At 44.6% G+C, this 58,114-nt stretch overlaps 2 protein-coding genes across 5 annotated transcripts in view; both read left to right on the plus strand.

The window, feature by feature from the left end:
* Nucleotides 1-8,993: 8,993 nt before the first annotated feature.
* On the plus strand, nt 8,994-41,105 carry KIF17 (kinesin family member 17). Of its 4 annotated transcripts, XM_075605909.1 has the most exons (15): nt 8,994-9,302; nt 9,359-9,909; nt 15,751-15,897; nt 16,000-16,101; nt 21,927-22,116; nt 22,433-22,885; nt 24,204-24,292; nt 27,252-27,399; nt 28,958-29,046; nt 29,383-29,522; nt 29,879-30,110; nt 30,906-31,164; nt 31,499-31,563; nt 34,573-34,690; nt 36,067-41,104. In XM_075605909.1, exons 2-15 carry the CDS (start codon nt 9,679-9,681, stop codon nt 36,270-36,272), a joined length of 2,469 nt encoding a protein of 822 aa, XP_075462024.1. In that variant the 5' UTR covers nt 8,994-9,302; nt 9,359-9,678; the 3' UTR covers nt 36,273-41,104. The 4 variants fall into 4 exon arrangements, with proteins under 4 accessions (XP_075462024.1, XP_075462026.1, XP_075462023.1 ...); XM_075605911.1 differs by having other exon boundaries at nt 8,994-9,909; nt 36,157-41,105; XM_075605908.1 differs by having other exon boundaries at nt 8,994-9,909.
* Nucleotides 41,106-58,082: 16,977 nt separating this feature from the next.
* DDOST (dolichyl-diphosphooligosaccharide--protein glycosyltransferase non-catalytic subunit) overlaps nt 58,083-58,114 on the plus strand; it is an 8,080-nt gene continuing 8,048 nt past the window's right edge. Inside the window, exon 1 of the mRNA XM_075605912.1 lies at nt 58,083-58,114. This exon is cut by the window's right edge and continues 168 nt beyond it. The gene's annotated coding sequence lies outside the window, so the exon portion shown is untranslated.

The raw sequence follows: 58,114 nt of genomic DNA on the forward strand, positions 1-58,114 counted from the left end.
GCACCTTTCCAACCTCCCCCAAGAATCGCACCCTTCACACACCCCCAAGAATCAAACGCGCACGCACACAATCCCCCAAAGAATCACACCATACCACATCCCCAAGAATCACGCCTTCCCACATCCCCAAGAATCGCACCTTCCCACATCCCCAAGAATCACGCCTTCCCACATCCCCAAGAATCGCACCTTCCCACATCCCCAAGAATCGCACCTTCCCACATCCCCAAGAATCACGCCTTCCCACATCCCCAAGAATCGCACCTTCCCACATCCCCAAGAATCACGCCTTCCCACATCCCCAAGAATCACGCCTTCCCACATCCCCAAGAATCGCGCCTTCCCACATCCCCAAGAATCACGCCTTCCCACATCCCCAAGAATCACGCCTTCCCACATCCCCAAGAATCACACATTCTCCCACATCCCCAAGAATCACGCCTTCTCCCATCCCCAAGAATCACGCCTTCTCCCACATCCCCAAGAATCACGCCTTCTCCCATCCCCAAGAATCACGCCTTCTCTCACATCCCCAAGACTCACGCGTTGCCCCACCCCGAAGAATCACATGCACACACCACCCCCCAAGAAACATATCCTTCCCCCAAGAATCACACACACCTCCTGCCCCACGAATCACACCCCCTCGAGAATCAACCCTTCCCCAAGAATCGCACCTTCCCCCTCCTCTCCCATGAATCACTCCTTCCTCTCCTCCACACCAAAAAGAATCACACCTCCTACCTTCCAAGAATCACCCCCCCAAGAATCATACGCACACACTTCCCCCACCAAGAATCACACCCTCCCTCAAGAATAACTTCCCTCCCCCTCAAGAATAATCACCCCATGAATCACACCGCCTCCTGTTCCAAGAATCACCTCCCCCCCCCAAGAATCCCACCCCTTGCAACCCCTCTCCCTTAGAATCATACGCAGCCATCCCCCCAAGCGTCACGCACGCCCCCCCCACTCCAAGAATCACAAGCACACCTACCCCCCTAAGAATCACCTTCCCCCCCCATGAATCATACCTTCCCCCAAGAATCAGACGTCGTCCCCCCAAGAATCACACCCCCTTAGAATCACTCCTTCCCTTCCAAGAATCACACGCACACCTCCCCCCCAAGAATCATACCTTCCCCCCCATCCCAAGAATCACACCTTCCCCCTGTAGAATCACACCCCCTCAAGAATCACACGCACGCCTCCCCCCCCAAGAATCACAAGCACACCTCACCCCCCCAAGAATCGCACCCCCCTCCACAAGAATCACACCTCCCCCCCCCAATAATCACACACCCCTTCCCCCCTTAGAATCACCTCCCTTTCCAAAATCACCTTTTACCCCCAAGAATCACACTTCCCCTCCAATAATCATCTGCACATGCCCCCCAGCAGTCACCTCCCCTAGTTATACCTCCCCCAACAGTCACTCCTCCCCCAACAGTTGCACCTTCCTCAACCTCCCCAACAGTCACGCCTTCCCCCCCCCCAAGGAATCACAAGCACACCTCCCCCTTCCTCCCTGAGAATCACCCCATTCACCTCCCCCCCACCCCCAATGAATCACCTCCCAAAGAATCACACCTTTTACCCCTCCCCCCCTTAGACTCACACCCCCCTCCACGAATCACACTCCCCTCCCGCCTTAGAATCACCCTCCCCTCCAAGATTAATTTCCCCTTCCAACAGTCACTCCCACCTCCAGGAATCACCCCCTCCAAGAAACGCACACCTCTCCGCCCCTCCAAGACACACACATGAGGCCTCCGGTCCCGCGGGTGGATACGGAAGGTGGGCCCAACGTCTGGTGCCGACGGCGGAGGTGGTAGTGGAATCCGGGCCGCACACGGGGATTAAAACATCTAGTATTTACCCGTTTTGAAATTGCAATTTTAAAAAAAAGGTACAAATTAGACGTTTTTTCTGGACAGTGGGACAAGTGCTCTAAAACCAGCACCGTCCCGCTCACACCGGTACATATGGTCACCTTACAAATATAAAACAGTTTTTGTATATAATTGGGTCCTTCACAGTGAGCGGCGTGTAACTCAACCGCTCCTGCATGCGCTTCAGGCCCTGACGCCTTAAGCTGAATATTGAAGTTATTTTTTTTTAACTTTCCAGCTGTTAATTACCTTCAGTGAAGGGTCCCTAGCGTAGTGCAATGCTTCCAGAGGGGGACATGCCGTGGGGACGCTAGGAGCATGTGACAGTAATATGTCGTGGAACGCCCATATGAGCCAACGTGTCTGCGAATGATGTAAAACCAGACGAGGGAACCACTGCAAAAGGTGGATACTAAAAAAAACATTTCCGTGGAGGTGATTGTGTATCTACAGTTTATGGTTGGGTCATAACCTACAACTAGTAACCAAGCAGATCTCTCGGGTCCTTAAGGACCAGCTGGTAACGAAGGAGGAAGAGAGAGTAGGGGTATGATACCTATTATTGGACCAACAAGTAGTTGATATGTTACAAGCTTCCTAACCTCAGGGTCCTTCGAGCTTGTAACATTTCAACTACTTATTGGTCCAATAAAATGTATTATGCCCCCTACTCCCTCACCCTCCTTTGTTACTATATGGAAGAAAGGACCAACAGAGGAACCCACCCTTCTTTGCTTAAAGACCAGCTGTAGCCTCTTTAAAGATGTCCCTCTGTATTCCCCGAGGGATACAAAGATATTCTGCTGTTTCTGTTTCCAAGATGCGAGTTTGTGCACCTGTCTGTCTCTTAATTTATTAAGTAATAAATACTTTTTTTTTTTTTAATATTCAACGCACTGTACAAGTTATTTGTATTTACAAACATTTGGGCTCTATGTATCAAAAGGAAAAGTTAGGGGCAAAGTCGTTATTCTGTCGCAACTCCCACAGAGAAATGCCTGCGCCAGGCAGCGTCTGTGCAGTAATCTTCACAGGTCTGTGTTCAGCAAGATGAAGGATTTATGGAGCAGTGGAACGAGTTAGGGCGGAGTTACATTTGCATATTGGCGCGGGTCTGGTATTAAGATATGTGCGGCCTGCGTTACTTGACTGTTTTTTCGTCGCCTTGAAGGTGGCGTAAGTCGTTTTTTTACATTTATTTTTTAATGCAGAATACACCAAATTCTACAACCGTAAAAGGCGCGTAATAAATATGTTGTATGTCAGATAGAAAAAAAAGTTTTTTGTTTTTTTTTAACCGCAAATGCGTTGACGCAGAACACTTACTTGATACATGGACCCCTTAGTGTCACTTTCCTTGTAATGAAAATGTATTTATTTAGAGCACAATCGTTTTCTAACCTTGTCTAAAACGAGACCTATCTCAATACTGCTCATATCTACAATTTCTTAATCGTACACCATAACGATGGTTTTTTTTTTTACTCAGGTGCAATGTCACAAATACTTTTAGGAGGATGTGGGTTTAATGCAACAATTACTCCTGTGGTATAATGCAGCTGTTTCCCAGGTTCATATTTATTCTGCTGCAGTAAGAAGTCCCAACACACATCATGCTAGAGCTTTGTAATTAATCCCTTCCCTGTCACAGCGCCCAACAATGCAAACCAATGTTTTGTTGGCCTGTTTGTATTATCCTCCAATGCCCTTTAACCCTGCCACCAAAACTCCGCTCCCAGACCTGATTGGCCAATGCAGGTGAGCCCTTACATCCTGATTGGTCTCTGAGCAGCATCCGTGCTGCGGTCGGTCATCAGCCCCACTACCATGATTTCCTAAGGCAGCGGGGAATCTATGTAATGAGAAGCCCATCAGCGTTGATGCTGATCCTGTCGTGTAGACGAGGGGTGCGCATACTAGGGGACGCAACATTTTTTTTGGCGGGGGGGGTTGATGTGGTGCTTACAGAGGCCCTGCGCTCTTCTGCGTGAGGCCTCTGTAACTACCTCTTACCTTGTCTCTGGCGGAATCTGGCGACACGTCAACATGGCGTCGTGACGCCGGGGAGAGCAGGAAGGGGGGCGCAGACAAAAAAAAAGTTTGCGCACCCCTAGTGTAGATTGCTTAAGCGGTGGGCTCCGAGACTGTGGTGGAGACACCCGAAGACGAATAGGAGAACTATGCAAAGCGAGAAATGTGAACTTGCTTTCCGATCCAGGACCATAGCTGACCTGGCAAAGAGGAGATGTGATGACGAGGGGGTAACCAGGCTCACAATTAAGGTTTAAGCCTGTTTGGTTACCTCTGACCCATGTATTGGGGTTCCAGAGTGTCAGCTCTTGAGCCCAGGGTTTGTACATGCATATTTGCGGGGAAAATTGTACTGGTCCGGTACGGTTCGATTGTTGAGGGTCCGGTAGTCTACACATAACCTCACCGTCCCATTCTTCTTTCGCACTACCACGATGGACGAGGCGTAAGGGCTTCGTGACTCTGTAACGATTCCGGCTTCTTCCATCTCATGTACATCTTCCACGTCCCTGGGGGCGAGCCGACGGGAATGTTCCCTGAAGAGCTTGGTATCAGACATCTGAATGGTGTGTTGGGCGTGTCGGCTACACGCCACATCCATCTCTCCGGTAGAGAATACTGGTCGTCTCTCCTCCAGCTGTACTCGCAGCCTCTCCTTCCAGGTATCCGACAGTCCGGACGAGCCAAAGTCGAAGTTTAGCGGCGCTCCGGGATCTTACACTTGGGCGGCTTTTACTTGTACGGCCTCATTCACCGAGCTGACGGGGTAAATCCTCCCTATCCTTTGCCCGCCGCGTCAATGGCCATGGGGAAGGGCGAAAGATTTTGGACCATCACATAAATTCGACGGGGGATGGCGGTCGGCCAATCCCGAAATTCCGGTATTAGCCGATATCCTCGGTGGACATCTTCTTCGGGCGTGCTTTCGAGAGAAAAGAGCTGCTCCTCGCCTACTCATTCCGCATATGCACACCAGGCGGGTACCCTCTGCATTTCTCCCAGTAAGAGCCGGATCAGTCCTGCCCGGCCGCAGAACAGCAGTCCGTGGTCCTCCGCGGGGGCCGGAGGGGAATCCGGGTCCACCTGGACCAGTTGTAGCTGTAGGCTGGACATGGGCAGTTCGTTAGTTTTGTGTAGATAGGCCCTGATGGCGGCTTGTACAATGTCTGCATTCGTACCCTGGATGATTGGATACTTAGGTATCTCTTTGGGTTCCGGACACACCAAGGCGTCCACCTTCATGGGATGCGACTTCCCAGTGTTGAGCTGTTGTATCTCCAAGTCCACAGTCACTATGCCATCAGTAGGGTAGTCGTCATTGCTCAGCCCTCTTACTTTGATATGCCCGGCCAATTTCAGAGGACGCTTCTGGAGGTGTCGATCGTAGAATCCTCGATATATGATGGTTACTTGGGATCCTGTATCCAGCAGGGCAGAGGAGTAGATACCATCTACTAGTACTCGGATCAGCGCTACTGGCCCCACGCGGTTACTCTCCTTTTTGGGTTCGCCGCCTCTTTGGGTGGAAACAGGGGCTTCAGGGCTGGTCGCGTATATACCACATATCATGGCCTGAGGCGTGAACTTCTTGGGTGACGGGCTCCGGTGGCGAGAGTCCCCCATCCGACAATCGTAGGAGATGTGTCCCTTTTTCCCGCATTTATAGCAGAACATATCTAGGGACGTGGTACGGCGGTCATACGGAGGCGAGGTTCGGCCAGTGTATTTCGGTCTCTCCGGGCCTGGTTTATCCGGCGGTTCTTCCTTCTTCTCAGCACCCCCTTTGGGTTTAGGGTTGCTGGCTGCTTTAAACTTCTGTGGGGAGTGAAGCATGAGATGCGTTTCGTGCTCTTTGACTTGCTGTAACAGTTTGATAAACGAGGGGGGAGGCCCTCGAGTGAGATTATCGCGAATCATGTTTGCAATAGGGTGAGTAGGACTGGACCCTCGTAGATATTGTTTGCGGAGGTATTCGTCCATCTGGGAGGCAGCCAAGTATTTATAATGCAGGAGGGGTCCCAGGGAGATTTGCACGCGGTGGGTATAGGCAGACAAATCTTCTCCCTCCTTTTGATTTATGGCGTAGTACTTAGCCCACAAGGCCCCATCATCCTCGGTCGCACAATAGGCCTTGACGAGGAACTCGATCATCATACGAGCGGTCAGGTCGGGGTACTGCTCTCGATGGATACTGATCAAAGTGGACGCCGGGGGTCTCAAGCACTCCATGAGCCGCTGGCGTTTCACTACGTCTGTACAAGACCATTCTTCCATTACTCCCCTAGTATGCTCCTTCCAAGGGTCTATCCCATCCTCTCCCGTGGGCACAGGTAGAGTCCCCGAGAAGGCCTTTAATTTCCGGTAGCTTTGGGAATGCGTGGCCAGGGTAAGCGCTTCCACTAACGGCGGTAAGCTGGATGGAGTTAACTGGTCTATCTTATCATTGAGTTTCTGCAGCATGTCACTACGCACCCCTGCTTCTTCGGAGGCGCTAGACCCGGGGTAGCTACATTCTGACGGACAGCTACCCGCTTCGGTCGCGGGGTAGTGAGCAAAGGGGAGCATCGGGTCGTCGTCACCTAGTTCCCCCACAGGGGGGTCCCGAAGGGGATAGACCAAGGGGCTGCCGCCGGACGGAGAGTTTGGAAGCGGCAGATATTGAGGGGCGGTAGGCTCGAGGACTACTAGATCTCGCCGACAATCTACTAGCAAGGTGTTCCACTTAGCATCTTGATCTATGAGTACGTCTACCAGGCGGGCTTTGGCAAAAACCGATAGTTGTCGTAAGGCCGTTTGCAATGTCTCTAAGGGTAAAGCCATGGGTACTCGGGTCACCGCCACTGCGCGGCGGGTGGGCGTGCGCATTTGTCGTGCCCAGTCGCGTATTTCTTGACTCGAAGGAAGGGCCATGGCGATATTTTTTTCTTGGGGGGGCACCCCAGGTCTAAGCTCTCAGCAGCGCCTCCAAATGTAGCCATGCTTCCTATCGAGCACAGACCACTACCATGTGCTATATAACCTAAAGGCTCACAGGGCCTAAGCCTCTGCCACGGAGAGCCTGCGGTGCTCACAATACTTATGCCTTGGTGCAGCGCCTCCACCTGCGATAGCTTCCGCCCTAGGGGAAGTGGGTCACGCAGGAACTTATGTACATGAACACACACACTCACAGCAATACCGTAACCAATATGTTTTACTTACAGCAACCAGCAACGTAATCACAGGTGCCCCTCTCTAGAGGAGACACTACTACCAGTGTCCTTGAACGCTCACTCTCCCTCCACCGGGTGATCCCACCCCGTGTCCAGCTCACTCTTGAAATACGTTCCCCACCCCCACTTTCAAGTGAGTCAGTGGGTGTATAAGTGTGTGACTGCGCAGCCACCGTGTCCCGGAGTGAGAATGGTACCGTTGGTGCACTTGACGTTTACCTGACGGGCACTCCTGTACCCGGTTCTGCAACTATCTTCACAAAGGATCGGCGTGGGCGTAGATGACGTCACCCGTAGGTGTCCGGGGCGATCCCACCCAGACACGCTGCGACTTAGCAGCGGGGCCTAGTCCCAGGCCGCCCGCGGATTTAGAACTGTCCTGGTATTACTCGTAGCACAGTAAGGGGATCCAGAACCTGACTATGGCCAGTCCCTAGCTCCGCTGCACGCTACTGGGGCTCAGGGTCTAACTGGGCCTGGGGCATGCGGCCTAGGTAGGGGCGGCAGCCTCCCTACACCGGAGCTCCTTCTCCTTCCTCCGACAGCTAGCTCTGACTCCTCGTGCGCCCCACCACTTCCTTTTCCTCCCTCATCTCGTACCTGATTGGTTCTGGCGCGTCACGGGGGAAACGCGGGGGCTGCTGGGACCCTTAGTCCCCTAACTCCCCTCCTCCCCTAGTTCTCCTCCTTCGCGGGCTTTTGTCCCTGCCCTGTGCATGTGCAACCTCCGGCCGGACCAATTCTGCGCTGGCGCCAACCTAACATGGCGGCTCCCTCTTGCGCGGAACCTCCGTTATCGGAGCGTTCCCTAGGTGCACCTCCCCCACCCCCACAACCAAATGGGGGGGAAATGGAGTCCCGGCTACATGTAGTTTGTGTAACATTGTGTGTCTGCGTTTTCCTGTGAATAAATGTACAATGTATTTCATTTACCTGTTTTGCTCAATGTATGATCCTGGTGAAAAGGTGTAAATGCCTGGCCTCCCGTGTCAGGAGAGCAGGACTTTCAGCTGGAGATTTAAAAGTGCTTTGCCGCAAATTGCACTATTGAGGTCTGGATAGTGTCTATCCCCACAGGAGTGGAAGTGGAACCAGGGTAAGCTTTGGAAGTGTGCCTGGCCCCTAGATAGCTAGGATTTCCCCTGTATTGCTTATTAGTAAGGTCTGTTGGTGATTTTGTGTTGTGCTTGCTGGCTCCGGCTAGAATAAACACTGTTTATTGACCTGCTTTGTCCTGTCTGGTGTCTTGATCCCGAAGATAAGTTCTGGTCTTCCACAGGGGTGACACATGGGAAGGGAGCGGGGGGGGGGGGGGCAGAGGGGCAGGCACATGGGGAGAGGGGCAGTTGGGGGACACATGGGGATGACAAGGAAGGATAACGGTGGTGGAAAAATGGGGATAACAGGGGAGCACTGGTGGGCAAGGAGCGTAGAGTTGCCAGGTGTCCAGTATTGAACCGGATTGTCCTGTATTTAACTGTCCATTAAAAAAGTAAAGGTAATACTGGACATGTATGTGTATACCGGTATTACCTCTCTGGACATGTATGTGTATACCGGTATTACCTCTCTGGACATGTATAGGTATACCGACCGATATTACTTCTCTGGACATAATGACCTGACCAGCTTGTGTGTCTCATTTCACCATTATGCCCAGTATTTTTGGAGAAGCCCCCTGGCAACCCTACAAGGAGGGGGCAGTGGGGTGATTGCCCCCCTTGGTCTCCAGCCCACAGCAGCACCATGTGAGCTCTCAGCAGGGTTTACACGTACTTGGCTTGGGAGCCCACCAGGGGTCACTGGTTCACAGTATCTGTTAGGGGGCGCTCTGGTCTCTCCTCTTCTGCCTCTATGATCCCTCTCTGTTGCAGTCGGTTCACTTTTTTCTCTCCCAGTAGTGTGGTTAGGAGAGCCCCTTGCCTCGATGACGTCACTGGTTGGCAGCCTGTCTCGGTTGCTTAGCAACGGAGTACGCTGTGCGGGGGTGGGAGCGGGAGCAGGGAAACATCTGGAGTGGAGAGACACACACATACACACACACACACAGAGGGTACACTGGAGGGGAGACACACACACAGGGTACACTAGAGGGGAGAGACACACAAGGTACAGTGGAGGGGAGAGACACACACACAGGGTACACTGGAGGGGAGAGACACACAAGGTACAGTGGAGGGGAGAGACACACACAGGGTACACTGGAGGGGAGAGACACACAAGGTACAGTGGAGGGGAGACACACACACACAGAGGGTACACTGGGGGGGAGAGAGAGACACACACAGAGGGTACACTGGAGGTCTGCAGCACACTTGCAGTGTATGGTGACACGGGCAGGTGACATTGTGCACAGAGCGGGACAGCGACCCGCAACCACCACACAGAGCAGGTCAGAGGACGCCCACCCCCCCTCCCCCCCCCTACACCCTGCTAAGTGGCATAGGGCAACTACCAGGCGACTCTCTCCCCCGGAGATCAGAAAGGGTATGAGAGCGCTGGGGTTAGTGTGTGTCTAACCTGCGAGTATCGGGGCTTCGCTGATGGCTTCGGAGTCGGTGAGGGTGGTGGTGCGATGCCGGCCCATGAACCAGAGGGAGAAAGATCTGAACTCCCAGGCCGTAGTCACCATGGACAGCAGCCGGGGTCAGTGCTTCATCCGGAAGCCGGACGCGCCTGAGGAGACCCCCAAGCAGTTCACCTTTGATGGCGCGTATTACGTGGCCCACTGCACGGAGCAGATCTACAACGACATCGCATACCCTTTGGTTGAGGTGAGTGGCACGCGGAGGGGGTGACTGCATATAGTGGCCAACTCCAGTCCTCAAGGACCACCAACAGGTCAGGTTTTAAGGATATCCCTGCTTCAGCACAGGTGGCTCACTCAGAATGGGAGAATGAGCCCTCTTTTATTGCCCAGGTGCCCTGCAACAATTCGCTCTGTCCAATATTGTAGTATTTTCCAATAGACTCGGTTCCATCAGTTAAAGCCCAGCGGTGGTGGAAAATGTTTCACCTCCCTGTGTATCGTCCATTGCTTCTTCTTACCCCAATTTTAATTAATCTCCCTTGAAAGTCATTGCATATGTAGCAAGGCAAAAGTGGTGCAGGTTTTAAGGGAAAAGTCCTATTGATTTAAATGGGATTTTTTTTCTTTGACCACACATGGTGCACATTTTTTGGGGCCCCAGAATGACACCAGTTTGGACTTGATATATATCTCACGTTGCTTTTGAGGTGCCCAGCTCTGCTGCCCTCTAACCCAGGGGCGCTCAAAGTGGGAGGCGTGCCAGATTTTTTTTGGGGGGGGGCAATGGGGCGTGGCAGTTAGAGGTCCCGCACACTCCCGCAAGGCATTTAAATGCCGGGGGACCGCACGAGGCTTCTATAACACACTTACCTTACAGTGGCGTGTCGTCATGGTAACCCGGCATCAAATGACATGGGGGCGCGCGGGAGCCGCAGAGGAGAGCAGGAAGTGGTTAGCACGGGGAAAAGTTTGCGCACCCCTGCTCTAACCCGCTGTTATAACCTTTAGGTCCAAGGACACTGCGCTGCCCTGTGGAATAACAATGTTGATAATTAGGGACAAGCCAAGGAGAACCGGCTTATAATTATTGAAGGGAGGCTGTAACAGTGTATTGTTGAGATCAGTTCAGCAGTGGGAACTCTACTCCAGGCCCCAAGCCTCCCCAACAGGTCAGGTTTTCACGATATACCAGCTTCAACACAGGTGCTGAAGCTGCAATATCCTGAAAACCTGACCTGTTGGTGGCCCTTGAGGCCTGGAGTTGACCATCCCTGCACCACATGGCAAAGCACTGCAGCAGTTCTGCCAGGGAACAGCTTTTGCCCTTTTCTTCTCAAACACCTCTATGTATTTGTTGCCACTAGTGGCCAAAGTGGCTTAAAAAAAGTAGTGGTAGTGTCTGATTAAAAAAAAAATATATATATAAATTAAACATTGCAGCACAGCTCTTGGGAACTGTATTATCGAAGCGTTTATACAGCATATATACTATAAAAACTGAACGAGCAAGGCTTTATAAAATAAATCCCTTTTGCTTTAAAAAAATTTTTAAAAAATTGGAACGGATTGTAACTAAAATAAGTAGTGGTAATAGTTCCCCGCCTAGTGGCGAACACTTTGACCACTTCTTGCCACATGGGAACTGTATGATGCACAACCCTTTAAAGTTTAAACTAAACATGGCTTCATTGAAAAAACTTACACCAGGCACAAACATTAGATCATTAGGTGGTGGTAAGGCCGCAGCACCATTTATTAATCCATCATAACAATACATAACTCAAGCCATTACATCATTAAGTTAACCTCTCGCTCCCAGCCAGAGACATTGAATAAATAACAATGGCTCGGCCTCCCAGCCAGGAACCTAAATTACCATCACCACTAAACCAACCATTTAACCGTTCATCAGAAATAACCCACTAACAATGTATTCCTGACACCACGCTCAGAAATAACCCACTAACAATGTATTCCTGACCCCATGCTCAGAAATAACCCACTAACAATGTATTCCTGACCCCATGCTCAGAAATAACCCACTAACAATGTATTCCTGAGACCATGCTCAGAAATAACCTACTAACAATGTATTCCTGAGACCATGCCCAGAAATAACCCACTAACAATGTATTCCTGACCCCATGCTCAGAAATAACCCACTAACAATGTATTCCTGAGACCACGCTCAGAAATAACCCACTAACAATGTATTCCTGAGACCATGCTCAGAAATAACCCACTAACAATGTATTCCTGAGACCCCATGCTCAGAAATAACCCACTAACAATGTATTCCTGACCCCATGCTCAGAAATAACCCACTAACAATGTATTCCTGAGACCATGCTCAGAAATAACCCACTAACAATGTATTCCTGAGACCCCATGCTCAGAAATAACCCACTAACAATGTATTACTGAGACCAGGCTCAGAAATAACCCACTAACAATGTATTCCTGAGACAATGCCCAGAAATAACCCACTAACAATGTATTCCTGAGACCACACTCAGAAATAACCCACTAACAATGTATTCCTGAGACCACACTCAGAAATAACCCACTAACAATGTATTCCTGAGACCATGCCCAGAAATAACCCACTAACAATGTATTCCTGAGACCACACTCAGAAATAACCCACTAACAATGTATTCCTGAGACCACACTCAGAAATAACCCACTAACAATGTATTCCTGACCCCATGCTCAGAAATAACCCACTAACAATGTATTCCTGACACCACACTCAGAAATAACCCATTAACAATGTATTCCTGAGACCACGCTCAGAAATAACCCACTAACAATGTATTCCTGAGAACATGCTCAGAAATAACCCACTAACAATGTATTCCTGAGACCATGCCCAGAAATAACCCACTAACAATGTATTCCTGAGACCACAATCAGAAATAACCCACTAACAATGTATTACTGGGACCACGCTCAGAAATAACCCACTAACCATGTATTCCTGAGACCATGCCCAGAAATAACCCACTAACAATGTATTCCTGAGACCACGCTCAGAAATAACCCACTAACAATGTATTCCTGAGACCACGCTCAGAAATAACCTACTAACCATGTATTCCTGAGACCATGCCCAGAAATAACCCACTAACAATGTATTCCTGAGACCACACTCAGAAATAACCCACTAACAATGTATTCCTGAGACCACACTCAGAAATAACCCACTAACAATGTATTCCTGAGACCACACCCAGAAATAACCCACTAACAATGTATTCCTGAGACCACACTCAGAAATAACCCACTAACAATGTATTCCTGACCCCATGCTCAGAAATAACCCACTAACAATGTATTCCTGAGACCATGCTCAAAAATAACCCACTAACAATGTATTCCTGAGACCATGCTCAGAAATAACCCACTAACAATGTATTCCTGAGACCACACCCAGAAATAACCCACTAACAATGTATTCCTGACCCCGTGCTCAGAAATAACCCACTAACAATGTATTCCTGAGACCATGCTCAGAAATAACCCACTAACAATGTATTCCTGACCCCATGCTCAGAAATAACCCACTAACAATGTATTCCTGACCCCATGCTCAGAAATAACCCACTAACAATGTATTCCTGAGACCATGCTCAGAAATAACCCACTAACAATGTATTCCTGAGACCATGCTCAGAAATAACCCACTAACAATTTATTCCTGAGACCATGCTCAGAAATAACCCACTAACAATGTATTCCTGAGACCACACTCAGAAATAACCCACTAACAATGTATTCCTGAGACCACACTCAGAAATAACCCACTAACAATGTATTCCTGAGACCATGCCCAGAAATAACCCACTAACAATGTATTCCTGAGACCATGCCCAGAAATAACCCACTAACAATGTATTCCTGCCTAAACCTGACTCCTCCCTGCCTCCCACTCCTCAGCCAATGATTTGAGCCCTAGCCTAGCAACACACGATCAACCAATCACTAAGCACCTGCCTTATCTCCACCTGGTAACAACCTACACCTTTCCTCCTAATTCACCAGCTTCCCATTAACCAATCAGCTTCCAGACCCTTTGACCGGGAATCAGGAGGGGAGTCCTCCCCAGTCCCATGTCGCCCCCAGGGCTAATTGCCTCTGGGGCTTTTTTATGCTGCTTTTTTGGGTTTCCTAAAGCTTGTGGTTACTAAACTATCAGTCACCCAGGGGCCACACACATACAGTAGCTCAAGCTCAGTATTTCTTTACTTGGCATTAGCATTGTGAGAAACCTGTTCAAAATGTCTCTAAGCATCACCTTAACACATCTTAGCTCTGTATTATATCAAGCGCTAGGAGGCGTGGCCATGACGTCACAAGGGTAGGCCTAACTGTGATTGGCTCACAGTGTCACTTGGCACACTTGTCACTTGACACATTTCTTTGTCTTTCCACACAGCTACTGCGTCAACGCTTTCTGCCTTGCGTGCGCGCGTCTGCACTAGATACACTGTTATAGGGAGACAGGTATTTCTCATTGACGCTAGCGCTCACTCGCTTACCATAATAAAGGCCAAATGCATAGTCTCTCTTAACCCTTTAGCTCGGGGAAGGCCAGCCAGTCTAGAATTCTGGTATAGAATTGCAGGGTAATTTCTTATTTATAGGTGTAGTGATATGATGTAGGCCAGGGGTGGCCAACTCCAGTCCTCAGGAGCTACAAACAGGTCAGGTTTTCAGGATATCCCTGCTGCAGCACAGCTGGCTCAATCAGTAGATCAGTTTAAGAGCCTGCTTCAGCACAGGTGGCTCAATCGGTGCCTGATTGAGCCACCTGTTCTGAAGCAGGGATGTCCTGACAACCTGACCTGTTGGTAGCTCTTGAGGACTGGAGTTAGCAACCCCTGATGTAGGCCATAGGTTGCCTTGAGATTCTCAGGAATATATTCTATAATGGGTGGGTGCGCAAACCTTTTTGTCTGCGCCCCCCCCCCACTTACCTTTTTTCCAGCGTTTTCTGACGTCATTTGGCACCGCGTTGCCAGAGGCCGCCGGAGATAAGGTAAGGGACTTACGCGCGCTCCCCCGACATTTTATTTAAATGTTACGGGGAAGAGCATGGGGCCACTGTAAGCATCGCGCCCCCTCCCCCCCCTGTTTGCGCACCCCTGTTATATAAAATGCATTAGTCATTGACTATCATAAATAATCACGTTGTACCATTTCTCTTTTAATTTTTACAGCTACAATGTATCGTACGAGGTGGTTACCAGCAGATAGGCCAAGGACGGGCAACTCCAGTCCTCAAGGGCCACCAACAGGTCGGGTTTTTAGGATATCCGTCTCACACACAGGTGGCTCAATCAGTACCTCAGTCGAAGACTTCACCACTTGTGCTGAAGCAGGGATAGCCTGAAAACCTGACCTGTTGGTGGCCCTTGAGGACTGCAGTTGCCCACCCCTTATGGGTCAAGTAGTCCCTGCGACATTTTCATGGGGACCCTATTCCCAGAGGACCCTGATTGCTCATATCATCACAGACAATATTTGTAAAGGTTTCCATTGTCCATGGTTATTGTTGGAATAGTGTAAATATGTATCTCATATGATGGGATTGAAGTTCCCCAATGAATCCTCCTGGCTACAGATTCCAGAGCCTGGTCCTTCTACCTCTTATATTTATGTAACATAAATATGAATTGATGGATATCGTATAACTCTCAATCCCTGCAGGGATATCATCTGCAATGTAATAAACCTCACCCTCACAATACATTATTCACTTGCCACTGTAGCTTCAGTGTCACGTTCAAGAGCTAACTTGTATTTATGGCAGGGGTTCTCAACCCCAGTCTCTAAGGGCCCCCAACAGGTCAGGTTTTCAGGATATCCCTGCTTCAGCACAGGTGGCTCCGTCTTTGACTGAGCCACTGATTGAGCAGGAATATACTGAAAACCTGACCTGTTGGAGGGTTTTGAGGACTGGAGTTGAGAACCCCTGTTTTATGGGATGGTGCTTTTAAACCTTTATATAGAGTATTTGCAGAGTGCTGCATGAAATCATATCTCTCCATGCAAATGCCACATCTCCACCTCCTTGCTACAGGGCGTCACAGAGGGCTACAATGGCACAATCTTTGCCTATGGACAGACGGGCAGCGGGAAGTCCTTCAGCATGCAGGGCGTCCCAGACCCTCCTGCACAGAGAGGAATCATTCCTAGAGCATTCGAACATATCTTTGAAAGTATACAGGTGAGAGGGGGGGGGGGCATCCAGAGAAAAGGCATCACTGGGATCTTGTTTTCCGCATGCCCACATGTGTAGCATATCTGATACAAAGTCTCTTGCTGTTAGTGTGCAGAGAACGCCAAGTTCTTGGTCCGAGCATCATACCTGGAGATCTACAACGAGGAGATCCGGGATCTGCTGGGAGAGGATACAAAACAGAAGCTGGAGGTAAAGGAACGTGCATAGTAATCCAAGAGCACATCATGAGTGGGACATTGGGTTGGGTTATGCTCTCCTATCTGGTTGTACTGTGGTTGTCACATGTAGGGATCTTTCACATATACAACACAAAGCAGTCATTGGTTGTAAATGTTTTTATTACTATTTTTAAGCCTCCATCTTCCATTTCAAATTTCGGATCACCTACAAAGTTCTCCACCTTACGTTTAAGGCTCTCCACTCATCTGCTCCTTCCTACGTACATATCAGCTCTGATCTCTCATTATGCTCCTTCTCGTCTCCTGCGCTCTAACCAGAACTGTCTCCTTTCACCTCTACTGCTCTCTTTCTCACCTTAAACCCTTTCCCCTCTCACTGCCTCTTACCTGTGGAACTCGCTCACACTCGGTGTATGCCAAGCACCTTCTCTCCCCACCTTCAAGACAAACCTGAAAACCCACTTTTTAAATGAAGCATCACAATAGCCTGGACTCCTGGCTGCTGTCCCACAGTCACTCCTGCCAAGCAATACAGAGAAAAAAGGGTGGTGTGATTAGCGGTGAAAGACATAAAAGGTGATATACCAATTAACAAATGACCAATAAATGTGAGGGGTGTGAATTAATGCACCCAACCTATTACATACAGGGCAAGGCTGCCTGATTAAAACTAATCCAAAACACAGTTAGTAACAGAACAAACAATAACAATACAAACCGGCGCCTTTAAAGTCCAAAATAGGAACTATTGTGGAGTCCAAATTAGAGACAATGTCCACTATAGGAGAGTCAAATCTTCAACTGCAGGCTCCACAGCAGGGATTTACATGCGTGATGCAATTGAAAGAAAAGAAAAGAAAAACGATCATAGTGCAACAATGATAAATGCAAACATATATGACTCACAAGATAAAACAATAACAAGTAGGCTGACTGATAATAATATTAAGGAGTAATTTAATAAACAACTAAAAAACGCTTCAAGCAGATGCTGGATCCGGTTGGTAAAACCGGAATCCTACTTACAAGATGTCCAATATATAAAAGCAGTGGTGCACGGTGATGGAACTCCGGCAGCAGCTATCCGTAGACTCGTGGTAATCGGGCAGATGCTCCGATCCCTTCCTGGGTTCTGTATCCGGATATACGTCACCCTGGGTTGGTCTCCGGTTTCTCCTGGTGCTTACTGCCACTCCGCTGCCGGAAGTGCGTCACGGGAGGCGGGACAACTGTTCGAAACTCCCTTCTCTTGCTCAAATGCCTGGACAAACTCCTGTATTGCTCTGCTGACAAGCTAGTACTCTCTCTTCCAACTGCCCAACGCGTTTCGTGCGCATGCGCACTTCAGGGTAGTGGCAGTAAGCACCAGGAGAAACCGGAGACCAACCCAGGGTGACGTATATCCGGATACAGAACCCAGGAAGGGATCGGAGCATCTGCCCGATTACCACGAGTCTACGGATAGCTGCTGCCGGAGTTCCATCACCGTGCACCACTGCTTTTATATATTGGACATCTTGTAAGTAGGATTCCGGTTTTACCAACCGGATCCAGCATCTGCTTCAAGCGTTTTTTAGTTGTTTATTAAATTACTCCTTAATATTATTAACAGTCAGCCTACTTGTTATTGTTTTATGTTTGTTTTGTCTTGTGAGTCATATATGTTTGCATTTATCATTGTTGCACTATGATCGTTTTTCTTTTCTTTTCTTTCAATTGCATCACGCATGTAAATCCCTGCTGTGGAGCCTGCAGTTGAAGATTTAACTCTCCTATAGTGGACATTGTCTCTAATTTGGACTCCACAATAGTTCCTATTTTGGACTTTAAAGGCGCCGGTTTGTATTGTTATTGTTTGTCCTGCCAAGCACTGCCATCTACTGCACTTATTCCCTCATCTGCTGTCTCCCAACATACCACTTAGATTGTAAGCTCTACGGGGCAGGGATTTCCTTTCCTATGGTCTGGCTTTGTTGCGCTTATTGATTATAATTCCCTGTACTGTATTGTCCTTGTGAAGCGCTGAGCACACTGTGGGCGCTATATATATGGATTCTAGGACCACAAACAGAGGGACCCGGTTATGAGGATGGACAGACCTGTGTACAATAAACACAGGCGGTGTTCTGTTGATATAGTGATTGCTTTGCATGTTGTAATAGTGTTTACAACAAGCATGCGCGTTCTTTGCAGGTTTGTACTACTCGAGGTAACAAAAGTCTCATCTAAACAATACATCTTTTGGGCTCTTGAAAGCTCTGGGGAGAACAACCATGAGGGTCCTAGAAAATCTATTATGATTGGCAAAAATGAAAGTGTTCTCCTTAGGCAACACATTTACTGGGACAGGTGTGGCCAACTCCAATCCTCAAGGGCCACCAACAGGTCAGGTTTTCACAATATCCCTGCTTCAGCACTGGTGGCTCAATTGGTCCCTGCTTCATCACAGGTGGTTCAAACGGCCCTTGCTTCAGCACAGGGGGCTCAATCTTTGACTGAACCACTTATTGAGTCACCTGTGCTGAAGCAGGCATTTCCTGAAAACCTGACCTGTTGGTGGCCCTTGAGGGCTGGAGTTGCTCACCCCTGAGTTAGCCATATTGATGGAAAGGCAATTCCTACAGTTCACTGTGTCTATAAAAATCAGAAGCGAGGAGGTTAAGACGTCATTCACAGATAGGATTTCTGCTAACCCTGCCAGTCAGCCCTCAGGCCAAGAGAGGGATGAGACATCTTAAATGCCAGAGCCTTGTTTTACATTCCTAGTGACCCAAGTTTCCATGGCAACTGCAGGCCCTGGGTTATTCTGCGTGAATAGCAGTTTTGCATGACAGTAGCTATAACAACATGCAGAAAGTCAGATGCCCTACTACAGCCCTACTTCATTGAAACAGCCACATTGTAATTTTACAGGGCCCAAGCATTGGACAAGCCAAATCTAGACAACTATAATAAGCAGTATTACATTTGTGAAATGGAAATGCTTATTTTTTATTCTTACTAATTTAAGAACCGTACCCTGCTCCAAAGAGCTGGAAATCTAAATCTATGGCATTAAATCTGGTAACAAAAAGGTGTACAATTTGCCATTCATATAGGGGACGTTGGAATCCATATCTCAAAGATCACATGCAAGTATTATTATTATCATTTATTTATAATGCGCCAACATATTCCGTAGCGCAGTACAATAGGGGTGGGGGGACGAAAAAGATAAACTAACAAGTATAAACATACAGACGAGAAAGTTTGTGAACCCCTTTGGAGTTTCACATATTTCAAGCATAAAATGTTATTAGATCTTAATCTAAGTCCTAATATAGCTAAAGATAACCTGCTCAAACAAATGATACAAAAACATGATACTTTTTCAACATTTATTTATCCACAAATGATTCAACATTCAATATCCATGTGCGAGAAAAGGATGTGACTCTTTAGATTCAGTATCTGGTTGCACCACCTTGAGCAGCAATAACTAAGCGTTTCCTGTAACTGCTGGCCAGTCTCTCACATCGGTTTTGAGGAATTTTGGCCCATTCCTCCTTACAGGACTGCTTCAACTCCGTGACATTTGAGGGCTTCCTTGCATAGACAGCTTGCTTCAGGTCCTGCCACAACATTTCCATGGGGTTTAGTTCCGGACTTTGACTTGGCCATTCTAAAACGCGGAATTTCTTCTGCAGCTATTATTTTGTAGATTTGATTGTATGTTTAGGATCATTGTCTTGTGCATGACCCACTTTCGGTTCAGCTTCAGCTCACAGACGGACGGCCTGACATTCTCCTTTTAGAATCTTATGATACAATGCCAAATTCATGGTTGTGTCAATGATGCCAAACCATCCAGGTCCTGAGGCAACCCCAAACCATACACTCCCATCACCAGCTTGACGGTTGGAATGAGGTTCTTCTGTTTAAACGCAGTGTTTGGTTTTCACCACACATAACATTTCTCATTTAGGCCCAAAAGTTCTACCCTTGACTCATCTGTCCAGAGAATATTGTTCCAGAAGTCTTGTGGATCATGGATGTGCTCTTTGGCGAACTTCAGATGAGCAGGGGTTTCCTCCTGGCTATCCTTCCATGAACACCATTCTTATTCAATGCGTTTCTGATAGTTGAGTCATGAACACTTACATTAGCCAAGGCGAGAGTGGCCTGAAGATCCGTGGATGTTACTCAGGGGTTCTTTGGGAATTCTTTGATAATTTGCCGATTTGTTCTTGGAGAGATTTTGGTAGGACGACCGCTACAGGGTAGAGAGACTTTGGTCTTGAACTTTCTTCATTTGTAGACTACCTGTCTGACAGTGGATTGGTGGAGCCCCAAATCCTCAGAAATTGTTTTGTAACCCTTTCAAGTCTGAGGAGCATCAATAACTGCTTTTCTGAGGTCCTCAGAGATTTATTTTGATCGTGGCATGACGTGTTTCCACACACCTGTATGGCGAAGAACAAACTCACAACGTTTCTGATATTTATATAGTTTAGGGCCTCTCAAACTTACCCTTGCAGATCTACAAAATTATTTAAACACCTGATTCTAATTATCCATTTCATTTAGCTGATAAAACCAGGGTTTCACTTACTTTTGCGCATACCTGACTCTTAATTACTCATTGTTTGGCCAATTCATACATTATTTTGTTTCAGAAGACATCGAAATGGTTAATATAAACCCTATTGGATATTTAAGAAAAGACTGGTTTTGATTCAATAACATAATCGTGGGAAAACTATGGAATTTCTGTAATTATCATTGGGGTTCACACACTTTTTCTTGCCACTGTACATTGTTACAGTAGGTAAGGAGGGCCCTACCCCAAGGAGCTTACGATCTATAAGGAAGGGTACGTGGAAACAAAAGATACAAGGGGATACAATATTTTACCCACGACCAGTAATAGAAGCTGTTACATCAGCAAATGGTAGCAAACTGCTAAGACCCTTTGGCGCGGCTGGTGCTATGTCATGGAGAGTTTGAGGAAGAGTGAATTCAGCTGCACAATTTACTGTGACTGTTTCTTCTTCTTTCTTCCAGAGTCACGTCCCATAATGCCTTGCTGCTGTGAATACAAAGCATTATGGGGGGCGACTTTGCAAGCTCCTGCTGTAATTGACAGCTCCACAATGCACATGGCATTATCCAGGGGTGCTCAACTCCAGTTCTAAAGCCCCCCCCCCAACAGGTCAGGTTTTCAGGATATCCCTGCTTCAACACAGGTGGCTCAATCAGTCCCAGCTTCAGAACAGGTGGCTCAATCAGAGGCTCAGCCAAAGACAGCCTCTGATTAAGCCACCTGTGCTGAAGCTGGGATATCCTGAAAACCTGATCTGTTGGGAGGGGGGGGGGGGGGGGGTGAGGACTGGAGTTCAGCACCCCTGGCATTATCCATGCATATTCCCTGCTCTTGCCACATATGCCCTTTAGATCAGTAGCAATCCTCTCCAGAAACCTATTACAGTCATACAATGTTAGTGTCGTGCCCCCTGATCATGTTATTTTCTTTTGAAACAAAAACAAAAAATGTTTTTTGTGTTACAAAACCTGATATGATCTCTAGCATCTGAGGTTACCATGGTCACCTTATAGACTTCACAGGGCTCTGGGGAGAGCTTCATTTTAACCGCCTGGCCCCTAAATATTAAAAACGCTTAACTCCTAAACTAAGCATCAGATTAAAAAAAAGCTAGGGAAAGGACAACAGCAGAACTATTAAAGTAAGTAATACTTATTATTAAGCATACAATGCAAAAAAACTGTCAATCAGCGCAGACATGCACTCAGATGCAAGGCATGGGAGTCCCTCAGTATGTTGTTCTTTTATTCCAGCTGAAGGAGCACCCAGAGAAGGGAGTTTATGTCAGAGCTTTGTCCCTGCACACAGTGCACAGTGTGGCCGAGTGTGAGAAGATAATGGAGATTGGATGGAGAAATCGATCTGTGGGCTACACCTTGATGAACAAGGACTCCTCTCGCTCCCACTCCATTTTCACCATCAATATAGAAATCTGCTCCATTGGTACGTTCAGGCCGGGGAGTGAGGGCTTGGGATGAGTGGAGGCTCCAAGGGAAAATGGATAATCATCCATGATGGGTCATAGCTGTACTAATTGGAAGGGTAAAGGGTATGTTCCCCAAAGTTAATGACTGATCTGCATTTAAATATTGCAAGGCTATGCTCTTCTTTCAGTAAAATGGGGCTGAAAGAATCTGTGGTCACTTTGAGTCTGGTTTTAGAGACAAGCAGTCACTTTTCCCATCATAAAACACCATGATCCGGCTTCACTAGCGTGCTGGGACCTACAGTTACCCAAATGTAACCTCTTCCCACGCAGATGAAACCGGCGAAGATCACTTGCGAGCCGGAAAGCTCAACTTGGTAGATCTTGCCGGCAGCGAGAGGCAGTCAAAAACCGGTGCCACCGGAGATCGTCTTAAAGAAGCCACCAAAATAAACCTGTCCCTCTCTGCCCTGGGCAACGTCATCTCCGCTCTAGTGGACGGCAAGTCCAAACACATCCCGTACAGGGACTCCAAGCTAACGCGTATGCTGCAGGACTCACTAGGTGGGAATACCAAGACCCTAATGGTGGCATGTCTGTCTCCTGCCGACAACAACTACGATGAGAGCCTCAGCACCTTGCGCTACGCCAACCGAGCCAAGAACATCAAGAACAAGCCACGCATCAATGAGGACCCCAAGGATGCCATGCTAAGGGAGTACCAGGAGGAGATTAAGAAGTTGAAGGCCATGCTGGCTGAGCAGACGGGAGTCAGAGACTTGCCAGGTACAGTGATGCTTCCTCTAGCTTGGGTGTCAGCCATACACTGTCACTACCTTTAAAACCAGAGACAGAACATGAAACACAGACAGAGCTCAGTGCACATCCAGTGAAACCTATACACGGTACAGTGCCTAAATATATATGTATCGATATCTATTAAATAAAATGGTCTTTTAGTTTAACATTTTGGCCAGTGTTGTAAGCCCCTAACACACACACACACACACATTGTCACACACACACACACACACACACACACACACACACACACACACACACACACACACACACCACACACACAGTGTAACACACACACACACACACACACACACAGTGTAACACATGCACACACACACATTGTCACACACACACACATTGTCACACACACACACACACACAAACAGTGTCACACACACACACACACACACACACACACACACAGTGACACACAGTGAGACACACACACGTCACCTCTCCTTCCGGCCGCCGCCATGTTACTTACTCCCCGCGTGGCAGGTGCAGGCGGTCTGCCCACTGCCTGTCGGAGCACCGGGGGGGAGGTGAGCGGAGCACCGGGGGGGAGCTGAGCGGAGCACCGAGGGGGAGCTAAGCAGGGAGCTGAGCGGAGCACCGAGGGGGAGCTGAGCGGGGAGGTGAGCGGAGCACCGGGGGGGAGGTGAGCGGAGCACCGGGGGGGGAGCTGAGCGGGGAGCTGAGCGGGGAGCTGAGCGGAGCACCGGGGGGGAGCTGAGCGGGGAGGTGAGCGGAGCACCGGGGGGGAGGTGAGCGGAGCACCGGGGGGGAGCTGAGCGGGGAGCTGAGCGGAGCACCGGGGGGGAGCTGAGCGGGGAGGTGAGCGGAGCACCGGGGGGGAGGTGAGCGGAGCACCGGGGGGGAGGTGAGCGGGGCACCGGGGGGGAGCTGAGCGGGGAGCTGAGCGGAGCACCGGGGGGGAGCTGAGCGGAGCACCGGGGTGGGGGGGAGCTGAGCGGGGAGCTGAGCGGAGCACCGGGGGGGAGCTGAGGGGGGGAGGTGAGTGTGATGGGGGGTGGGAGAGGACAGAGAGAGAGCGGTGTATGTGTGTCTGTGTGTGTCACTGTGTGTCACTGTGTGTGTGTGTGTGTGTCGTCACTCCGCCTCAGGCCAATCAGAGGTACGGGGGCGGGCCAAGGGACCAATGAGATTTCCCCTAGGGACACAGGAAGATGCAGACAGGCATACAGTGCTTTCACAAATATATAATAAGATATATCTATATATCACTTTGGATACTAACGTGGTCATTGATAGATCAACAAGCAATGTTCCCTCTTTTCCGCAGCATTTGATAGTGTGCCAGTAAAACCAGCACAGCCCCTCGTGAAGGTCTCTGAGATGGACGTGGAAGCCGAGACACTAATGATCCGACAGGTAAACCCCACTGATAAACGGAGGCCTGGAGTTTGTTTCCTCGGGATAGACCAATAGAAATGTGGTGGTCCTGAATACGTTTTGTCCCATATTTTCTAAGCTGTGCTATTCCACAAGGCACCTTACAGCCCATTCAGATGAATAGCACTGCTTGTTGAATCTGACCTGTGAGCTGCAAAGTCCCATTCTCTTTCGGCTGCCACTGAATCCTATGGGAAAAGTTTGTGATAGTCTAAATCAGTGGTGGTCAACTCCAGTACTTAAGCGCCATCAACAGGTCCGGTTTCCAGGATATCCCTGCTTCAGCACAGGCGGCTCAGTCTAAGACTGAGCCACTGATTGAGCAACCTGTGCTGAAGCAAGGACCGATTGAGCTACCTGTGCTGAAGCAGGGAAATCCCTAATACCTGACCTCTTGGTTGCTCTTGAGGACTGGAGTTGGCCACCCCTGGTGTAAATTATACTGGGATGAGCTGGGACAGTGTCACTGACTGAATAACGTGTGCTCTGCACAGAACATATCATCAACAACACATGCGTGTCACAAAATAGCCCCTGTGTTTAGTTTTCAAGGAAAAGCTCTATTTAGAGTGTTTAATAAGAATATGGTACAAAACCAGACCGGTGTATGGAGCAAACCCTTGTAATTGTATACCACACAGATCTCAGTATGGTGGCACAGAGTGGTAAAGAGCATCTTAAGTTCTATTATGTAACAAACTCTCATTTTTGGATCTAAAGCAAAGGGGATTCATATTGAAAAGGCCTGTCACATTTTTAGTTTTTTTAGCTCATAAATTAAACATAAAAATGGAGTTCAAAGAGCTTTGCCCAACTACAAAACATAATTAAATAAAAGAGGGACATATAGAGTGCTGTGGTACACTTTGGGCCGTATGTACTTGTGAAGTGTAAAGTGTATGGGCTATAAATTGTCTTCTGGCATAACACCCCTTAGTTAATATGGACCATGCAAGGCTTAGCATCACTTAGTGAATATGGTTATCCATCACTCTCCCTACGTAGTGGACACTACTTTTGAATAATTATTCTGGTAATATATTTTTGTACTCAGTGCTGTACATCAAATTCATCAAACACAGGCCTCTAATCCACAGAGTTTATAATCTATATCGTTGGTGCCTGAGGAACAGATAGATAAGATGACTTACCTAAGGTCAAAAGGAGCAGGTTTACACACAGTTCTAACCACTGTACGTCTCCTTCCACCTTCTACATTTTCAATTGCGCTTGTTAATATAAAGAGGGATATGTATAAAAGGTTTCATGGTGGTGCATTGCTACAAAAACGCACACATTGCGGTTTGAGGAGTGGGTACAGGACAAGCCAGGAGGGGGGGGGGGGAGATGTGGTATCAAATGTTTGCACCTCTAACTAGTTCTCCTCGCATCAAATACGTGTGCCAGGTCTGTTTTTGGTGTCAAATGTAAGAAACCAGATTACCATGTTTTATACATACGCCGCTGGCGACCTCTTCCCTCCGTCCCCAGATTGGATCTGTAGACGTGTGCAGAATCCCTGGGGTTTGTAGAAGTGAGAGGCTCTCACAGGAGGGCCCACACCCAACAAGAGACCTGAGGGTACTCCAGCTCTTAAACACTATTCCTTTGCCTCCATTAAGGCGCACTGCTTTTGTTCCAATTATCATCAATAAATGTGTGTTTACAATTCACTTACACTAGGAGTGGCCAACTCCTGTCCTCAAGGGCCACCAACAGATCAGTTTTAGGGATATCCCCTTGCTTTAGCACAGGTGGCTCAGTCAAAAACTGAGCCACTGATTGAGCCACCTGTGCTGAAGCAGGGATAGGGGTTAGGTGACGTCATCACGTTGACGGTCACGCGCATGAGGAAGGAGGCAGGAGAAGCAGGCAGACTTTGGTTCCGGACGCTTATTCAAGACACATAGCGGGGAATTTATATTGCAGACACAGCCAGGTCGTATGTCTACCTTTTATTAACAGCCAATGCACCATAGAGAGATTAGATGTGGGTGCTGACAGGCTGTGAGTTTGTTTGTTTGCCTACTATTAGCAGCTAGCGTTCAATCTGGTAGCTGCATATATTTCATACAGAAGTTAAATGTGGACGCAGACAGACTGTATGTGTGCCTTTACCAGCAGCTTATGTTTCACTATATATGCTCTGTTCTTCACTATACTGGTATGCTTTCCCTGACTATATAATACTACCATATGAGACACAGCCCCTTACATTTGGATACTTGCTCTAATTAATTTGCTTAGTACCGATATATACATTACTGCCCCCACCCAGTGCATGGGGATTTTATCATCACTATTTTAAGTGTTTCGTCGTGTTTTATTTGATATATTAAAACTTTATTCTTTTTTGTATTATTCTTGTGTGACCGAATAGCGGTCGACCCTATTTGGAGGGTTTGGCTATTTAAGCCTTTACGGTGGCCACACTATTATTTCTAGTGTGACCTATCTTGAGTGTAATTATTAGGGGTTTTGTGATCTCTTATGATCATTTGTTTGTGTTTTTTGCTACTATCCTCTCCCCCTTGCACCAGATAGTGTTTTGTGTTGTTTATGGTGAGCGACATGTTTTTGTGTTTTGTTTTCTGAAGCAGGGATATCCTGAAAACCTGACCTGTTGGTGGCCCTTGAGGACTGGAGTTGGCCACTCCTGACTTACACCATAAGCTTGGGGCATTCTGCTTATTCTATGCAGAATGAAAATAATCTTCTGTTAGTAATCAATGTGGCCAATTCCAGCACCTGCTATTATTTTGCCTTGAAATATTTATTTCCATAGCGCACGTTTTTGATGAAAGATAAAAGAAAGAGGCTGTGTCGGCCCAGTGTTACATTTTGCAGCCTACGCATCCAATTACCTGTTGGCTGTTTATTTTTTATTTTTTTGGCACGATATTGTCCTTCATGTATCCTACATGATCTGTATCCTCAGGAGTACGAGCAGAGGTTTGCCCAGTTGAAGGCAGAATACGAGGCAGAACAGAAGTCTCGGGCCAGGTTGGAGGAGGATATTAGCAATTTGCGGAACACCTATGACCTGCAGCTGGCCTTCTTGGAAGAAGATCTCAAGAAGAAATCAGGTGAGTCCCTGTGCATGAGGGAATTCTGGGGGATCCGGCCTGCAATGTTTTTAAGACTCCTATACTTCCATGTGCATAACTAAACGATGGCATGAAATTGCATAAATTACTAACAAAAGACAAAGCGGCCTATGTACAAAGATCATATTTGCATTCAAATATGCGGCACAATTACAGCGCTAAAAAGTGCGTAGTACGTACGAAAGTCATTCTGTGACTCCATACTTGGGGCGCGTAGTTCGTTGTTTGAAATGAAGTTTGACACATTGCATCATGTTGATTACCTAATTGACTTCAATGGCAGAAGGCAGAGGACACTCCTAAAGTTGAAGAAAAGGTTTCTTTATTGAATATATATATTCCTCCTACGCGTTTCAGTCCCAGGTGGTACCGAAACGTGTAGGAGGAATATGTATTTTCAATAAAGAAACCTTTCTTTAAACTTCATGAGTGCCCTGCTGCCTTCCGACCATTGATTAATTCACGTAACGGAATATACCAAAGGATCAGACCCCTGACAGCATATGTGCACCCGCATTTTGTCCTGGTACAGCGAGTACTAATAGGAGTGTGAGCTCTAAAATACCCTTTCTCCGAATACCTGATTGATACAGTTTAAATGAAAATAAAATTGAGTTTATTTTTTAGGTAGAACTAGTGTTAATATAAAAAAAAATGAGTGTCATTATTTATACTATACAATGAAACATCCGCATTGCATCAAATACATCTTTGGTTGATAAATACGAACTTCATTCTGGGCAACAATATAAACAGACTTTGAAGCGTTTATGTCAAGTTTGCGGACGATTATGATGAACTTTCTGCTTTTTTTGGAGCACAGAAACATTCTTTTTCATTAAAAATGTTTTTATGCTGATGGCGCAGATGGAGAAATGTCAGATTACTTTGGCGCGTGTGCATAAGTGCAATTTAAAATTAGATTTACGTGTGCCTATTGGCACACACAAAAACAGCTGTTTGCCCTATTTAGTACCTGGGCCCCAAAGTTAGACAAGTCTAAAGAGACAGCCTGGATTTCCTAAAAATAGGTATTCTGTTATATCCAAAAATTATATGTTTCAATAAAATAAACATAACAGAACAGTTCATCACACATGGCACTGTGCAACAACATACTTTAACATATATCAACAAACTACCTGACAAATCATAGTGTCAATAATATATATTGGGGGAAAACTAGTATATTGATGTCAAAATAAAATTCCTCTTTGATGTAGAATGTGTATAAAAGATATGTATTACACACATAAATTACAGGCACTTGCTGCATGTTTAACTATTAATGAAGGCACAATAAATTAAAACACACTATTGTGTTACTATACGATGATGCTGATATAGAAAATGTATTTTATGATTATAAATGTTTTGTTTTGTAATTGCATGTTTTTATGACCCTCTTAGTTTTGTGCCGGAATAAAGTATAGAACAATTCTTAACATACACAAACCTAGTTTACTATCAAAGTTTAATTGTTAATGATGGCAACCTAAAAATGAAGAAATCTATGTATATTCTGTTTTGATCACAGCGGCTGAAATGTATTTTGCATTAGCACCTGTATCTGTAGCTCAGAAGATCCCAGGCACAGCAGCTGCAGTGGAACCGGCGTTAGTCCAGGTACGCAGAAGAAACCCAGCTATTCCCTGCAAACCATTCCAGCTGCAGTGAGGCACCAACATCCCAAGAGCAGTGGTAACAAGCACAAATTAGTAGAAGTATAATCTGCAACAACCCCTTGGACGGAGGCTGCTGAGGGTGTTTCACTCACTGGACATCGTCTCACTCACTTTTAGCACCAGTGGCCTGACAGATATAAACTGCATCCCTCTCTTGCAATCACAGTCGTTGTGGTTCTCTGTGTGAGATAACATGGAGTGTATAGATTGAGGGAAGTTGTTTTGTTTTTTTGTATTAGAATAATGTACAATAGCTGTTTTTCATTGTCTATCCCAGTCAGAAACAACACAGCCACAAGTGGCTCTGCATCTCCATACTGTACAAAGAGAGAGTCTTAGAGCAGATACAGCCCCTGCCACATTGCTTGCTGCAGAGGAGACCCCCAGGGCTGTCAGCCCCCAGCAAGTGCTTGCCAGGTCAGTCACAGTGGTTCTCTTTTGTCCCCTACACACACACACATACATTTTTAGCGGCGTTTTGGTTTTAGTGACCTACATGAAGCCTCAGACTTGATGAAGTTTAAGTAGGATATACGACATATTGTAAGCACACAAATCACACACATAACGTCACTGGGCCAACACAATGCCTTTAGTGGCAGCTGAATTGGTTGGTAAAACAAAACATGAAGTGCATCCATGCACATCACATAGCAGAGAAATATTTACGGATAAAACTAAAGCCAAAAAAGATGTTTGTTGTCTGTACAACAGATATTCAGCATTGTGTGTCTGTTTTTAACCTTCAGTCTCTGTTGCACGGTCACGTTTAGGCTGCAGATGCTGGAACAGCAGGTGGTCGGAGGAGAACAAGCCAAGAACAAGGACCTGAAGGAGAAGCAGAAGCGGAGGAAGAAGTATGCAGATGAGCGAAAAAAAGAGCTGGTGGCCGCTCTGCAGAATATGGACAAGGACAGCGGTGACCAAGTCCTGTTAAATGTGTATGAGTCCATCCAGGATGAGCTACTTGTCAAGAGCAAACTTCTGGAGAAAATGCAGAAAAAGGTACCAAAAACATCCCCATCAACCTGCAATGAGGGATAACATAGGATGTCCAGCTGTAGGTTTGCCATCTTGAAGTTATGATTTAATTGCATATAGTTCAGCACTGCAGGGTCAATATATTCCTATCCCAAAGATACGATTCAGTTCTTGACACCTGTGGCACAAGATGAAAACAAATAACTCAACCAAGTTCACTGGTCTAGGACCAGGGGTGGCCAACTCCAGTCCTCAAGGGCAACCAACAGGTCAGGTTTTCAGGATATCTCTCTGCTTTAGCACAGGTGGCTCAGTCTTCCACTTTTCATAGGATACTATGAAAACCTGACCTGTTGGTGGCCCTTGACTAGGTCTAGGAAGAAGGGTCCCCTTACTCTACAAGCAACTCAACTACAAGGACTCGTCTTCATAATAAATCTCCACCGTTACTTCACAGCAAAAATACAGCACGGACACAAAAAGGAGTTTCCAAGAAGGTATTGTCCTGATACGGCCAATAAGCAAATTCATTTAGGAACCGGGCTACCATAATCTAGTATCACATGTTGCGGCCACATGATGCTTATTACGTGTGTAATTTAAGGGACTTGGTTGAGTAATGATAAAGAACAGTTCTGAGCACATGCACATGCCTTAGAAAGGTCTCCTTAACCTGCCTTATACTTGGTTATCTTTAAGCATCTTATTACAGTTTCGCACCATTACGTAAGTATGGCCCAGTGTCATAGTGTTTACACTGTGTTATACACAGCCCCCAAAAAACCTCAGAATCTGCAGTATCGTCTCTCTACACTTTAGTTGAAGGCGGCCGACGTGGAAATCGAAGATTTGCAGTCGGAATTTGAGTGTGAGAGAAACGATTACCTGGTCACCATCCGCCGGCAGGAGCGAGACCTTCTCCTGCTCCAGCAGGTGCAGGATCAGATACAGCCACTTGTCAGGCGGGACTGCAACTACAGCAACCTGGACAAGATCCGGAGAGAAGCTGTCTGGGATGAGGACAGTGGCAGCTGGAAGGTGCCAGAACTTGTGATCCATAAAACCAGCCTCCCCACACGTGAGTCTGTCCTGTGGAATATGTTAGTGGTTCTATAAATAAATTATAGAATTGTAATAAAGGCACACATTTGGATAGAAGTCACACAAAAGATTGGTGTCACAAGGATGAGATAATAGAACATTTCTATTTGTGACCCAAGCAGATCCTGTCGCAGGAAACAGTGCTAGGGATGAGAATCCATGTACACAAACAATTCCCCTTTCCTAATGAAAGTGTCATTCATTTACTCTCTGCAGAGACACAGAGGCTAGGATGCAGCCATCCATAGCCATCCTCTTCATCTACGAGTGCATGATTGGCCTGGTATGTGTGTTGTTTTTTGCCTCCGCAGCTCCGGGTCTGTCACAGACTAAAGCAAAGAAGATTCTATCTGCAGAGAATGAAGAGCACATGATGGTAAGTTGGACTGTGGATTCTATCTGTGATGTGTACTTGCAATTCTTGACCAGATTATGACATGCAATGTTTGTCTGTCTGGGGTCCCAACATGCTACTGTTAAGTGCTAAATAAAGTTGTTGTAATCATGAGAAGAGACAGAGGAAGCTTTGTTTGTAAGGGACGTTCAGGAACCAATGCGAGACACCCACCTTACATAGAAGGTAAACTGACTTTAGAACTCTAGCACCTATATGTTTCCACAGCGACCACACAACAGTACTAATGAGACTGGATATTCAGAACGCTGCTCCACGTCTTGATAACTGGTCATTTGTGAAGTGCAGCTTCATGGGGCCCGGCTTCATTATACAAGCACACTTACAAAATTACTGGTATTGTCACTGGAGAACTAGAGTACATTGTGTCTTTCTTTGGTTCAGGGATAAACCTCAAGTGCATACACTTTAGCTGGGTGTAGTACCAGATACAGCCACTGAGTGAAGCTGTTGTCCCAAATCAGGGACACATTTATTTATTTATAAAATATTTTACCAGGAAGTAATACATTGAGAGTTACCTCTCGTTTTCAAATATGTCCTGGGCACAGAGTTAAGACAAATAATAATAACAAATAATAATAGACAAATGAAGGACATCCTCAGGATTCCTCACAAAAACAGGGCCAACACATACCATATATGTGTATTAATTACCTCTAGCAGGGATCAAAACCAGGGCCAGTGCCTCCTGCAACACTGTGCATTTTAGAAAGGTGATCCCAGCATCTTTAGTGGTGGGTGAGAGGGATCCAAGAGTTGCCTTACCCTTGATGCATTTCGTAGCTCAACATCCTTCTGATAAAGTAGCTTGAGCTTCAAAATGCATCTAGGGTAACACAATGACGAGACCCCTTCCTACCATGCGGCCATGATTAAAGATGCAGAGAAAAACATATATCTGGGAAAGTACTGTATGGGCCTGAATAAAGTGCTGTTTTTCCCTAAAAATGTCCTTCCAAAAACTGTCCTCGTATTGTATGCGCAGCCTAACACCTTTTTATTTTTCATGTAGAACACCTTCAAAACTTTAGGGGTCGTATTATGTGCGAGGCCGTACTATATTTGGGCCAATACGGTACTTTAACCCTTTGGGTGCTGTCTTTGTCACACACAGCCATTCTTATAACTAGTTTAAAAATATATATAGTTTTTGGAAATTGTCATGAATATTTCCTTTTTTTTTTATTCTAATTCCGATTGTTCACTGTGAAATCACACAACAGTTTTCAATTACAGAAAAAAACCCAGAATGGACAAATCACTACAATGTGGAAATTCCTGCAGCAATCTCACATTGTTTAGTTGTAATCCCTGAAACAGACATTAACAACGGTGTATTATACTACACATTGCATGGGATCTGCGGTGGGGCTTTGAATTTAGTTTTGTGGACTTTTGATCCCTTAACCCAGGGGTTCTCGTCTCCAGTCCTCAAGAAGCCCCCCCCCCCGCCCCACTCCCTCCCCCCAACAGGTCAGGCTTTCAAGATATCCCTGCTTAAGCACAGGTGGCTCAATCAGTCCCTGCTTCACCACAGGTGGCTCAATCAGAGGCTCAGTCATTGACTGAGTCAGCTGTGCTGAAGCTGGGGTTTTCTGAAAACCTGACCTGTTGGGGAGTCTTCAGGAGTTGAGAACCCCCTGCATTAACCCATGAAATTAATAGTACAAAAGGTTAGACAATACAAGCCCAATTGCTTTAGCTTTTATACAAATCCAACACATGTTTAAGCAGCGATCCCATGTAACTAACCCCCTTCTGCTTACAGGATGGGATCCGTTACTCCTACAGTATTGATCTGCGCTACTTTCGGCTCTGGGATACCCCGGTATCCTTACAAGATGCTTACCAGTGAAGTTCCCAATATAACTTTTCTGGTTTTAAAAGTGGATATAAATAGCCATGCAATAGGAAGCCACACCTGATGATGCCGTGGCTTCCTATTGGCCCCATACTTGGCAGCCATTTTGTTTTCACTGGATGGAGATTGAAACTTGATAACTTCACCAGTAGGTATCTCGGGAACCAGGGGATCCCTGGAGCTGAACACTGTGTAGTTGAGCTCCTAAGACTCTCGATCCCTTCCCCCCCCCCCACCCACCCCCCCAAACAAAAAAAAATTGGTGGGGTAAAAAACGAAAATGGGAGATTGGTGTTTTAAATGTGACTGGGGTTGCAAAGTTTGGGTGCCAGGTGTCCAGTATTTATTGAACCGGACTGTCCTGTAATTGGACCCTGTTCAGTGAAAAATGAGAGGTAATACTGGTCATGTATGTGTATACCGGTATTACCTCTCTGGACATGTATGTGTATACCGGTATTACCTCTCTGGACATGTATGTGTATACCGGTATTACTTCTCTGGACATGTATGTGTATACCGGTATTACCTCTCTGGACATGTATGCGTATACCGGTGTTACCTCTCTGGACATGTATGTGTATACCGGTATTACCTCTCTGGGCGTGTATGTGTATACCGGTATTACCTCTCTGGACATGTATGCGTATACCGGTATTACCTCTCTGGACATGTATGTGTATACCGGTATTAACTCTGTGGACATGTATGTGTATACCGGTATTACCTCTCTGGACATGTATGTGTATACCGGTATTAACTCTGTGGACATAGTGTCCTGACTGGTTAGGGGGGGGCGCGGGATTTCCCTGAGCAGGTAGAGAGCATTGCTGTTGCTAGGAGACTGGGCAGCTTCCTCCATGCTGATTGGCCGCATTACGCAGCAGCAGTCAATCAGGAGGTGGTGTCAGGAGCCTGGGGGTGGGGCCAAGGAGAGGAGGGAACAGCATGGAGCGGTTGAGGGGTGTGTGTGTCACGAGGGTGTTGCACCTTTCACCATTATGTCCAGTATTTTTGGAGATGCCACCTGGCAACCCAAGCTGCAAGTGGTATTACGCTTGGCATCTGCAGCATGCCACGCTGACTAATTCTTTTCTTCCTGGTAGGAAGAAGATCGCTACAAGTTAATGCTCAGTCGAAGTGATAGTCAAAACATTGCCAGCAACTACTTTAAATCCAAGCGCGCCAGTCAGATCCTCAGTGCTGACCCAATGAAGAGCTTTGGTAAGGGTCTGCGCCTGAGTTTGGGTTAGTGCGAGGATATGTTCCAACCCCCTGCATGTAACAGTCTCGAAGCATCTACAGAAGGAGATGTATATCAGTGTGACTTCCTAAAATCATACCTCTGTATTAGGGGCGCACACTTTCACTCAGGGTTTGGTTCTAAGAAAATATATATATATTTTTTTGAAAAAAATTAAATGTGGTTTTAGTTCTAAAAGATTTTGCGTTTTGGTTCTGGGTTTCCAAAAACTTAATTTGTTTGATTCTGGGTTGTCTTACAAAATAATGAAAAGAAAATAGTACAATAAAGCGTGTGTATATATAGATATATGTAGATATATGTAGATATATATAGGCACAAAATCATTAAAACAATTAGAAAACGAAAATGATGTCACTGAAAAATGTGAAACTATTAAAAAAAAATATGTGGTGAGAAACACCCTAACTACCACACCTCTGGAATGCCCTTCCCCTCAATATCCGATTAGCACCCTCTCTATCCACATTTAGGAGCCATCTTAAAACACACCTCTTTAATGAAGCTTGTGAGTAGCTTTGTGGCTGATACTATACACCTCATACATTGGCCCCTTGCAGGCACACTTACACGAACATCTTCCTACTGTCGCTGTACGTTCTTCCTACTTACCAATTCGATTGTAAGCTCTTCGGGGCAGGGACTCCTTTTCCTAATGACTTACTTTTCCTAACCAGTTCCATTTATGTCTCCAGCGCTTGTACCCATTATGCGTTATATTATTATGTCACGTGTATTACTGCTGTGACGCGCTATGTACATAGATGGCGCTATATATAAATAAAGATATACATATATACCACTGCACTGGTAACTCCACAGTATGGAAGGGCACCTGGTCCGGTGTTCTCGTTTTAGTTTTAAAGATTTGGGGGTTTTGATTTTGGAATGTAAGGTACATAACTGTCCTCCTAACTGTATCTCCGAGATAGATATACATATATATCTCTATCTCTTACCCATGTTCTGAATTTCTTAGTTACATCTCAGTGTTTCTTTCGCTATAAATCTGTTTAGTTTGGCAAAATCTGAGAACCTTAAGTATTCACGGAATAAAACAAACATTGCATAGAATCCACTAATAAGCATGTAGTAGTCATATTTAGTAGCTAAATTGGTTCTGAAAAACACTATTTATTGTAAAAGGAATACCTTTAAATGGGCTAAAGAGAGGTTTTTCATAGATACTATATTCACTATTTGTACTATATTCAATTTTATGGTGGCCTCATAAAAGTATCATAACCTGCAAATAAAGCTAAAACCCTTCAATCTAGAAACTTGAGCCCATAACTTACACTTCATACTCATTTCTCTATTTTGTTTCCATCTGTAGCTCTGCATAACGCCTCTCCAGCACATACTGCACCCCTCAATACGTCTCCTATCTCGACCACAAGCATAAGCTCTGTTTCCCCCATCCTAGGGATGGATATGCCACAGCCTCGACCGTTTCGCCTCGAGTCCCTGGAACTCACCACCCCATCTGCCAAAAGCAAACGCAAGAAGAGCAAGTGCCTGTCTGGCATTGAGCCACTATGATCCCTGGGACGCAAAAAAAAGTCATATGGATTACTCACACAGAGCAAGTAGAAATTATACTTATGCTGGTAAAGGAACTGAGCTCCAGATAGAGAGGATCAGGAGGTCTCGAGTAGCGAAAATGCATGTGGGGAAAAAATAGTGTAATACTGTTTATGGAACAAAAATAAGGGGATGGGGAAAATCGCATTCACAGATGCCCAAGTCAAACCAACAGGGTCCAAGAAAGGAAATCAGTTCATGTCATCCTCCTCATGCATGTGCTCGGGCTCCTGGCGGGTGACGTCACTTCCGGTTCATGTCGTCATCCAGGTAGCTCGGTTTGGAGTCCTCCGATAGTCTCATGGATGCAGGGTACTCGGACAGAGGGGTTTCCTTAGCTTCAGCTTCAATTGCCTAACGCGTTTCGCTACGAGCTTCATCGGAGGCTGTGCAATGATATTTGTCATCGGACATGTGGTGGCCAACACACATTGTTGTAACTGTTTTCTCACATTGCTGAAATAACCAGTTCAAAGACAGATAAAACAAATATTTAGGCTACTCTGATGTTCACAAACGTTTTCTGAAGTTGTTGCTTTGGAAGTTTCTTCCACCACTTTCTTGGTGAAATCTGCAAATTAAGCAGAATTAGGAGACACAAATGCACTAAATGTGTAACAATATGTTAAAAAAAAAAAAGTGTAAAAACTCCTAAAAGGATGTATAGAAAAGTGATAAAAATAGACTTAATGCCGCTTTTAAAAGGGATTCTACTCTAAGACAGAAACAAAAACAGCACAAAAAAGTAGAAAAAACACACCAGTGCAACACAAAATGCAGTGTTAAAAAAGGGGATAATGCCCTGCTCACCCGAGCCAGTAGAAATCACACTTATGCTGGTAAAAGAACCGAGTTCCAGATAGAGATGGTCAGGAGGTCTCAGTAGGGAAAATGCATGTGGGAGAAAAAAACACACAAAGGAAAAAATTGTGTAATACTGTTTATGGAACAAAAATAAGAGGACGGGGGTAACATCGCACACAGATTAGCCCAAATTAAAGCACAGATTGAGCACAACAGGGTCTAAGAAAGGAAATCGTCTCCGGTCGTCCTCCCCATGTATTTGCTCGGGCTCCTGGTCCTGGCGGGTGACATCACTTCCTGTTCGTGGCGTCATCCAGGAAGCTCAGTTTGGAGTCCTCCGATGTTCTCACGGATGCAGGCTACTCGGACGGAGGGGTTTCCTTGGCTTCAGAGTCAATTGCCTAACGCGTTTCACTACTACGAGCTTCGTCAGAGGCTGTGATAGTACAGGCATACCCCGCATTAACGTACGCAATGGGACCGGAGCATGTATGTAAAGCGAAAATGTACTTAAAGTGAAGCACTACCTTTTTTCCACTTATCGATGCATGTACTGTACTGCAATCGTCATATACGTGCATAACTGATGTAAATAACACATTTGTAACAGGCTCCTCGCTTGCGCACAGCTTTGGTACAGGTAGGGAGCCGGTATTGCTGTTCAGGACGTGCTGACAGGCGCATGCGTGAGCTGCCGTTTGCCTATTGAGCGATATGTACTTACTCGTGAGTGTACTTAAACTGAGTGTCCTTAAACCGGGGTATGCCTGTACATCCATGGAGTCTCCTGTGTGTGTTAATGAAAACCTAAACATTGGCTAAAGGGCCTTATATGAAAAGTAATAACAATCTAAACATACTGTGTACATAGATATAAACATATATAAATATGCAAGGAATTGTGAAATAAAACACTTCCTTACCATATCACAGTATTAATTATACAAAATGCAAAACATAAATAAGGGAAGAAATAATATTAAACTCACTATTCATATATAATATTTTTTTTTTAAACTATCAAAATACAGTACCTACATGAAAATAGGATATTAGTCTTGGGAAATAAATACTGTATATGTATACCATAGCAGGATGTAGCCAAACTGGTAGAAACGTGCAATATATGAGATCTGAAGACAGCGTCTCATATATACCAAAAAATAAAGGAAAAAAAAGGATACCAAGGATATTCAAAATCTAAAAAATAAAATGGAATTAATGGAAAATTAGTTTTAAAGAGTTTAAATAAATACCTGTATTTAAACCCATAGGTTGCAAGGTATTTAATTTGTGTACTCACATTCTCTCTTTGTGAAAGTATTTCCCCTCCCCCCCAATAAAACTCCGTTACAGGTATCAAATAGATCAGATTAATTGAAACACAGATCGCAATGCTCTTTAAAGCCAAGTATCTAGCTGTTAACAGGGTGACGACGGATGATACATGAGGCATCTTATATACATATATACTTGCCTCTCCATGTATTTGTTACAAGACTTTCTGGGGACATAAGGCCAAAATTCTTGGACCCCGATATTTTTAGAGGTTGAACCCCGACGACTGTAACTCATTGGGGGGCATGATCATCAGATATGTACTTGTGATTTTTATCAACTCCATAACTGGAAGTGGTACCTCTACCTATTACCTATTACATATATGGTGTCTTGTTATCGGATGCTGTATTTACAGTCGCTAACTACCATACCTTAAACTGCTTATAAAGAGTGTGTGTGTGTGTCTCCACCTTTCCACACAGACGATGTATGACACCATATATATGAGAGATTATATGGTGGACACTATAGTGACCAACATGGGGACCATAACACCTATAAATAAATATATACTTAATACCACTCCACTACATCCATGCCATGATTTGGGGTCGCCACCTATTGCACTCATGATGCTCCCCCCCACCTCAGGCCGAGTCATAATGATTGAGTCACTGTATTAATAATGACATATGAAAGACATCTATATATGTCCGTATGTAAGTGTTCCATCCACTGAGTGATTTATTCATGTACCTATAATCAAGGAGTAGAAAACAGAGCAAATAGCGCACAGCCAGGGAGTCAGGTGGTGGATAAAAAGTCAATTCCATTTATTTCCGTGCATGACTGATAAAATCATCACCCCAGGGGGGGAAGAAACACACAACCTGCTACGCGTTTCGGACCGGTAGGTCCTTTATCAAGGAGTATGGGATATAGAGCAAGTAGGTGTCTTATATACCCCTAACTAAATCACAATGATTAGAAGCACTCGTGAGAAATCAAACTGCCCCCTAAGCGCGCATGCGTGTGACATCACGCGAGGCGCCACCACATAGGCACAAATGCCGGTGGGTAGATACGCCCCCCCGCTCGCTCGCGCATGCTCACCTTAGAGACAGAATCAATCAACTGAGGTCACAAGCCTGTAACTATGTGATATGTTCCGCCCCACGTGACATACCTTTAGGCCACCGATTAGCCCGAGCGCGCCGCCACTCCACCAATAGGAAGTGAGGCTGAAATGGCAACAAGCCCACCCCTCGGTCCCTTCAGGAAAGCCATGAATGAGCGTGAGTCAAACCACAATAAACAATAGAGTCACCCTACAAAATAAAGTTGATAGAGTACAGGAACACATACCTATCTTTATTAGTAAACAAACAGGGTGCCTCATAAATGCGTATCCGACCCCAATTGCTCCATGTCACAAAATTACAATATACATGAATAAAAACAAACCCCTGTCACTACATTGATACCTAAGTGACAACGGAATTAATACAAGCAGTACAACAACCACAATCATTAGCAAAACATTACAATACATTTATGCATTAAAAATATAACATTCTGCTATATGTCTGAGTGTTCATCCTCAAAAGAGTGATGAAAATATGAATCAACAAAATAGCTTTCCAATAATTTCGAACAGAAATATAATAATCTAATAGCCATAATATCCAATAATTTAAATGGATGTTATTAAATGGATATTAATAATATTCTGTGGTATACTCAAAGTGAATGATATGCATGATGGATATTCTACCAGTCGTCAAATTCTACTATCAGTATATAGTGCATAAAGTCTGGAAATGACCCCTACTGGGTAAAGATGAGGAAAGATCAACAATATTCAACGATTTAAAAAATGGCTCAGGTTCCACTCTATGTTTAGACCGCAGGGGGTTCTGGTTTGTAGCATAAAAATCCAATATGCCTCCCTGCGGTCCAGCATATTGAGTAAGTCGCCCCTGCTCTCAGTAGCAAACACTTTTTCAATTCCTCTCACCGTTAATCCTTTAACCCCCCCCCCCCCCCCCCTTTATCACATTGTGAAAAGTGCTTCGAGACTGGATGTGAACAGTCTCGTTTTTTAATCAGTCTAACATGTTCGAGTATTCTGATTTTTAGGGATCTAGTAGACCTCCCTACATAATTCATTCCACACCTGCACGTCAAAAGATAGATAACATACTGTGTGTCACAATTTATAAAGGATCTAATTGGGAAAGAACGACTAGAGGAAGAGCCCATAAAATGAGTTGATGGTAGCATGAACTGACACATTTTACATCCTCCACACCTAAATGAACCTTTCGTGATAAATTTGTTAGTAATAGAGGACGAAGTTACATAACTCGGGGATACGTATGTGGCGATTGTTTTTGCCTTACGATAAACAAACCGCGGGCCTTTAGTTACACAATCTTTAAGGCTCGTGTCCAATAATAAAATATTCCAATATTTCCGAATGATCTTTTGGACTTGCTGGCTACATTTATTATACTGCGTAATCATAAAAGGTACATCCTCACCTGTGTGGTATACATTTCCTTTTTTACCTTTATTTTCATACTTCTTTAAATGGGAAATTCTTTTATCTGTCCTTCCATCTGTCCTAGGGTCACCCTTTTCGGGATACAATAAGGTATCCCTATTGATGGTTAATACCTCCTGATAAGTCTTTAGTTAAGTCTTTAGTATTATTATCTCTCTGCTGGAATCGATGGCTGAATTCCTCAGACTGTCGGATGAAGCCCTCATCCGTGGAGCAATTCCTCCTCAGTCTGAGGAATTGGCCTTTGGGGATACCCTTTATGACCGTATGGGGGTGGCAGCTGTCTGCTCTCAATAGCATATTTCTAGAATTAGGTTTTCTAAACACCTCCGTTTGAATTTTGCTCTCAATGTCAATAAACAACCGAAAGTCCAGATAGTCAATGTGGTGCAAATTAAAATTGTAAGTGAATTTTAAGTTATTATTACAATTAATATAATCAAAAAAGGCGTGTAATATGTCTAAATCCCCTTCCCAAATCATAATGAGGTCATCAATGAACCTCTTATAAAAAGTGATATATTGTCTACATGGATTTGTGCTAGTAAAAATAAATAGTGATTCCCACCACCCCATAAATAAATTAGCATACACCGGTGCAAAACTTGTGCCCATTGCTGTGCCCTGTTGCTGTAAATAAAATTTGTGATCAAATAAAAAAATAATTGTGCGTAAGTAAAAAATGTATAGAATCTAAAATAAATGCTACGTCAAATTGATTGCTATCTGGAACCCCAATGAAATGATTGACAGCCGCCACCCCCTGGTCGTGTTTAATGACTGAGTACAATGACGTAACGTCCATAGTCACCCAAATAGAGTGAGGGCCCCACTTGACAAGACTTAATTTTTTAATTGATTATCCAATAATCAAGGAGTCCAGTCACCATGTCATATTTATTCATCATCATCGGATTACTCTCTTTAGTTAATTGATTTCTTTCTTTTTTCATTTGTGTACTACTTGCGTACCAGCTGTAGTACGTTATCGCCAGGTACCTCTGTGCGAATTTGTCCTAATTTAGGCTCTAATTTCCGGATTGGTCAAATTGTATGGCTGCACCCACGCCTGGGGGTATATCCAGCAAGTACAGCAGTCGTATGTGACTCCTATCCATGAAGAAGCGTGCCTCATCACGTGAAACGTGCGTCGGGTGTTAGTGACGTCACGACCGTTCACAAGTGAAACTGCTTGATCCAGGATACTCCATTGAATACGGTCGTATAGCGGTACCTGTTGCTATTGGTTATATATGAGTTTATACTACGTTTATTCAGCCTTTTTCAGAACTTGCTTTTATACAGCCGCGGCCCCGTTTATTCTCCAACATCTCCGAATTTTTTCAGAATGCCACGCACTTCACCGCACTTCACCATGTTCATGCCGCATTCATACCGCATTCATGTTGCATTCACACCCGCGGTTGATGTGTTTATTGATAATGGTTCGGATTTAATTGGTTGCAATTCTTCGCGTATCCGCCAGATGGCAGATATTCATGAATTGTAATGCGCATGCGCTTCAGTAATGTGTCGACTTGCAGGTGTTTAAAAGAATACCACAGTGGTCCATTGTAAATTGGCCTTGGTACTGAAGAAGTTACAATAATGTATCAATTTAGGCTTTTCATATTAAAAAATACATGCACAGTATCTGGTGTTTTATTGTCCTGAGAGTCCCGACATGAGTGCACCACCGCAGTCCGTGTTCCAAAAACCCGACAGAACGTACGCTTATTTAATATGGGCCGCGATTAATGCAACAGATGATAAGATGGCAACAGTTGGTCAAATTTATCAGTATTTTATCGAAAACTATGACTTTTACAAATTTTCACCAGATGCTCATGTGTGGAAACGTGCAATAAGGAAAAAGTTATGTATCGATCCGTGTTTTTTTTTTTATTGATCCCGGTGTTATTGGAGGGTATTGGTGTGTATCACCGGATTTTTCCCGTATCTATGATCATGGAGACGTCAAAAGGCGAAAGGTCATGTTAAAACCAACTAAGAAACGTCAGTCGCAGGCAAGCAATGCGCCAGCACCAGCACCAGCACCGGCTTCCAATAACGGTCCGACCGTCCGTGAAAACCTGGTGACCGGCAACCCTTGCTGACTATCCCCGCCCGGATACCTGCAGCCTGAGCCGGATTTTGCGTACAGATTCCAGCAAGCTTGCATGTACCTAAGCGATTTCCAGCCTCATCAGCTGACTACAGGTGTAGTAGTCCCGCTGTCACCTGGCAACTACGTGTATGATCAAGAATACGGGACTGGCAGTGGCTCGGCGCCAGCTGATTGGCAAAGTCTATGGTGAGTAATGTTGCCGTATTTTATTCTGTTTTTGAAATATCAATATCAATGCACAGTCAAGCGAGTCTCCTGTAAGCAATATCATTGGCTGAGCAGCTTCTACAGTAGATACTGCACAATTGGTGGAAAGCGAGGCGCATGCGCATTGGAACCTTCTTGAAACGCATATGCGTGTCATCACATCGACAGTAGGCGCATGCGCATGTTAACAGGAGACGCCCCCCGAGAAAATTATTGGTGGGACTGACTGTGGGAACTTCTTTAGGACTGACTGACCATTACAGTAAAACTTGTACTTTTGTTTTTCCTCAGAAAAGAAAACTTTGTCATCTCATGCGGAAAACGGCAAATGGAGGGATTTCGATGGATAATATCGCTTTGTGTAACAATGCCTGCACATTGCTGAATCGGATTTAAAAAACCACGTACCGGAGTCTACAGTTTAGTGGCCGTTGTTATTGATTAGGATAGAATACTGTAACTGAGAGCTTCATAGAAAACCTGAAACAGTATACAATACTTTTTTATATATACTGTATAATAAACCCGAAAAATAAAAAGTATGCATTTATTCTACATGTATTCCAGTACATATATGTATTCTATACCCGTACAGCATGCATTGTTTTAATACTCTTGTGATGTACAGTACTGAGCATGCCTACAGTATACAGTACAGTACTGTACAGTATGCCTGGACAGTACTGTATGTTCTAGAAACACTGTATTTTGTACAGTATAAAAGGAGACAATGGAACAATTTCAAACAAATCAACATTTTCTTTTATTGGTGGAGTAAGTACAAAAACATTTATTTACAAATACAATTTAAAAACATTTAAAGTGTACAGCAATTCAAAACATTAACAGGTGTATGGTTTACTGCTAGTGAAAACATTTATGTACAGAAAGTCAAAACATTTACAGTAGGATGGTGTACAGAACAGTCAGTCAGGCCTGTACAACTCCAGTCCTCGAGGGACGCAAAGAGGCCTGTTTTTATCCTGAAAACCGGGCCTATTTGCGGCCCTCGAGGACTGGGATTGTGCAGGTCTTGTGTAAGTAAAAACACGCAACAAGTAAAAAAATAAACAACAGTTGAACAGTCACGCAAATTCGATTGCCACCAGATTGTCCTTCCAGGGCCGATGCCTTGTATGACGCAAAATGCCATTAATGGAGTCTCGAACGATTTTCATTAAAGGATCTGAAATTGAAAAATAGCGCCGCAATTCCTCCACAATAGTCCTTACATTTTCAGGAAGCGCCCTTTTTTCGCGATTTCCTTCGTAGTTTACATTTTTGGCCCACCCGCAGTACACCAAGTAGGACACGTGATGCTTAAAAATTAACATGCCATACTTCTGGGGTAAACCAGCACTCATCACCCTATACTTCTCCCTGAGTGCCGGTGGCAGCTCGCGCAGGATGATGTCGGGCACCGTATTGATGCAAGCGTATGTAGGTTGGGTTCTGGGAGCGGGTGTGCTTCTGGGAGCGGGTGTGCTTGTGGCGGCGGGCGAGGGTAGGTTGTCTGGGAGGAAGCTTTCCTCCTGTCTTGGTCGCCGTGTTGTCTCCTGGCGTGGTCTTGACGGGGTTGTCATGTTATCCTCCTCAACGGCATACATGTACACAAATTCTTCTGGTGGAGGGGGTGCGCTTGGTGTTGGAAGGCGGTCGAAGGTCCATTCATCACATCCATGCCACCCTCCTGCTCCGGCGTCGGGGATACAGGGGCATGAACACCGAGCAAATTATGTATCCCCGCTATGTAAGTCTCTATCTTCTCCATCCGTCGATCCATCTTCTCCATCCATTAATTCATCTTCTCCATCCGTTGATCCATATTTAGCATGGTCTCTAAAAGAAGATCTATCTTTACCAGCATAGTAGAGTTCCCGGGGATATCCACACTTAACCCATTCAGCATGCGGTTTAACGAGCTGGGTCTTGTGCATGGCGTGCTGTGGAGGATGAGATGGGGGTTTCCTGGAGAGAAGCGGCAGCGTGGTCAAAGAAGGATGGAGGAGGTGACCTGTGGATTTCCGGGAGAGAAGCGGCAGCGTCGTCGAAGAGGGATGGAGAAAGTGACCTGTGGATTTCCGGACGAGAAGCGGCAGAGTCGTCTAAGCGTAATGGAGAAAGTGACCCGTGGATTTCAGGGACATCAGCGGTAGCGTTGTCGAAGAGCAGTGGAGAAGATGGGCTGTGGGTTTCTGGGAGAGCGGCAGCAGCATCGTGGACGAGTAGTGGAGAAGATGGGCTGTAGATTTCCGGGAGAGCAGCGGCAGAGACGTCGAAGCGTAATCGAGGAAGTGGCCTGCGGGTTTGATGGGTTGGCTGCCATTTGTTTTGCCTTGAGTGTACATCACCGAATTTCTTCTTGACATAATAAGGCTTACGTGTATTAAAACCCTTAGCCTTTGGGGTCAGCAGAAGGTTTTCTTTATTAGCCTTAGCCTGTCGCTTTGGCCTTGGCTTGGAAATGGCTGCCGCCTTTCGCTTTTTCTGTGTGATAGGCATGGCAGAGGCGAGTGGCTTACTGCGTCCGTAGAATCGGGGTTGATCCATGGATGCAGATGGCACAATGCAGTATCTGGACAAGGGCAAGTTCAGATACAGATCATCGAGTGGTGGGCTATGCAAAGTATGTAACCTTTTATGCATGGCGACGAGGTACAGGTGTTAAAAGTGGGCGTACTCTAATGTGAGTCATTAATGTATAAATACACCATCCATTTTGTGGATTCACTGCACATTGAATACACATCGACTAAACATCGAATATACATTCTTGCGCTTGTATTCCATTCTACTCGCAGCAATGCCTGTTAAAAAGATTTCAAAGGATCTCAGCATGAGAATTAAGGAGATTTACACGAGCGGACAATGAATTGCAGATATCCAACGCTGGTTAGCTGCTTCTGGCCTCGTTGTGCCAGCAACCACCGTGTGCTATCATGCACACGGAAAAACCAAACAACGCACGAGGACACCAACGGTAACTAACGCGTAAGTATATTTATATAACTATATAATACAGTATATCTATTATTGTTTATATTGCTGCATATTAATAGAACTATATAGTATAGATCTATCTAATGTTATACTATTTTTACTGTAAATGATGTGCTGTACTTGTGGCCTACTGCACTGTAACTTACCGGATTGTTGTTTTTCTGTACACTGTAGGGAGACAACTCTTCTGATCGACAAAATAAGTGAAGAGAATGATGAGAAGAGTGCCTTAAGGGTCAAAGACACTCTGCAGGAAAATCACAATCTCACTGTATCCGAGACAAGCATAAAGAAGATGAGACGCAGAATTGGATGGAAATATGGACGTGTGAGGTTAGTACTGGACAGTACAGGAGGTTAAAGTGTTGTTTAAGAAACTGTACTGTACCTATAAAATTATTCCTTGTCATTACAGAGCGTACCCTATGATAAGGGACATTAACAAGATCAAGAGAGTGGTTCAGGCCCAGGCATGGATCGACAGTGGAGAAACTTTCCAGGATTGCATCTTCACTGACGAGTCTACTGTATCGCTGGAGAGATTTGCCACCTTTGCATTCCACAAAAAAGGTCGCATATCTATGAAGCCGCGTCCAAAACACCCAGTGAAGATGCATGTGTGGGGTGCCATCTCTAGGCGTGGACCAGGATGCATCGTCATCTTTGAAGGTAAAATAAGTTACACACTTTTGCCTTATGCACTGTACTGTACTAGTGTGCAGTTTTTTGAGCACTTTTCTTTTCTTGTTATAGGAATCATGAATAAAGCTTTTTTCCAAGAGCAAATTGTGCCTGAGATTGTGGAATACATCACACGTGAGTTCCCAGATGGTCACCGTTTCTACCAGGACAACAATCCGAAGCACACCGTGTGAACAGCGCATATTCTTGAGCGCGGTATCACAACTGGGTGAAGACGCCAGCGGAGTAAGTTCGGTAACCGTGTCTCATTTTTCCCCACTGTTTTTACTGTGTACTGTATCTCTTTAACTAATTGTCCTTTTTTTCCCCTCCAATGACAGATAGCCAGACTTCAATCCTATCGAAATGGTCTGGCATCAGCTGAAGGACCATATCCAAAAAGTCGTGAAACCCTCCAAAAAGGATGAGTTGGCGCAAGGCATAATGAATTTTTAGAACGATGTGCTCACCGTGGAACGATTCAATAAATATATTGACCATATTGCGACTGTGTTGCCCATTGTGATTGCGCGTAATGGGCAAGCATCAGGAAGGTAGTATGGTATAGTACTGTACTGTAGTATGGTAAGTACAGGCACACCAAGTTCAGTACAGAGTGATACAGGTAAGTATGGCACAGATTTTTTCTTTCCTGAGAGAGCAGCACTAGCCATCTGGTTACAAAGTATTTAACAGTAGTCACAGTATAGACTAGTTTGACAGTACTAACTGCATACTGTAGTCCAATATGGAGTAGCGTACACAATGCCATAATACAGTATGCACATAACTGCACTAATTTTTTCTTTTCTTGTCTTTTCAGAAAAAAAAGGATGGACTGGGGGAGAGGGGGGTATCATGTGTAAATTTTGTGAACTGTGTGTACAGTTAAGTGTATCTAAACTGCAGTCATGATTTACACAAAACCTCCCCTCTCTCAATGAACTACTGTACACAGAATGAGGAAGAAGATAAAGACGGAAAAATGTTTATTATTATATATATTATTATATATTATATATTATTAATTAATATTATTATCAATGTGCATTATTCATGATTATCCACCGGCCTCCAATTTTCAACTGACAGAAGACCTGAATAAAGACTGCATTTTGTATTATTCATGATTATTTGTATATTTGTATTTTTTGTTCCTAATAAAATAAATATTTTTTTACATTCATGATAATCATTGACACCCCCCCCCCCTACACCAAAGAAAAAGAAAGAATGACAAAAAGTGGTAACTTACTGCATCAAAAACATGAATCAGATTATGGTTTTTTTAACTCTCAATTTCACAGTGCTGTGCAAATCAGATTTACATATCAAATTCGAGAAGGGATTATCACAAGCGTTACCGTAAACAAAGCCTCAAAGGTTTGGGGGGGTGGATGGGTGAGTCATGCGCAGTAATCATCAGATAGTTGAAACACAGAAAAAACAAAAGCGCAGACGCACATAGTGAAGTAGGTTCCAAAATAAATATATATATTAAGATGGTAAGATATCTGCGTACATCAGATCATAATAAAATAGGCATTTCATGTACAATGACATGTGTTACCTGGCACCGCAACAGCCACAAAACCGCAACGACCACGGGATTAGTTGATGTCCACTAGTCCTTCTCTAGGGAGATCCTTGCATGGAGATGTACTGCTGCCGTACTCGAGAAGCCCTCCGATCGCCTCTCTGCGTCTGGGTAGAACGTCCTCAGATGTCGGGACCGTTGGAGCCACTGCCAGACTCGTTCCTCAAGAGTCCCGTATGTATTTGCAGCTGGCCATAAAGTGAGAATGGCCGTAAAGTGAGATTTTGCGTCACTCAGGATCATCCAAAACAGTCTCAAAGTTGCTTCGGCACACAGACTGAGATATGAATTACCGTATGGTTGGATAATAATTTAGCCCATACGGTATGCAGTATTGCAGACAGCGCTAATAAAATGCTAATATTACGAGCGCTAAAATACCGCAACATATTCCGGAAAAAAAACTGCATCTGCCCGCGGTTATCAGAGTTGCGCCGCTACGGCCGCACTAGGATAAAGGCGGCCGCAGTTGTATATGGTGATTTGTCCTTTTGTTGCCCTACAGTTTCCCTACGGCTACTGCGATATAGATATATACATATCACAGGCAAAAAGCTGAGGCATCAGACAGCGGTGGAATCGGATCCGCACACACCATGTACATGTACATCACATTAATCATACTATATGGTGTCTTGATATGTTCATAATCTGTATACTATGTGTGTCACCCAACATTACTCTATAGCAACTGGCTGTATGTGTGTGGGTGTGTGTATGTGTGTGTGTATATATATATATATATATATGTATATGTATATGTATATATATATACATATATATATATATATACACACACTATTTAGTATCATTGATACACACCTAATAAGGTTGAGACTACCAACTGTATACCGCAATACGCCCGTTTGCAGGTGACCTTAGACTAAGTAGGTCACCGTGTGTATAAATCTTGTGTACTGTATATCCAAATGAATACGGCTATTAGCCAATTGGCTTAAATATACCTTCCTGATAAGTATATGACTCCTCAAGTCACTATGCCATCTCACCTATGGGGATTTTAAGATTACCACTGTATATATTTCACTATCGTCGATGTCTGTTATTAATAAAAACGTTATTATTTTTGTTTTATTGGTCATGTGGAGGAACTCAACATGCTTCCCTCAGCCTTTATTGTGTGGGCATCCCGTTCCTATCCAATACTCTTTTTCCCTATCACAATGAGTGCATGTTTTTGTATTCATGTATTTCAAGTATTTTCATTCTATTTCCCCCTCTGCTGTGACGTAGACCATGTGTGCGCAAGCTCGGGGACGGGCAAGTGGGGCACGGAGAGACTGCACGAGGCCTCCTGTAACTTCTACCCGGTCTTCGGCGACACATCGCCATGGTAACCTGGCGGCAGGTCACTTGATATCGCGTTGCCATGGTAACATGACGTCACATGACCCTACGTCATTTGATGTTGGAGCCGAGCAGGGCGGGGGGGTGGAAGCCGCGCGAGCAGAGGAGGAGAGCAGACAGGGGGGCGCAGGGGGGAAACTTTGCGCACCCCTGACATAGACCATCAGGATTGGGCTGATTACATCTTTTTTTTTTCCCATATAGTGCACTTTGCCATATTGTTACAGCACTTTGATTTTCAGATTCAGAAAAATAACATAACATACCAACACCTTCTCAAATTTCAATGTTATCTTGTCTAACATGTTGTAGGTATTTAGATTTTTAACAACTTTTGTAACTATCTGCACTACTAGAACGCTGCAACTTTCAGTTTTTCTGCATTCCCTGATCTTTTAAAGTGAAACACTGGGAATCCATCCCCAATTTTGTATTTCTAACATGTTCCAAGACACGTACGCGGAGGGGGGCGTATAGTACATCCCACATTTCTCAAACCACAAAGACATATTAAAAGATAAAACTACAAAACTGCTTCTACAATTGATTTTTTTTTTTTTTTTTTAAAGAATCTTAAACTCTTCCTTTTCGCTAGACAAAAAGTGTCTGTTTTTCATGTCCAAATTTGCAGGCTTTACAAAGATCGCATCTAAAAAAAAATCTTTGGTTTTAGAGGCAACCGATTGTTCTTTGTAAATTGTCTTTTTTTTAAACTAGGTGCTAATTTAGTTGTGAGATTATCAGCCTTAGTAAATATTACTTGTGGCTTTTCAGGCAGAAAATCTCTCAAAATCACGTCCTGCCAACATCTGCAGAAAATATTTTTAATCTTAGAAGAATCTCTATTAAACTTTAATTATAAATGGAGCTCGACAAAGATTAAGTATCTGGGAATACAGATATCAAGTTTCTACAAATCCTTATACAGTACCAATATAACTATCCCCCCCTTTTTGAAAAGATAAAAAAAGATCTCCAGAGCTGGAACGAATATCAGATCTCTTGGCTAGGAAGAATAGCTACAGTTAAAATGAATATTCTGCCAAGACTTCTATATTATTTCCAGACTCTACCAATAGACATTCCACTGTCCGAGCTCAAAAATATCCAAAACAGAATTTATCAATTTATCTGGAAAAACAAAAGACCAAGGGTTGCTAGATCAATTTTGCTAGCACCAAAGGATTGCGGAGGGTTGGGAGTCCCGGATATCACTAAATACTATTTGGTGGCCCAACTAAAACAAGTTATAATGTGGAACAATGATCCAACTACAAGTTGCTGGCTTGGGATTGAGTCTACCTATGCGGAAGCTCTGTCTCTTCCGGCCGCTCTTTGGGCCGAGGGAGGAAGAGACCTGCGCGGAAAAATTAAAACTAGGAGCAATAAGATGTACATGGAAGATATCTGCTAGAAATAAGGGGAAATATGATCTGGCATCCTCCCCTACATTATTGACCCCTATATTCAACAACCCCGAGTTTCTTCCAGGCTGTCTCCCAAAGGGACTTAGTAAATTCAAAGAGCTAAAGATGGTAATAGGCGATGACTTTGTATCTAAAGGTAAGATTTTACCACTTCCAGATTTACAGAAAAATATCAAATTACAAATCTATCAGTATTTGGCCTTTTACAAATCCGACATTATTTACAAACAGTCTCAAAAGATTTGGCGTTCTCGGCCCTAACAAAATTTGAGAGGCTATGCAGAAGAGGCTATTACTGTGAAGGTCTGATCTCGGAGGTGTATCTGGGCCTGGCGATATCCGCAGCACACTCTAATCATAGTTATATGCTAAAATGGGCAGAAGATTTAAATTTAGAAATAGAGACGACTGGGTGGATATTTGGGAAGCAGCCTCCAAAACATCAATTTGTACCACTATAAAAGAGAATATATATAAAATCTTATTTCATTGGTACCTAACCCCGAATAGGCTGAGCCAGATCTTCCCCGGGTCCTCAGATTTGTGTTGGAGAGGATACGGGCAAAGAGGAGATATGGCTCATATCTGGTGGAATTGTCCAAAAATTCAAGGGTTCTGGATCATGATACAAATAATGATACGAGAACTCCTGGGGGTGGAGATAGAGGTGGACCCGCTGCCTATGATCTTAACCAAACCGATAGAGGGCCTTCAGCCGCAAGTGAGTAAAATGATAAATCATGTCCTCACAGCAGCCCGCTGCTCGATTTGCCGCGGCCTGGAAAAAGATCAATGCGCCCTCCAGACAGACAGTATTGAGAAGAATCAGGGAAATTAAGGTAATGGAACTCCTCTCGGCACAACTTAGCCAAAAGGTAGATAAATTCCACAAGATCTGGGAAATTTGGCCAGAAGATTGACAATCTTAAGAGTTGAGCCACCGAATATCAGGACTGACAACTTCCTCTCTCCCCCCTTGCCCCCACCCCTTTCTCCTCTCTTCTATCCTTTGACTCTTCACAGAAAGATACACAAGGAAGCGGCCGCTTCCCCAATAAGATTTGAAAAAGATACTTGGATATCTCCAAAAGAAAGTAGATACATAGGAAAAGAAGACAGCAGTACAATGTTTATGTTAAAATGCAATGTTTAATCTTTTCTCTTCCTATGACTGTGAGTTTGTATCACTTATATGGAAATGTTTAATGTACGATGTCTATTACTCTAAAAAAAATAAAAAATTTGAAACAAAAAAAAGAAGAAGAATCTCTATTAAATTTAGCAATAAACAAATGCAATAAAATCGTTCAAATCCCTTTCGTTTTCCTTTTCAGAATGGTACTCCTATCTAGATTCAGCGGACAACCTAGAAGCAGCACACAGACATTGGAATCAGGAAAATTGAATATAAAAAAAATCTGTATTCTTCGGACACGGGTAAAAAGGAGACACTAAAGGTATGCCTGAGCATTTCGCACTCCTTGATAAAACACCAAGGAGATTTATTTTATATTCAATTTTGGTGATCCTGACTCCAAAGGTCCTGCGCTGCTTCTACCTTGTTTGCTGAATCGGTATGTTTCAGTATCTGCGGCTCGTCGCGCTGAGGCAGAGGATCCATGAGTGGGTGAAGAAGATTAAACGTGAGTGTTTGGGATTTACATTTATCCACAATAGTTGGTCTCTTATTGAAGAGACTTTACGGTTTGTATTCCCAATGAGGATTTAGGGTAGTGCAGATTTCCACATAGTCTGCTCACTGTGTCCTTCAGGGAATAAATAATTGCCTATCTATGAAGAAGTTTGTAAGACTTTTCTCAATTTCATTCTATTTTTATCACCCACTCAAAATGGAGATGAAGATGTTTGGATTTTTTTCAAAGAACAGTGAGTCCTCGCTTATCTGACACAATGCGTCCCGCAAACCCCTGTCGGATAGCAGAATGACGGAAAGCGGGACCAATGTTAACCGGTGGCAATTTCCGTCGGATATGCGAAACTTGAGGCGGATAATGCATTTTTTAATTGCATTAGCCGCCGTCAGAAACCGCGTCCGACGGAAAGCGGAACGTCTTAAAGCGAGGACTATCTGTATATCTTGTTTTCAAGATTGTTTTCCTGAAAGTATTGAGCACCCTCGCACAATCTTTGACCACATCAATCTGGAACTCCTACCTAGTCTACTCACTTTACTTTTAGCTTCATTGACCTCCTAATCATATTTTCTCTCAATACATTTTCTCTCCATATTCAACGCTTATCTCTCTATTTTAGAACAGTTCCTTCTTATCCTTCTGAACTGTCCATATGGAATGTTGGAAGTCCAATTATGGTGACAGCTATTCCTTAAAACAAAGTTATTGCTGTCTACCTCATTAAAAAAAGTTTTTTCTTTTGTGTCTCATCATCCTCTATATATTAAACAAGGTCTAGGTGTAAGGATTCCTGTCCAGGCTTTGGCTGGAACCCGCCCTTACCTGGCTGCTGTGGACATTTTGATCACTGGCAGCCTGCTATATTGGCTGCACCTATTCCAGGGCCTACATAGCAGCCAGTGACTCCCAGTCCCCGGCCGAGCATTGTATGCATTTAGCCGTGACCCTGGCCACCCTGGGCTCTAGTTCCTGAGCCTTCCCCATTCCTGAGCCTTCCGTGTGGCTTGCCTGTTGCTGTGGCTTGCTTTTCCCTGTGGCTTCCCCGTTCCTGAGCCTTCCGTGTGGCTGCCTATTGCTGTGGTGTGCCTATCCCTGTGGCTCCCCTGTTGCTGACCCCGGACCGTGACCCCGACCTCGCTGCCTTCTCTGACCCTTTGCCTGTTGCCTGGACTTGGCACCGCTGCCGCCAGCCCTGATCCCTGCCTACTTACCGACTACGGATACTCTTACAGGACTCTGTCCCTGTGCTCTGGTCGGTTTATTTGCATCCCTACCTCAGCCCTGCGGGTCCGCTTCCTGATTGGAGACAAGCACCGTCATACTAGGACAGGGGTGTGCAAACTTTCCCCCCTGCGCAGCTCTGCCTGTTCTCCTCATCGGCTTTCGCCCCCCCTCCTTCCTTGTCTTCGGCGTCAAATCACGCCACATTGACATCACGTCGTCATTTGACTGCGTTGCCATGGCAAAGCATCCCCGAAGACAAGGTAGGAGACATTGCAGAGGTCTCACGCGATCCCCCGGCATTTAATTTAAATGCCGTGGGGAACAGCGCGGTGCCTCTGCAACCACCGCGCCCCCTGAAAAATCGTGCGCGCCCTCCACGTTTAGGATATCAATGCTATTTCTATTGTCATGTGAAGTGAATTTGAAATGAACTACATTTATATTCAGGTATTCAATTAAACTTTCTAACAATATCTCCTCCCCTTTCCATTCATGAAGCGGCGCCAGAGGACCAGGTTCTCACCATAAAAATTGAAGTGTAGCATGGAGCGAACCTGGTCCCCATGGCTGTGCCGCACATCTGTAGATAAAAAAAAAACTTCCTCAAACATCAAATAATTATGCTCTCGAATAAATCTAAACCCATCTAGAACGAGGGAAGGTAGACACAGCAAACAAGAAAAACCGCCAGTGCTAAACAGATATAAAAAAAAAAAAAAAAAGGATTTATTCGGCCAGTGCCATAGAATAAAAAAAAGGACACGATTCCTCTGACGCGTTTCGCAACCGTCAAGGCACTTTACGGGTCAAAGAGTAATGATTATCGAGATGACAGCTGTTTTGTAGTCCTCTCCGCTCGAACAATCAGCAACAGCTGATGTAGCGGAACTGTCAGCTCCATAGGAGAATCCTACTATAAAAAAAAAATGTGTAACCTGACAACCCAAATAGATGACATCAATATGCAACCGGAGGTAATATTGTGTAAAATAACTCCCTAATGAGCGTCTATGTATAGTCCGGTTTGTGCCTTTACAAGCATTCATATATAAACAGATACATTAAAATCAACAGGAATCCCTTGGCAAGCTGCAAACATATAGACATATAAAATTATATAGACATATAAAATACATACCACAGCATATATGTGTGGTTTTCAAAGGTTTACTCAGATTAATAGGCTGCTCATATTAAAGTAAACTTGATTTTAAAAAATGGCGATTATATTGATGCATCTAATACTGGTATACTGGATCATCTAGAATCAATCATCTCAATCATACACATCAATCTGATAATCTTGGAGAAAGTGTGTGAACCTTTACGAATAGAAGATAATTTTAAAAATGGATCTTCAAACAATACAAATCTCAAATATAAGCGTAAAGCTATACATGAACAGTCTAAACCGTTCACCTATTCATTGGAGAAAATGACAAAGTTCCCAGTCCACATTGATACCTGATGGATAAACTGTATTCAATGCGAAAATCCAAAACATCTCTCTCATTTAATGATAGAATTCTATCTCCTCCTCTAATGGCAGTAGGTATAACCCCAATACCTGAGAATATAAAGTTCTCAATCCCCCCTTTGGGGCAGGGCGAGAAGTGCTTCGAAACCGGATAATTATTCTTTGCATTTCTAATAGATCGTAAGTGCTCCATGATACAACTCTTTTTTTATGGCCTAATGGTTCTGCCTATATATTCTTTCCCCCAGCCACATCTAAGACAATAGACTATGTGACTGGCTACAATTTATGAAACACTGTAAGGTACAGTATATGGGGATCGCAATTCTATTGCTATTCCCTTACTTGATAGGGTCTGCATACGTGCACACACTACAATGTCCACATTTAAAGAAACCCTTAGGAATCCTAAACCTGTTGATGCCTTTCGCTTGTGAATCAAAGAGACTAGGAGAAAAATAGAAAGCCAATGTTCTAGCTTTCTTGAAGACAGATCTAGGGCCTGAGTTGATAAAGGGTTTGTGGGTCCTATCCAGACTAAGTATCCCCCAATGTTTATGGATGATTGACATAATCGGATGTGCCTGTCGACTGAGTTATAAATAAAGGTATCTCTCTGTTTTGTTTGTTGCTGCTGTTTTTTTTTTTTAATAAGTAGTGCAGACCTATCCGTACATTCAGCATAATTAAATGCTGCATCAATATCTGCAGGTTTGTATCCTCTTTCGATAAGTCTGGATTTAAGGTTGTTTGATTGAGAAACATTTTGTTACTTGAATAGTTCCGTTTCAACCTAAGGAATTGTCCCTTGGGGATCCCTTTGATAAGTGATTTGGGGTGGCCGCAGTTAGCACTGAGAAAGGCATTTCGTGAAATGGCCTTATGATAAATGTCTATATTCTACATGACGTATCTACATATAAAGAAAGATCTAAATATTGAATGTGTGAGTGATTTTATGTATATGCAGTCGTGGATTTCCTATTAGGCCCGGGCCTAGGGTGGTAAAAATGTCCGGTCCCATACACAGATGCCGCGCTTTCGAGCCTGATGGGAAGGCACTTGTCTGTGGCGGGTGCCTCCTATCTGCTGCCCTCCTTCCAAATCGCTGCGTCAAATGCCATTGCAACGTGACATCACAACGTCAAATTATGTCATGACCCCGCGTTGCCATAGGGAACGAGACACTGTGAGACATCACGTTGACGCTGTGATTCGGAAGGAGGACGACAGGCGTCATGGGCAAGTGCCTAGGCCTGCAAATCCGCCGCTGTGTACTGTATATGTGAATTTAAGACTATATTCATTACTGTTAAGAGAATTAATAAAATTGAGTGTGTTAACATCTCATCTAAATATAAGGTCATCTATGAATCTTCTATGAAATATGTTGACGAAAAACATTAAGATCCGCAAAAATGTGTAGATTCCCAAAAACCCATGAGGAGATTGTTATAAGAAGGTGCAAAGAAAGTGCCCATAACCGTACTCCGTGTTTGTAAAAATAATAGTGAATAAAAGAGAAAATAAATTGTGCGAGATTAAAAACAAAATTGAATCTAAAATAAATAAATAAATCAGAATGTCTAAGAAAGCGTCAGACCGCAGCAAGCCCCAAATGATCATTAATGATGGTATACAATAATAATAATAATAATAATAATGGCATGTTCACGTCCATAGTTACTACAAACGTATGCACATGAAAGAAAAATCAATCTGTGTGCACAAATGTGTGTGTGCGTGTACATAGACATACGCATCTATACAAGCATATTCACGTTTACACACATCTATACAAGCACATACACATCTATACAAACACATAAAACACACACACACAAGCACATACTCACTCACACACACCTATACAAGCACATACACGAACGAGTACACACACATCTATACAAGCACATACTCATACACACACAAACCTATACATCTATACAAGAACAAACACATACACACACCTATACAAGCACATACATGAACGACACACACCTATTCAAGCACATACACGAACGAGTACACACACATCTATACAAGCACATATTCATACACACACAAACCTATACAAGCATATACATCTATACAAGAACAAACACATACACACACCTATACAAGCACATACACGAACGAGTACACACACTTAGATCTATACAAGCACATACACAGAGGAGTATGCACTCACATGCACATGCACATACAGGAGTATACACACGCACATACATGCGTGTATACACATACAAGAGTATGCACACGTACACAAGAATAAAGAGGAGGCGGCAGAGCGTGATTGGCCGGCTCGCTGCTTCCGGTGACGTCTCGGTGGCAGAGCGTGATTGGCTGGTTCGCTGCTTCCGGTGACGTGTCGGTGCTGCCCCG

The sequence above is a fragment of the Ascaphus truei genome, chromosome 6, assembly GCF_040206685.1.
Source record: "Ascaphus truei isolate aAscTru1 chromosome 6, aAscTru1.hap1, whole genome shotgun sequence".
NCBI classification, from domain to species: Eukaryota; Metazoa; Chordata; class Amphibia; order Anura; family Ascaphidae; genus Ascaphus; species Ascaphus truei.

What these genes read in the sequence shown, in the direction of transcription:
- KIF17 (XM_075605908.1), top strand. Translation starts at nt 9,679, where the DNA reads ATGGCTTCGGAGTCGGTGAGGGTGGTGGTGCGATGCCGGCCCATGAAC. An exon ending in TCGCATACCCTTTGGTTGAG is followed by an intron (nt 9,910 to 15,750) that starts GTGAGTGGCACG and finishes TCCTTGCTACAG; the next exon opens with GGCGTCACAGAGGGCTACAA. An exon ending in TGGAGAAAATGCAGAAAAAG is followed by an intron (nt 30,111 to 30,905) that starts GTACCAAAAACA and finishes TCTACACTTTAG; the next exon opens with TTGAAGGCGGCCGACGTGGA.